The 57,731-nt window shown below is 36.0% G+C and overlaps 1 protein-coding gene and 1 long non-coding RNA gene across 2 annotated transcripts; one reads left to right on the top strand and one right to left on the bottom strand.

Moving 5' to 3' along the window:
* Window positions 1-5,199: 5,199 nt before the first annotated feature.
* LOC129262174 (centrosomal protein of 120 kDa-like) lies at window positions 5,200-33,979 on the bottom strand. The gene is made up of 17 exons (XM_064100160.1): window positions 33,784-33,979; window positions 26,970-27,262; window positions 25,470-25,611; window positions 24,178-24,332; window positions 22,462-22,659; window positions 21,551-21,790; window positions 20,817-21,120; window positions 19,394-19,568; window positions 17,423-17,572; window positions 16,911-17,025; window positions 16,069-16,248; window positions 14,201-14,350; window positions 13,702-13,791; window positions 12,494-12,699; window positions 11,067-11,238; window positions 9,921-10,165; window positions 5,200-7,841 (listed from the first exon to the last, which is right to left on the bottom strand). Exons 1-17 carry the CDS (start codon window positions 33,962-33,964, stop codon window positions 7,586-7,588), a joined length of 3,252 nt encoding a protein of 1,083 aa, XP_063956230.1. The 5' UTR covers window positions 33,965-33,979; the 3' UTR covers window positions 5,200-7,585.
* Window positions 33,955-44,518, top strand: LOC135154276 (uncharacterized). The gene is made up of 3 exons (XR_010293720.1): window positions 33,955-34,036; window positions 40,796-43,330; window positions 43,897-44,518. It is a non-coding gene; the product is annotated as an uncharacterized LOC135154276 (long non-coding RNA).
* The last annotated feature ends 13,213 nt before the right edge of the window (window positions 44,519-57,731 follow it).

The raw sequence follows: 57,731 nt of genomic DNA, 5'->3' as shown, positions 1-57,731 counted from the left end.
ATATATGGACCTAGTTCATGAAACTTATACATAAGGTTAATCAAGTATCACTGATCATCCTGCATGAGTTTCACGTCACATGACCAAGGTCAAAGGTCATTTAGGGTCAATGAACTTTGGCCGAATTGGGGGTATCTGTTGAATTACCATCATAACTTTGAAAGTTTATGGATCTGATTCATGAAACTTGGACATAATAGTAATCAAGTATTACTGAACATCCTGTGCAAGTTTCAGGTCACATGATCAAGGTCAAAGGTCATTTAGGGTCAATGAACTTTGGCCAAATTGGGGTATTTGTTGAATTACAGCCATAAATTTGAAAGTGTGTTGGTCTAGTTCATAAAACTTGGACATAATAGTAATCAAGTATCACTGAACATCCTGTGCGAGTTTCAGGTCACATGATCAAGGTCAAAGGTCATGTAAGGTCAAAGAACTTTGGCCACGTTGGGGGTATTTGTTGAATTGCCATCATATCTCTATAAGTGTATTGGTCTAGTTCATAAAACGTGGAAATAAGAGTAACCAAGTATCACTGAACATCTTGTGCGAGTTATAGTAGTTTTCAAAATCAGCACTGCTGCTATATTGAATCGCGTGATGCAGGTGAGACGGCCAGAGGCATTCCACTTGTTAATTCATGGGGGGGGGGGGGTTAGTTGATAGTACGTATAAGATATATTGTTTTACAAATTCATGTGATACCAAAATCATATTTACTAACTGGATTATGGTAATGATTTAATATGATTGGATTGGACTTAATGACAAATGACTGCCAAGTCAACCACTTATGGTTGTTCTTATTGAGATAGAATATCTGTTATGGAGATAAAATATTCTTTATGAATTTTGCCTTGGTCATCTCTGATTGGATAAAAGAGAGAAAGGTATGAAAATCATCATGCGGAATTGAGTTTTATTACTATGTTGACACTGTCTAAATACTTCAACTTTGCAAATGCGATACCATGAAATGAAAATACAAGAATTAGGTTTCATACAATTTATGAATTTGCATTGGATTATAACTAGGCCTGAGTGAGTACGGGGCACTGCAATCTGGCCAATGCAATTGGATTCCGGTAACATTTTTCTCCACGATGGTGCTCCGACAAAAAAAGTGGTAGTGCTGAGCAAATTATCTGAGAGTAGAACATTCTGTATTCTTTTTAGTTATACTGGTATAGATATTTTTGCCACAATATTTACATTCATATTCAAACCTAAATCAAATTAAATGAATTTGAATGAAATAATGTAAGCGGGATTGGTATATGGTATTTCTTTGTTTTCTTGATCAGTTTCATCGATGTCTCCTGTGAATGGTGTATCATTTTAATGCAATTTTTTTTTCACCCAATCGGTGCGTACCGCTGCTGTACTAAAGCCAGGCTTATTAATCTGCATTATCGTATAGAATTTCCTGTTTTCCGATAAAGTATATGATATGTGCTTGATAAGTAGGTATCGTTATTATGGGTGAGATAGTAACGCAGCCTCTGTTGTGACAAATATTACATCACAAGATATGTCAGAGATTTTTGTTTACAGGAAAGTGAGGAGATGTGACATTCTTTAAAATTTCATTGATTATGGGTCAGAAATCAATTTTGTTAAACATAGTACAGATGAAGAATTTTAGATGTTGGGATATCCCTTATTTTTATTTGTTTTTAAATGTGTTCAAGATCCCGATATCAATCTAACTTGACACTGGATTGTGACGGGTAAGATGTCATCGAAATCTAGAACGAAAAATGTTGAACATGAAAAAGTTCTAATTTTAATAAAATACTGCCAATCATAGCTAGATGTTTTTTAAAATTCATATTATGAATGAATGTGACTTTGTTCAGTCTCTAGTTGAGCTCTCTATTGTTAAGAAAGATATTTTGCATATTTTAATGTCATTATACTGAATCTCTGTGATTATGTAACAAACTTTATTTTAGATGATGCCATGAAAATTAGAGAATTCAGCGGAATGCAAAATTCAAATTGTATTGATCAAACTGACATAACTATCATGAGGATAGAAACAATTTAAAAGAGAAAAAAAATCTCAGAACTATTTCCTTTTTACTAATTGAATAACTGTTAGACATATACACAAGATCTCTTGCACATGAATAATGTACAAGACAAAATTCTTCTCTAAGCTAGTTCCTCATATTCTTCCTTGAATGATGGTGAAATTACATGAGATCTCTTAATTTCTCGCAAAGATTTCATCCTGTTAAGTGTTATTCATAGGTTTTGAGATTGATTCCACTGTACATTTTTGTTTTAAATCAAAGCGATTGAGAAATTTACCATAGGTTTGGTGTAATTAAGTTTGTCCTTGACGAATAGAATGATGAGATATGTAAAAATGTTTTTCATGTATTAAATGAATTCATTCTTGATTGTGCATAATTGACACACTGTAAAATACTTGATAATGATATAGGTTAATCTTTTGAGTTCATACTAATGTTTATGAAAATGTTATTGATAGCTGCTCTGATATTATTACCAGCCTTTCCAAGTCTTTGTGTGAGAACAACAAGCACAGTTTTCCTTTTTCATCCACCAAAGGTGATCAGCAACAGAGTTGTTGATTTATATTTCTTGGGGAATTGATTAAGAACTGAATGACTGGAGTTCACAAAAAAGTTCAATGTACTGGATGCTTTAAATGCTCTCCTATGTAGTTTGAAGGGAATGCAAATAAATTTGTTAGTATCAAATTTTGCATTAGCCATGCGGATGATATTTTATCATCCTTGTTCTGAATTTCCTCAGTGAATTAAGGGCCAGTAGGTGTATCACTGAATGTAAATTTTTGCCGTTAATGATCACTCGTTGATTATCAATCCATCTTCACTCATTTTCAAATAATGTATGTGTACATGTGTTAAAATCTTGTATTTAATGTGAATGGAATTTCTTGTTCATGTCAAAGAAAAAAAAAACCATGTAAATGTGTTTTGCATAGTACCGTTCTGCATGCGAATCAAGTTAAGTACATTGTGTATATATGTTGAAAATTGGAAGAAAAAAAAATAGATAGCATAATCTAGTTTCTGTTACATTCTTGTCCAGCACCAATAAGAAAATACTGTTCAGAAATATATTCATTTCGATTAAGTAATTTTATAACGACATTCTAGAATTATGGAAAGGTGAATGGATGTCTGGACATTTCCAGTTTTACATCTACCTCCATTACAACATGTTTAATATATTCCCAATTTGTATTAATTTTATGGAATCAAGTAATTGTTAAGATTATGCCTTGTGATAATAGCTCTGAAATAAATTGAATTTACAAGGATTTGTCTTGAAAAGAAAGATTAATCATATTTTACTCAGATATTCATCATGGTATCATCTCGTAATACAGAATCACAGAAAGTGAAAAAGAAACAAGTCTATGAGCTGCCTATATATCAGGTTTTCAAGGTAGGAAAACTTATTTTGTCAAATGTAATTTATTTTGAGATATTTTTGCATCTTTCTCATATGAGGACCTCGCTTTCCATGATTAGAGGGTTATATTTCTTAGTATTTATCACAATGAACTCAACGTTGATAGTATTAGAAATAAAATGGTTTGATAATTTATGACATTCTCAAAATCATGTCAGTTAAGGATTTAGACAACAAATGTTGTAAAAGATATGAAGTATAATTAATTTATACTGAATAGTGAAGAAAATTTGTCTTATTTTATTGAATATTTGGTTACTTCTACAAATGAAAATTCATTATTAGAAATGCTTTAAAATTTAGGTCACTTGGTATTTTCTTCAAAGTGATTTTTATCAAGTGTTAGGGTTACATGTTAGGGTTCCAGTTCAGGGTTTATGGAAGAAAGTGGGTTAATGTTAGCGATGTTTTCAAGTAGGAAATTGACAAGAAAAGTATGTGATACATATGATCATACCTGAAACTGAAATGTATTTTCCTCATGAAATATGATTTATTGATTACATTTATTTTTTCTTCATGATTTACTAGTATTCTATTTTTACAGAAAAGGTTTTCTCAAAAAAAATTGGAGAGTTGATTATTTCTCCATTTTGCTATGATGCAATTTACATTTGAAGGATTGAAACAATCCTTGCCTAAGCCAAAGAAAATGATTTTCATTATGAAAATCTTCATTTTTTTTTAAAGCTGATGTATATAGATGTATATATGTTAACTTTATGCAGCCTTAGGCATGGTATATATGCATGTGTGTATATATGTTTACATAAGAAATATATGTAAATTTTTAATCAAGAATTGTTGAGCATTTCAATGAGTTATATTGTAATAAAAGTTTTACCAATATTTCACTGATTAGTTTCAAGCTCAGTTTATTTTTTCTTCAAAGTTTTGAATTTCATGAAAAAGTAACCCTTCATCAAACGTTCCATGGGGTTCCTAATATACATTGAAATATACCAGATACTTTTCAAAGAAAGGTTGCCAGACGTAGGAACAAGTAAGAAATGTTACAGTGAGAGAGAAAAAAACATTACAAATTTCATGTCAAGAAAATATGACTCTTCCACTTGTATTTTCTCCCTTCTCTTAAATTGGTTAAGAAATGGCCAACTCTGAAGATGTAAGCTATAAAGTACAACAAAGCCAGACAAGTTACCAGTAAGATTTCAGTTCCTACAAATATTTACAAAATGGTAATTTGTCATTCCTTTTCTCACATTATTGCCAAGTTGAGATTTAAAAAGCAATCTTAATTTACAATCGTCCATAATATTCTTATCCTTCTCCAATTTCTTTCAAACTATTATAATTTTGTTTACTAGGATCTCATAATTCTTTTTTTTTAAACCAATTTGGAGCTCAATTCAAACAGCTCTTCATGAAAGCATCCATAACTTGAAAAAGCTTTATAGACAGGATCTATTTTATCTAAAGGAACTTTATTTTCACTACTTTACCTTACAGTAATAGGTATCATAACCGGGTTTTGCATTATTTTGTGTAAAATCCTTTTTTCCCCATTTGATCCTTCTAAGGAACCTCATCTATTAAGCAGAGCCCAGACTTTCCTTTCAATCCTTTTGGTAAATAGACAAGAAAATTGTAGATTGGAAATAGACAGTATGAAAGCCCTACATGCAGCAAAGCCACTACTACATCACGATACCCTTGTTAATCTAAACATCAATCTACCGAAATAGCACAAAAAAAGAGAAATTCATGAAACCTATATCATTTATTCATCAAATATTTACACAATATACAAAACAACAAATTTACACAAAGATGTACATATTTACAAGTACAAAAACATACTTAGTTTACACCTGCATAAACTATATAAATCACACTCGATACTGATTTGGTAGTCATAAATTTCATTCTGGAAAAAATGAACATTTCTCAATTTCAAAACGAGGCAAAACAAAACACTTTTGTCATTTAAAATGGCTGATTGTAATGAATTAATGGATTAGCCAAGTTAACATCTGAAATGAAAATACAATTTTGATAAATATAATGTAGATCATTTGGCAAGGATGAACATTCATATCATGCAATTTCAAGTTCGGTGGTGTTCATAATGGTGGCTGAGAGTCTGTATGAAACTGCCAAACCAAGCCCCAAAAGGGAATGTGGGTTTAGAAACATTATACCACTTACACCTAATGACACTAATCCCATACCTTCCAGCCCTGTCGGCAGAGATTAGCAGGCTTGGAGAATATGAACAAAGTACGAAGAGATATCCAGAAATAACACCGAACTTGAAATCACCCAATGTAAACAAAAACTTTTTCAACTGCAAAGTCTTGTATCCACAGAATTCAAGGCATCTTTTGGAAATGACGAAAAGATAGACAAGTACAAACAAAAACACACTGAGACATAAAATCACTCGACTTTTAGAAATACATAATTCAAGTTTACACACTTCAAAATCTAGTGACAATCATAAGGCTAATCTCCAGAGAATTCGCTAATGCATTTAACACTTAAGTTCAAGGTACACCAGTCACACTATTGGTCTAATTAAAATTCATATGTATGTTTGTACATTTTTACAATAAATAGTATAAATAAATTTATCTTACATCGTACAGCAATGCTCTCCCTAAACTTTGCATAATTATCGTCATGGAGATTTCGGTGTACACTGGATATGAGACTTCCTTAACTCTATGGAATCCTCGATTTTGATTGGTTGTTGAGCAGCGTTACCATGGTAATTACAATTGGATGGCAAAGTTACCCTAATACTATTTTCTTATGCGACACTGGGGCCCAGGAAAGAGATTATACAGGGAATTGTTCATAATGATAGATGAAATGGATAATAGGAACATAGAGAAGATGAATGGTGATGCAGAGGACCTGGGGTTTTAAAAAAGCATATCAAATCAAAAATTGAAGTAGGCTGGACTATCAGATTAAATAACCCATTGAAGAAGGATGGTAGAGGCTTCACAATACACAATGGCCCGTATTCTGAAGTCAGGTTTAACTTAGACCATGGTCTAACTCTGTGCTAAAATTATGGAAAACACATAAACATTTTTATTACATTGTATGTTTCTAATGTTTACTGTGCTCTTTCCTGATTCATCGATGGTGAAGACAATCATCTATTTATACTTCCTAGACAATTATGAATGATCTAAGAGCCAAATGAGCTGAAATATGATATCTCTACTGTTAGTGATTTATGTAACAATTGGCCATCCATACTTAAACCACAACTTCAAACCTGAGTTTAAGTTAAACCCGACTTAAGAATACGGGCCCATGTATTCTTTGCTGGAAAGGAGAGATCCGAGGTAGGAACTACTTAGAAACTTTTAATTGTTAGTCACCCCACATGAACACTCCACTGAGAACATTCCAGCCAATCATTGATTTTTGTTGTGTTTTGTAGAAATTTCATGCATACAGCACCATCATGGGAGTAGAACAGCCTCATTTTCAACTTTATACTCATCAAAATTTGCGAAGAACATACTTGTCAAAATGTTGAATCTGAGTAGGTCCTATTAAGATAGGAAGGCAAAGTTACTATAATATAGTAATATACTAATACTGTAACGTTTATGCAATTGGGCCCTTTATTTATGTTGGCTTAATGGTGTATTTAGAACAGCTTGTCTTGTTTTAGTTGGTTTCACTGATAAACCAACAAACCTTAACAGCATCTATTTTCTCTAGACTCCTCATGGCTGTCTTTCTATTTTCCAGCCACAGCCCTTCACTCATCCTTTACAAGGTAATCATATCTCTTTATCTCGTTCACTTTCAATTGAGTCTTGATGGTATATAAACCTCAACAACACCATCTGAAATGATTTGTCTTATCTGCTTGTCTAGTTTTCTTCAACAAAGTCATTAACAAAATTATCAACTCCTTTCTAGAATTTTCCAAGTGTCTGTCAATCAAATTCAGTTGTTCCCTCTACCCTTGCTGTTGTGACCCTTTTCTGTGCCATGGCCAATCTTATCTGCTTGTCTAACACCATCCAGTCTTGATTGTATATAATCATAAAAAAATAATGATTTCTTCTGTAGAATCCTCAATTTCGAGCAGCAGTTGTTCCTTCTATCATTGCTGTCATGACCCTTTCTGTGCAATGGCTTGTCTTATCTGCTTGTCTAGTTCACTAATAATCCTATCTTGATGTGTATAAACCCCAGTTCTTAGTAACGTATCTCTTTCTTCTATCAACCTCGCTACATGTTCTTCCAGTGCTGCATCCTCTATACGGTGCATGCCTTCCTGTTGGTGTTCTTCTGAGTTCATGTCTTCTTCTCCTGGTTGTGAGGTTGCCTGCTGCTGCTTCTCTTTACTCCTTTCACTGTCTTTTAATCTATACATGAAAAAAAAAATTAACATTCAAACTGGTTATATAAATTCTGAAGAAGTATGAATGGTACATTTATCTTTGATATTTAAAAGCTACTAAACATTTTAATAACCTCTTTTTATAATATAATATAACTACCACCAATGATTCATTAAACTAGTATAAATGCTAAAAACGTTACTTTTATATTATAAAGTCATCCCCCTTTAACTACAGTTGAAATCTCACCGTGGTATGGTTACTAATTTATATATTGACATTAATTTCATGAACACAACATCGCAGATCAATGTCAATCCAAACAGCAGGAGATAGGAGTGGACCAGGGCCCAGAAACACATAAAGCTTAGTATTTGATGGTAGGGATGACTTTTATGATTGATAACATAGATCATTATGCGTTGTACAACGCCTACTTAGCTTGTTGTACGCGAGCAAATGGGAGGCTGAATGTCAAATAGTCGTACCATTGCACACACAACGAACCATCCAAAATGTACCGTTGCACAGCTTTATGAGGTGACGTCACAATACGATTTAATTCATTGCGCTCAGTAAAAATGAAGGTTTTGTCTTGTTCATATTTTCGCTAGATTCCGAGGCGTTGTACAACACAAATAGCGAATATTCTCATTCGTGCAATGGTGCGAGATTTTGCATTCGGTGAAAGAAAGAGATGCTCTATTCAACTTGGCTAACGCCTCGTTGAATAGAGCATCTTTCTTTCACCTCATGCGAAATCTCGCACCATCGCACTCATGCCTATTCGCTATTTGTATATTATAAAATAGCTGTATTATTTCAAGCATCGCGATTGGTCAATACGCGTCACATGACATCCAACTTTTTTTGTGCACTGCACGGTAGTGCAAAAGGTGTGCAACGAAAATTGACATTGCACGCTCGAGCAAACCAGTGCGGTAAAAGTCCAACAAAACTGTACTGTAACTTTTAAAAAAATTGTTTCTGTGTTGCTATTTTATAAAACAAATAATGCACTTTCACCTCATGCGAAATCTCGCACCATCGCACTCATGCCTATTCGCTATTTGTATACTACCAATCATACAATTCAACTGTAGGATCAATCGCTAGGCTTTGTGTTATGGGCCCCAGAACAATGCCTGGTGGAATCCATCCAATTAATGAAAACATCATAAACTTAAAGGGGAATCCAGCCTTGGCCATAAAATGTTGTGTTGGGAAGGAGAAAAAAAAATTAAACAGAATGGTGAAAGTTTGAAAGAAATCGGACAAGCATTAAGAAAGTTATAGCTGTTTTAAAATTGAGATCACTAATACTATGTAGATTTCAAATTGGCAACTGGGGAAGTAAATTATGACAAGGGGCAAGGACAACTTTCCCATAGGCCATGTACTTTATTATCAGGGATTTGGGGTTTTCTCCTAAGTACCCATTCCCCTGGGGCAGTATTCTAAATATAACCCAGGTAGTATATTGTTTTATATCCTCATGAAAGAAAAATATAATTTGAAATAAAACTTTTAGGAAAAAATGACATTTTAGCCATAATATGTATTGGAGTACATGAAAGAGTAGTCCTTGCCTTACATCACTATGACATCCCATATGCGGCCAATTTGAAGTCTCCATGGGTATAGTGATTACCAATATTTACAACTTTTAAAAATTCATAACTTTCTTGTTGTTTGTCCAATATTGTTCAAACTTTCACCTATCAACTTGTCGATTTTTCTTTTCCTTATAAAAACAAGTTTTCAGTTGGGTTGGATTCCCCTTTAAATAACAGAAACAACAAACCCCATTAAGGAGGATATTTATCTACATTAGTCAAACTTCATCCACGTGAGATAAATGGGTACTTGGTAGGAACAATTTTAATTGGATGCTTTGTTTTCTATTGCATAACTAGGCTCACATCCAAAGTTACAATTTGATACAATCATACCAGGGCAAATAATAATAATAATAAATTAAAACATCTATATTGCCCCTAATACATATGTTTCTAATTGCTTCCAAAGACAAGTTTTCTTACAGTTTCCGCTCTTGTTACTCATTAAAGACTTCCAATACACAAGGATCTTCTTCAGACCAACCTGTTTAATTCTCCCTTGATCTCCTGCAGTTCCTTCTTCTCCTCCTTGGCGACCTCTTTCTCCTCCGCAGCTAGGTATCTTAACCTCATATGCTCCAGCTCCTGCTGCTGTCTCTTGAGTCTCTGTCTAGCCTCCGTGGCCTCCTTCTGCTTCAGCCTAGCAAGTTCCTTCAATGCTCGCCCCCATTGCTGCTTGTAGTGGATCTTGGATTTGGTCACCGATTCAAACTTCCGCTCTAGTTCAACCTAAGAAGGGTGCATGGTGGTTGGGGAGTCGGGAGAAAGAGAGAGAGAGATTATACATTTATATTAGATCAGCGCTTCTCAAACGGTGGACCGCGAATCTCTCTCAGGTGGGCTGCGAGAAGCTCCAGAGGGAGAAAAAAAATAAAAGAAAATCAAACTATAGACTTTTCACAGACCTCTTCGAACATGGTATGTCCTAAACAGGCTTAGGTATCAAGCACACTATGTGGTTTCGATCTTACTTTAATGTGAACCTCATGACTTGTGCATGAATATTGTGTATGTAGTTAATTGTCGCCCATTTACCGGACATTTGCAAATGCAGATTAGTTCTCAAACTGTTTGTTTCGAATGTGCTTCAGAGCTTTGTGTTCAAATTTCACGAAACATTTTCACCTCAAAATTGACATTTTCTTAAAATTTTCGTAGGTGGGCCTCGAAAAAAATCTGAGAGTCAGTCAAAGTGGTCCTCGAGTAAAAAAAGGTTGAGAAGCGCTGTATTAGATCATATGAAATCCCTTCAAACAAAATGAAATTAAAGTAATGAATACTTAAACATCATCAACATTTATTTCCAACTTATGCCATTAAATTTGAATGAATATTAGTCTAAAAAGCCCACATTTCCAAATACATGTATACACATCAAAACTCCAAAGACATATAACATGTTTTTAATTCAAATCTTAACTGTATTTTCTATTATCCAATGATATATAACTTACTTAATAATCTAATTGAGAAACAATGTTGATTGATAAATGTTATTTTTACATTACCTAAAAAAAAAACAATCAAGACTACATACAATATATTCATAATCCAACAAAGAACTGACATGTATAATAACAATTTGAACAATTTCATCAATGTCTGATTCTACATATGTTCACAGAAATACCTTTTCCAGAGTAAGAAGGTTGATCTGTGCCTGAAGTTTAATCTCTGGTTTACTGCTAGACTCCTGCCTGAATTGTTCAAATTCTTGATCTTTCTTTGCTAATCTCTGATCAGCATCTGCTAGCTGTGAGGCCAATCTCTGTTTCTCTTCCTCCAATACCCGCACTCTTGATCTAAAACACAATCAATATGGGCATAGAATATCAGTTACATACATGTACATGTACAATAGAAACTCCATGTGAACCCCACCAAATATATATGTCACTTGGTAAGAGCAATCTTTAAATACTGTTATACATGTACTGAGGTGGATTTTGTATAGATTAGATTTTGAACATGTAAATAAAACACACACTATTCTTTTCATGGAGACTGATTACTAAATATCATGAATTGAATGATGAAAATGAAAATCCATATTTCATTGTTCAAAATAGACATGAAATGAAACACTCCGATTGGTTGGAATGAAAGATGGAAAAACGTTTCTTTTATTTTGACTGAGCTTCCATCTAAGAAACAATATTACAACAAGCCTGAATTTTACCATTTTTTCCTCACTCTCTTTTTATCACATTTTGACTCCTTTGGTTGCTTTTATCGTTATTATAAATGCACACGTTGGTATTTCCTACCTGCCTTTTATACAGAGTATATATAATTGTAATCAATTTTGTACACCCAGCCTAATCTCACCCAAAAACCTTCACATAAACAGGATGTTTGAATAATTAACATCCTTTCAATGATAGATATCCATAGAATTCAATGTAGCTCAAAAATCAATTACAGGAAATACCAACAAAGTACATTTTCTCAACCCAGCTGTGAAATTAACACTTTGGATCTCTACTTGTCAATCATGTAGTACTTTTTCAGAAATTTGTAGGGGTAATTTCTGCTGTAATTTACTATTGGGTATGTTAATGATGGAGAATAGGACAAAAATAACTAACAAGGAATTTCAATTAGAATAATAGCAGTGCCTTTTAGGGCAGAATCATTATGTGTTGAAATATAAAATTGTATCTAAATGTTTTGCCTTCAAATGCACAACACAAGGCTAACCACAGTCAGGAGACAACTTCAAAATAATCACTCAATAACAATTAAGAGCATATCAATTCAACTTGATTTCATTAACATGAAAACAAAATACAAATAACCCTAAAAATAAAAAAAAGGCCTTTTTTACAGGAAAATAGGAATCAATTGCTTCATTTATCCATATATATTGACTTTATAAACCCTTTACAAATTACATTCACAATTTCTTTTATGAGAGTAGCACACTGGAATTTGTGAGGTGCTATATGCTATTTGGTACTGATCTTTGAAATTTGACAACAAATTAAAATCTGGACAATGTCAAATCTGAACAATGCTTTATATGGCATGTATGAATATTTTCACAGAATTGCTTACTTCTCAAGTTCTATCTGATGCAGGCAATCTTCCTTTAATCTCCTCGAAGCTTCTTGTATTTCTACAAGCTTATGTTGGTGCTCCCTCTCTAGATCTGCCCGAAGCCTCACTACTTCCGCTTCATTAGCAGCTAGCTGGTGTTCCCGTCTCTCTACGTCGGCCAAGGCAAGCTTTAATTGTTCTTCCAGTGCTGCATACTCGTCCGTCTAAAATGACAAAGAAAATCATCAGATCTGGACCAATTGATATTTTGTAGTAAATCGCTGATTATTCTACACCCGCTTCATATTCTTTCCACTTGGTCTCATTCCAGATGGTCTAATCCTACTTTGTCTACAACCATCCATTTAGTCTAATTGCCATTTAGCCCATTTATCATTTGGTCTAACTTCCCATTTTCATCCAATATCCACTTGGTCTGAATGGTTAAATTTACTGTTGAACCAATTTTCATTTGATAAAGTAAGAATAAGTAGGCAAAGTGGAAATTAGACTAACTGGCCATTAGACTTAATGATAATTGGACTAAGTATTATATAGACCTAGGCCCGTATTCTGAATTCGAGTTTAATCTAAACTCTTGTTTAAAGTTGTGGTTTAACAATGGACAGCCAATAGTTGCATAAATCTCTAACAATATAATATAAATGTATCAGCTCATTTTTTGCTCAAATAATTAATTCTTAACTGTTTCGGAAAGATAAATAAGATAATTTTCTTCACCATTCACAAGTTAGGAAAGAGCACAGTAAGCAAAAGAAACATGCAATGTAAGGAAAATTTTGACATGTTTGGCTTTCCATAATTTGAGCACAGAGTTAGACCATGGTCTAAGTTAAACCTGACTTCAGAATACGGGCCCTCATGTACTGTAGACCAATCGGCAATAAGACCAGATTGATAGTAGACCAAATTGGTTTAGCCCATGCAGTATTAGATGATCTAAGAAGTAGATCAACTGCTTCTAGACCAATTGAATATACTTGTACGCATCATTAAAGTGCATGGAAACTAGGGTACGTTCAGCTATATTTCACTATGCAGAATTCAAATTGTATAACACACGTTTTTACATAATCATAATGATTTCTGTTGATTACTGGCAGAGTCATAAAGCAAAATCTGGATACAGATTAGAAATAGTGGATTGGCAAAACATGCATAACCTATAAATTTAACATGAATACTGTTAAAAATGCAGTTTTTACCTTTTTCTTGAGTACTAATGTTCTCTCCCTGTCTCTCCTTTTGAATTCTTCAGCTAGTGATTGAAGCTGATTAAGCTCTTTTTCTTTCATCTACAATGAAATAGAAAACAATAAAACTATGATACTCTGATTGTTTTACAGGATAAATCAAACACAGATAATGCTAATACAGTATACCATTCTTGCATAGTGAATAAAACAACTAATACCTCAGCCACATTTGCTCTACGGTAGCCATACGGCGAGTAAAAAACACCTGTTTTATTCATTTTATTAAAAGCAATGTTAAAATTGTTTTCGACTCGCCGTACGGCCGCCATGGAGCAAATGTGACTAAGGTATAAGCAGTCAGTGATACAAAACAGTATACGTATTGAAGATAAAAGGGATGTGGAGGGAGAGGGGTTACGTCTTGAATATCAAAGGCTATCTGGGAGACTTTTTCACTTTTCTAAATCAAAATATTTAATGTGTTTAATACTTCATAGAGTTTCCTTACTTGGTTCTCAAACATGCCAGCTTGCTGTTCCTTCCACATCTCGAGTTCAATTGCAGCCTTGTATTCCGGTGTCTCCCTGGGGTCTGGGGGAGGAGGAGGGGGAGCTTGCTGTCTGGCTGGAGGTTGGCTTGAGCTGCTTGTACTGGTTGTCTAATGAAAGGAGTAAAAAAATAAGTCCATTTAATATCCAAACAATGAGAAGGTCTAGTAAGTACTAAAATGCCAGGTCATAATAAAGTTTCTTCTTTACCACTGAGCCAAAGAATCTGTATCAACAGCATCTTCATCAGCATCAATCCTGGTCCAGTGAAAACAGAGTTTATACAAAAATGGCTGAAGAAAAGAATGTTTTCATCACTTCAAACGCAATATCATTTATGATGATAACATGCATAAGTGTGACGTTAAATGTAAATCATAACAAGCTAGACAGATAAAGGATTTGGTGAAGGTGTTGTGGCCGAGTGGTATAAGGCACCTTGCTACATTCATGAAAATCTTGGGTTCAATTCACAGCATGACATTTTATCCACATAGCACTTTTTAACATACACAAATATATGAAAATGCTACAGGCATTTCTACTCCCAACATGTGTTGAAATAAAATGGAACTATGGAATTATGAGCATTGTGTGGTCTCAAGTAGTTTATTTTCTACTTCTCAGTGCAATACAGACTGGTGGAGTGATGTGTAGCAGCTCCCAAGACAAAATGAATCATGGTCCAACCTGCCTGGGTGGCCACCCACCAAAACTGTCTCCCATGCGTAAGGAATATGTGTTATATTCAATTCAATTCAATTCAATTCAATTCATTTATTTGACATCCTGTATCATAGGATGTGTCTACAAAGTCCACCCGTCTCCAGAGGCCACTTTAGCATATTTTCTTTGGGTGACCTTAATAGAAAGGTAGTTTGACCAATCTTACCTATGACCAGTCAGGACCCATTTACACCCCATGTGTCTTGATAGAACCATAATCCTCTAGTCCTAGTAATACCTGTTCATCTGTCTCTAGAGACCACTTTATCTGTTTCCCTGAGGTGGGCTCAACAGACAGGTTCATTGACCAATCTTACCTGTGACAAGTCAGGACCAGGACCCATGTACACCTCCTGTGTCTTGATAGAACCATAATCCTCTAGTCCTAGTACTACCTGTTCACCTGTCTCTAGAGACCACTTTATCTGTTTCCCTGAGGTGGCCTCAACAGACAGGTTCATTGACAAATCTTACCTGTGACAAGTCAGGACCAGGACCCATGTACACCCCATGTGTCTTGATAGAACCATAATCCTCTAGTCCTAGTACTACCTGTTCACCTGTCTCTAGAGACCACTTTATCTGTTTCCCTGAGGTGCCCTCAACAGACAGGTTCATTGACCAATCTTACCTGTGACAAGTCAGGACCAGGACCCATTTACACCCCATGTGTCTTGATAGAACCATAATCATCTAGTCCTAGTACTACCTGTTCACCTGTCTCTAGAGACTTCTTTATCTGTTTCCCTGAGGTGGCCTCAACAGACAGGTTCATTGACCAATCTTACCTGTGACAAGTCAGGACCAGGACCCATTTACACCCCATGTGTCTTGATAGGACCATAATCCTCTAGTCCTAGTACTACCTGTTCACCTGTCTCTAGAGACCACTTTATCTGTTTCCCTGAGGTGGCCTCAACAGACAGTTTCAATGACCAATCTTACCTGTGACAAGTCAGGACCAGGACCCATGTACACCTCCTGTGTCTTGATAGAACCATAATCATCTAGTCCTAGTACTACCTGTTCACCTGTCTCTAGAAACCACTTTATCTGTTTCCCTGAGGTGGGCTCAACAGACAGGTTCACTGACCAATCTTACCTGTGACAAGTCAGGACCAGGACCCATGTACACCTCCTGTGTCTTGATAGGACCGTAATCCTCTAGTCCTAGTACCACCTGTAGCTCCGCCATCTTGGTACGTCTACCTTCCGTGGTCTCCGCTGCTACCCGCTCTGTGAAGATCTGCCTCCAGCCTTCTTGAGCCTCTGCGCTGGTAGGCTGATGATAAATAATGTAACGATTGGATAGATTTGCACAAATATAAAACAATCCTAGCTTTTATGATATCAAAGTATGGTGCAACTACATTCCAAATTCTTTGATCATATCAATCAGTAGCAAGGAAGCCAATCCTTGTTTCCTCAAATTCTGGTGATAATTATTTGCTCTAATAACATATAAATAGGGACCATGAATATGCCCCAATTCATGTCACCCATCAAACAAGTCACTACAAATCACTGAGAATTACAAAAAACCTCTCTAGGTAATGATGCTTAGGAACAAGATTTATTGGCTAACTTGAAAAGCTGTGATATCTGCAATACAGGATTTCACTAGCACACCAATTTCAGGAAAAACTTTCTTGAATGGAATAACAGGAAAATTCTCTCCACATCATTATATGCACATTCATGCCATTACCAACTAAACAAGAAACATTAAGAGTATTTTTTATCTTTAGACTGGATGTTATTAAGAAAACAAATACCATGGGTGAGAAAAAACTGGATTATTAATTGGAAATGGTATCTCAACCAGTGACTGCCCCCTAAAAATTCATTATTTTTCTCTTTGCAGCTGCAGTTAGGTATGCATACTAGGTGCATGAATATGATTTTTTTATAGCTGTCAGATAAGATGAACAAAGCAATACTCACTGCAATTCTGGCCCGATCAGCACTGATGATCCCAGAGAGAGGTACTCTAGCTACACCTAGTAATTGGTCCTTCACCATCTTATCACGATGCCATACCTCTACTAATAATGGAACCCTGAAACAAAAGAAAAGTGTAGAGGTTTAATGTTCAGCATGTGGAACATCCTCACAAAGACTGTTGGGATAGTGGAATGTAGAGAAGTTGATGAAAAACTGAAAACAAACAAGATTGGGTTGGAATTAAGAGCTAAGAAAGTTGTCATGTCAGCCATGTTTCAAACTCAACTACAATACTTCATAGGTAATGCAATACCAGTGCTTACGTGTACTTTTAACTGCAATGCAATAATATGTATAAATTATTAGTTCTTTTGAATAATGAATTAATGCTTTTGATCATTTACACATCATCATGATACATCAGTCCTTCTTAACCGTCCATTCACATCATGTTTCGTAGTCCTTTTCGGTACATTTGACTACAACATAATCTCTCTGTTCGCAGTGCTTACCTGAGCAACGTCTCTCTGAGTTGTTGGGGAGTTGTAGCAAAGTCAAATGCACAGAATGAATTAGGAAGCAGAACCTCTGTGTGTTTCCTCACCTCTACGGGAGGGTGTGTCATGACAGGGGAAGAGCTTCCAAAGAATGGGTAGGTGTACCTGAAACCAGAAAACACATGGATTTGATGAAAATGCAGTGTAGACTTCAAAGATGCATGAAGTAAGATATCGGTTCCCATTATACCCACGTGTGCTCTCAAGTTTTTGTGATAGACACTTGCAATATTGAACTAATGTTGACTTTCTTGAAACACAAACTCTTGATGTAGCAAAGTTGGAATACAACCCCGAAGGAACACAGCTTAGGTTTGCTGCTAGTAGACCTTTGCACTGACACATAATGAAACCAAATATAGTTGTAGTAAATCACAACAAACTTTAGTTTTTTATCTTTATATGTATGGAATTTTGGCAGTATTATTCCACACTGAATGACTATTTCAATCTCTCAAAACATAACAAATTTTAATGACAAACTCATTGGCCCGAATTCACAAAGGTGGTTTTGAAAACCCACGGTTGAGTCCATGGTTTATGCAGATTTCCTGTATAAATTACGCTTAATTTAGCGCGTATCGGGCGCGTGTATAAAAAATGTCAAATTCTGATGCGCGCTTTTGTCACAGTGCGCCAAATTGATGCCTGTTACCATGGTTAGATACGCTATTTTATTCATGAGTCCACTGTTTGAAGAGTGGACTCATGAATAAAAACAGTGGACTCATAAATTCAAAACCACCTCTGTGAATTCGGGCCTTTGTGACCACACACCACAAAACCATCAGAGTATTATTTTGTGGTTTTCATTTAGTTCAGAATAAAGGTACATTTGATCAGGTGGTTGTCATTGACAGGTTGAATGTTATTTATACATGTATGGGTTACAAAAAAAAAACATTGGATGGAGAAGTTGGTATTAATTCAAAATGCATTGCTATGACCAGGGTACTATAACATTAAGGTTAGCGATTATCATACACTTGGTTTTCACGATTAATTGTACATTGTATTCAATTTCAATCGATCGTAAAAAAAAGTTCTACAATTATTTGTAATCTTTGTGTTACGGGCCAAAGGTCTCATTTTAATCTTGACTGACTTTACACAAAGTGAGATATTACAATGATTCCACACTGACATGAGGAACAGGATGTACTCGTATGGATAGACTGGTTAAACCATTAGTAGCTCCATGCTTGGTGTTAATCCTTCTCAGTATTGTTGCCCAACAATAGACCTCAGAAGTTTGCTAGAACACCCTTTCTATGTTTTATGACACATCCCCTGAATCTGGGCTTTCTCTTTTCGATACATACACATGTATATAAGAATATAAGGAAGTGCGATGAATGATGTAATGTATCTTTTTCAAAGCTGACAATCTCTTTTGTCATTAGAATGGTTCAAATGAGAAGTTATTTTAGGATCAAGATCACCTGAAATTCTAATTAAAACAGACAATACAAATTCAGCAAGGAGTATCAATTGATAGGACAGGTGCATGGACCAGAAATGAACAAAATATGTAATGAATAATGAATGAATGAAACAAAATAGATATGAATGAATGAATGAATCAATTAATTAATGAGCAAACAAATCGATGGATGAATGAATTAACTGATAAATTAATAAATCTATGAAAGAATGAATGATTAAAAGTAAAATAATTGATTTATAAATAATCACATGAAATAAAAATGTAATTTCTCAAACAGTGAACTAACTCTTTTAATAGAGTTCAATCAAATATTCAAATGGCATACATGAAACAATCCTCAGTTGAACATGAAATAACACAACACAACAAAAACCTGCAAATACACTGTATATCATAAAATGACAGTAACATAACACATTTAGACAACATGAAGACATTTTTATAAATCACTGCTTCATGCACTTCAAATATTCACTTACCTAAGATAGACACTAAGATTTGTTGATGTGCTAACATCTTTGATGCTTCTCAAATCAATAGAGAAACAGAAATGGCGCACAGAAACGTCCATGAAATCTAGGTGGACATTAGCTGGAGCTGAGCCAGCCTTGGGTTTGGGTCTTCCCCTACCAACAGGTGCATTCACTTTAGCATCTAAAACAGGAAGGAAAATGTCATCAGATGAAACAGGTGTGCATAACTTGAAATAGCTAGCTCAATGATGGATTTTGTCAGTATCAGAAAAGTCAGTTGAGTTCACAGAAGTTATTGGAAATCAACAAAATTACTTTGTCTTAAAGAAAGGGTGCATTGACCAACACTGTGTGTTCTCTCATTGACTGTGTGTTATAAATATCTCGTCTATATTCATTTTAAGATGGCCTTTCAAACTAAAGAGAATAAATAGGCCTTGTACTTTCACTGGTATAAAGAAACTAACATGTTTTAACAGGAAAGTAATTGTTTTGTGACTTGGTAGATTATCACTGCTGAATGAATGTATTGAGTAGTGAATTAGCATGTTATTATCCAGGTGGGCATCAATTACAAGAGTACATTGCTCAGAATGTTGCATTGTGGGTTAGAAACCTGGCCAGGTTTGAGTAGAATACTAGAGGTGGTGCTATTATAGCTACTGGTTCTGCTTTAAAGGTTTCAGCACTGGCCTTTGAATTAGTTCCCAGTGAATAAAATCAGAGGAGTAGTTCATGAAAGGACATGTCGGACATTTTATTCGACAAGACCCATTTTATCCGACAGTTGCCATAGTTACAGTGCTGCTCAGCCAATCACAATCAAGGAGAGATGTCAGATCTGACAACTTGTCGGACAAAAATGTTGATGAAATGGTCGCCTGGGGAGCGTTTCATCAATATTTTCATCTGACAAGTTGTCAGATCTGACATCTTTCCATGATTTTGATTGGCTGAGGGCCACTGTTACTATGGTAACTGTCGGATAAAACAGGACTTGTCGGATAAAACGTTTGACAAGTCCTTTCATGAAACGCTCCCCTGGTCTCTGTGTCATAAAAACTAGCCAATAATAGAAACCACCATGGGAAAATGGCTCAACAGAAAATCATAATCATGGATTCCATGAAAGTTGGAATTGGTGGCAAAGCTACCATCACGAGTAAATTTCAAACAAACGGGCAGAGTTTTTCTTAACAAGTGATATTCCTCCATTCCTGTTTTAAAAAAAATGCACTTTCATTTAGAATAACATGTATGTATACATATAGAAAACTTGAAGGACTGGTATAATATCTATGCAAAGTATAAACATATTAAATTATTTAACTTTTCCAAGTATGAATATTAAGTTGAACAGAAGAAAGTAGCTAATAAATGTATCTATAATACATTATCACAAAATAACTTAAGAATACTTCTAATCTACCTTCTTTCATCCGTTTCACTTGATCGGCGTTTCTCTCTAGCTCCCGTTCTTCTTCTTCCATATCCCTCAGTGTGTCTACATCATCCTCTGTCCTGGAGCTCCCCTGGGGTGGGGTGTATCCTCCATAGCTATCCTCATCCTCTGGAGGGGCGGGTTCAGCACTTCTTTTCTTCTCCTTCTTGGGTGCGTTTTTCTTCAGGGGTGTGGCCAGTGGGGATTCAGGAGATTGTTTTGTACCGGGTTTGGGCGGAGTTGATGGGGTTTCTTGACCAGCGGGTGGACCCATGTTTGCTTTCCCCGTTGTCTGTAAACGATGGGAATGAAAATCTTTCTTTAAAAAGCACATGCCGGAGTGACTATGATTTCTTTCAAAAAGAGTAAGTGTGACTTAAGATTTACAGATAAACATTTAAATATCAATGCAACAAGATTATGCTTGTAAAAAAATCTGCAAAAGAGAAAAATAACCTTTCCTGCCATAAATAATGAACCTAAAAGATAAGCCGATGTCATCAACCTATTATCTCCGAAAAACAACAAAACTTGGAAAGCAGCTTACACTTGCAGCGGCGATTGTCCACACTGCGTAACAAAAGACTAGCAGGTAGCAGATGAAACATCGCAATTCAAGTTTGCTCCATCGTGTGACAACAGATTAACTTATCAGCTAAAACAAAATTCTTGTACATATTAATGAAAAATATTTAAATGAAGTTGCACTCAAAGACACATACCTCATCTTGTGTCTGCAAGGGAATCTCCTCTCTTCTCAAAGCCACTGAGGCTCCTACACACGGTGAAGAGCTGCTGGCTACAGGAGGTTCTTTCTGCTGTCTTTGGGCAGTGCTCAGAATCTGAAAGGCACCTTCAATGATTAGAGGTTGCCTGTTGATAGCATCACTACCAGGTTGAAGAAGTGTGCTCAGACGAACATCAGCAGAACCTATCTTTGCATCGCCACAGGACAGGTGAATCTACAATAGAAAAGGATTTTGTCAAAGTCTGTGGGATATCTGTTAGCAGGAATAATGCTCTTCGTATCGGCTTTTCCGTATTCCCTATTGTTTTGTTGATGATAAAATGTGAGAAATGGTAATGACGGCTGCTTGCAGGTACCCTGCAGCAAACATGCAGCTCTGACTTTTGGCAAATTTTAATGAGTTTTATTCTTGACAAAAGTAAAATTTGCTGAATACTATTCTATACTTTACTATTTATGAAAAATAAGAGCTTCTCGATTATTGTATATTTTTAATCTGTGCAAATCCCTAAATCCAAGAAATATCATATCATAGATGTAATTTTTTAAAGCTTCAACTTTTGTCAACTGCCTCAGCATCTTCTGCAATCTTTGAACATGTCAATTTCCCAATCCACCCTTTGCTTGCAAAATCACTCTCGAATAAATTTCTGCCTTCTATTCAATAACCTAAGGGCACATCCATCAATCATTCAAATGAAACAAAATGGGACTTGCTCAAATTAGAATAGTCATTAGATTTAAACAGCATTCAAATATAAGACTCATTAATATCATGATGGCCATACATTATCATGGGGTAGTGTAGACTTGGTAAGATATAATCTTTGCATATATGTTTTTGATGGAGATGTATCAACAAAATCCAGTTCAATTAATTCAAACCTGAAAAAGAGGTTCACGTTGAAAATAGATTCTGAGTAGATCCACACTGCTTCTCAGCCTGACTGAAGCTCTCTCAGCTGGAAATGTTGGGTTTGTAAGGTCATGGAAGCTGTCGTTGGTCACATGATTACCAAGGAGGGAATAGGAGAAGAAGAAACCTTCATGTCTGGCAGCCAGAGGGATGTCTGGAGTGACTAACTGTATAGGATTTACAAGAACACATATTGCACGTAAATAATGCAGAATAGCATCAACATCAGCAAAAATATGTCACATAAATATATCCTTTGAAAATATGATGATGGAAGTAAAAACTATAAGAAACATTGGGTACTTTAACAAAAATTTTGAACTATGTTCAGTTGTGACTATCAGCAGGGATCTCGCTTAATTTTCCTTCAATACCATCAATTTAACCAATCAAAACAATGGGGGATCTGTGGGCCCACTGTGGAACCCCGCATGCAGAAAGCCTGCATGCGACAAAGGCATAGAAACAACTTGAATTGTTCAGGTACCTAATAATGTTTACCTATTATAGTGAGACCTTAAAGGGATGGTCCGGGCTGAAAATATTTATATCTTAATACATAGAGTAGAATTCACTGAGCAAAATGCCGAAAATTTCATCAAAATCGGATAACAAATAATTAAGTTCTTGAAGCTTAAAGTTTAGCAATATTTTGTGAAAAACAGTCGTCATGAATATTCATTAGGTGGGCTGATGATGTCACATCTCCACTTTCCGTTTTCTTATGTTATTACATAAAATCATAATTTTTTCATTATTTCATACTTGTGTGAATAATATGTCTCCTGTAAAATGAAATAAGTTGCAGCAATGAATATATAATGCACTAAATCAGTTGTCAATCCAATTTTTCTAGTTCTTGGAGGAAAAAATTTGAATAAACCTAATTTCATATAATAAAATACAAAAGAACAAGTGGGGATGTGACATCATCAGCCCACCTAATGAATATTCACGACGACTGTTTTCACAAAATATTGCTAAACTTTAAAATTCTATAACTTTCTTATTTGTTATCTGATTTTGATGAAATTTTCGGCATTTTGCTCAGTGAATTCTACTTTATTTGTTAAGCTATAAATACTTTCAGCCCGGACCATCCCTTTAATACAAAATATGGCCTTGATACTATTATAGACAGATGGCTACTTTAAACAGGTTCCTTATACATACTTCAATGGACATTGGTTTCAGTGGTCACCATAGATAAGTGGCTATTATACAACTCCCAAGAATGTTCTGTAATCTGATTGGTCCAAATCGGATCGCATGATATTCAGCGAATTGCACTATTGCATCCAAAATGCACTATCCTGCACTCTGACGTTATACCAAAAGTACTATCCTGCACTCTGACATCAGAGTGCATGATAGTGCGAGGTCTGGAATTATCTAGAATTTAGATCAAATATCGCAATCGGGGCAACTCAGTAAAATGGGGGAGGAGGGGGTTGTATAAAATAAACAATGCACGCATTCTGGTGCACAGAGGACCTAAAATAATGAAGTCTGTGCTCGACTCGCCAAATGGATATACGGCACTCAGTCCTGCGGACCTCAGTGCGGTATATCCATTGACTCTTCTCACACATCGTTCATTATTTGGCCCTGCATACACGCGCTTACGTGCATTATTTGTATACTATTGACTGTATTTGAAGGTGAGGTTGACAGATCTTCCTTACCTGTGAGAGATTTGCAGCAAAGGCAATGGTCACAGAGAGAACAAAGTTATCAGTGCAAGACTCTTCTGGCCCTATCCTATAGAACCCTTCCTCGTTGTTGAGTATTGCTGTCACAGTTGAGGGGTCTATTTCTGATGATGGCTGAACTGGAGGGGCTATAATGGAAAGGTAAATGAAGGGAAATGAATCCTGACTAAATGGAAATAATCTTGGTTGAATTTTAATAGAATTCAATGTTATGAATCAATAGCTTTCTGAATTATTGATCATTTATTAGGAACATCTTTCAACAAAAGTAAACCATTCATTCTTTGAGCCTTTTTCATTATGTTTTCTCTCAAAAACAGAATAATGAAAGAAATGTACTGTTCAAAACGCCTTCACGTACAGTATAAACAAAGAATTTTAGGAATTTTTTTTTATTTTCTCATGAAGACAAAATCTTGCACCAATTATACATCATACATCTATAATAATGTACATCATACATCTATTATGCATTTTTTTAATGTCTTTTTCAAGAAAGTAACCTCTTCTTCTTCTTTTTCTTTCTTTCTTTCTTTCTTCCTTCCTTTCTTTCTTTCTTTCTCACCTCAAAGATTTTCTATGAGTACATGCTTAATGTGCAGACACTGCAGAGAACATTCAAGAGGTCTGTTTCATGAAACCTTCATAAGTTGTAGTTTCTGAAACATGTATAATTTTATATTTTTTTATTTGATTTTACAAGATGATAAATATGAATTCATCCAGTTCAAATAAAATGTTGTTTAAAAAATAAAATAAACTTCAAAGTAGCATACTGGTGGAAGTTTGAACAAAAATCAGAAAAATTATTAGAAATCTATGAATTCTGTCGAGTTTGAAATGTTTAAATGTCCATACTGAGATGTATAGGGTTTTTAAATTGGTTGCATGAGGTAATGCCATGGTGATGTAGGGTAGGGACAACATCTCCATTTGTTTGTTTTAGTACAAATTGATTTTCTGATTCAAATAAACATAACTGGTGAAGAGTTTGTCCTACAAAATTGTGACAAGCTTGTCACAATTTACCCACCTAATCAAGAAACTGAGTGTGACATTGTCATAAAATTTCTTTTTTTTTAAACAGCCATAACTTTATTTTTATCTACAAGTTTCATTAAAACGTTTGAACACAATTTTGATTGTCATATTTTCCTCCTTCATACAGATCATTTTACTATTTACAAGGTTACATTCTCCTCTTAACTTATAAGAGTTTGATGAAACATGCCCAAGCTGCCTGTTTGAATGACTAATATTCTTACCTTGGCCCTTCCTTGGAGGAGCTGCTCTGGCCTTGAAGCTCTCATCTTTGATAGGAGTATCTACTTCAAGGGATATCCCAAGCTGTATCTCAGGCTTGTGTTTGTGATATTTGGAGTTCAGTAAATTATACCACTTGCTAGCCTAAAACCAAGATGAATAAGTGGGTTAACACAAGGATGAACAATCACGCACAATATACAGGGTTGATCGCGCTGAAAATTGGCACGTAGGTTGCCTAGGATATAATCTACAACATTGTATATTAATTTGTTTGATACAAATTTCTACTAATTGATAATGCTAATTCATGCATAATTAGTTAGTATGCAAAATCATACTTTTTCCTTTAACTCCCTAAATAAAGCTCTAAATGTTCTAATTCTACTAATTGATAATGCTAATTCATGCATAATTAGTTAGTATGCAAAATCATACTTTTTCCTTTAACTCCCTAAATAAAGCTCTAAATGTTCTAATTTTCGGTGTAGTAACTATTCGTTGTGTTAGCAAATGAACGTGAAAAAAATTACAATAACAGATCAATTTCTTATAAATTCCTTTTTTTTTGCAATTTCTTATGTATTTCTCTGTTTTTATTACCTTTTGTTTTTCATTGTTTTTTCAATGAACTTTGTTGGGGAACACTTTTGAGATTATAAACAGTATAAAATAAATCCATTTAGACCAGCAAAACTAAAAATAATCATACATTTATAATTTTTGGTTGAAAACACAATTTGCATCGACTTTGTACACAAAATCACGTTTTTGAACAATTCTTGGTCTGACATGCACTTACGAAATGTTGCGTAATTTGGGAACCATGTACCCGGGCGTCGCAAATTTGGTCTCAAAAGATGCGCAAGACTTGAAAGTAAAAAGTCAGAGAGCGGCGCGGTCAGAAAATTTCGCGCACCAAAAATATAGCGCGAGTCATTGAGGGGGGCCTCCGAGCCCCCCCCCCCCCCGGGCCTGAATAGGGTTAAGTTAATCTTTATTCTATCAGTAATTAATGCATTATATCATAAATACAATTTATGGCTTTTAATCCAGTAAACATACCAAATGTATGTTGATAAAAAGAGAGTTCTATAAGTTTATTTACAATAACAATTGCAAGCGATGCAGCAAAGTAAAAATAAAACTGATTGCGAAAACATGAACATTTGTTTTATTTTATCACTGCTATGTCAATTCTAGGATCCACTTCAATAAGGTATTGAAAACATCCTAGTTATGATTGATAGCATCCAAAATGGAACGCTATAGGCTATACCCTGTGATTTTATCAAGTTACCATTACCATTGCAAAAAATGGCAAAATAAAAAACAAGCTATTTCTGCTTGTACTTGAATGATCAAGAAAAAATAGAATAAGATTAACAAGGTCAATTTCTATAGGTTTTTTTAAAGATTCTTTGGATCATTTGGAGTAACTACAGTATGTGCACTGGAATGAAAAGACCAAATAGTATCTACAATTCTAACGGTATTCTTACCACTGGAAGTTTAGCAGGGGTAGCCTCCTTGACCAAGGCAGATCTTAGATCAAGGATAACATATCCAATGTTCTCCCTAGTCTTGGTCTGTACGTTGACTGAGTAGCATTGGAGCTTAATGGGAGTCCGCTGCAAGCGATGCTGATGAAGTGTCTTCTTGCTTAGCTCCCAGGCAAGCTCAGTGTGAAACTCTGGAGTCTCGCCGTGTTGGACTGGATCTGTGGCCAAAAGTTCTCCATCAAACCTAGATTCCACCAATAACTCTTGACTAGGGCGTTTTGGAAATTTCCGTCCTGGAAGGAAAATATTTAACAAATGAATCCTTGTGGAATTCAACTTGTGGAAATGATAATTTATATTGTTAATTATATACAGGTATACATGATGGTGGCAGATAAAATAAAATAAAAAGGACGAATCAAAGATGGTATACTAAGTGATACCCGACCCAGGCAGCTACAGGCTTGCCCCTGGGTTTTCTCAATATTTTTTTTCACAGAGGGTCACAAATTTACCTTAAACAAAGAAAGTATAGGCCTACATGTATGTTCATGTATGCAGCCATGCAGGTCATTTGTGATGCAATGAGCAAACTAGTTTTAGAGGTCAGAACATCATGCATAATACTATAAGGAAAAGATTCATAAGAGTTGCAAGCGAGCTAAAATTTTGACCTCTTTCAAATCATTGCTGATTGCCAGGCAGGCAAATGAAACCATAAGGTTTTCCGATTGTCTGGATGAGTGATCTGCCCATTGACATTGTGCAAGGTCTGAATTTTCATTGGAACAATCTGAAAATTATTCTTGAGATTCTTAAAAAAGTTTTGGTCTAACCACTAGCACTCTGCACAAACTCTCTTTTTAAATCAGAAAAAAAAATAATTAAAGAATTCAATTTACTTTAGAGCCTGTGATATGATGAATAAAAACTGATAGTGTAAAAAAAATTAAGCATCTATCCCCATGAACATGAGAAAATAAACCAAACATGGATTGCCAAACTTATTTCACTACACAGGGGTTACTGAGGACAAGGACAATCATAAATTCATATCCCTGTACATTGGATAAGTGGGTCTGATTTGGCTTCACCAATCATGCCAATGGGTGCATTTGCATGCGCATAAAAATCACAGGCACAACTCAATGCAATTGCAATGAGAGATAACTAGCAAAAGTAACCACTTGTTAAATGGATTTAAAGAATTCTATGAAACTTGGCAAAAGATATGAAGCCCTTTTTTCCACTCATTCAATGAACAAGGTTATATCAGTTACATCTTCATGTGTGGCCAAATAAGGTTGGCAATGTTTGGCTTATTTTCACTTCTTCTTTGGGACAAATGCTTATTTTTTTACACTGTTAGTTTCCATTACAGCTATTCATCATATAACTTGGCTCTTAAGTAAATTTGATTCTTTAAATCATTTTTTTCTTAATTTAAAATAGAGATTGAAAAATAAAAATTTTCTTGCCATATTACTTTCCACCAATGGAGGGCGTACACAACAATATGCCCCAAATTCAGGTTTTTGAGCGCTCTGGTGAATACAAAAATTATTCCCAATTTACTAATGAAAATACATTGCAACTGTATGGAAATAAGTAATTTTGGTCACAAAAGTGATATTTTAATGATTTTTTAAAGTGTGTGCTCTGTACAGCCATTGGCATACCATACTCCTACCTGTAGATTCCCCACAGGTAGGATGGTTGCAGTGAACAAGTGCTTTTTTCCACCTCTTTAAGTTTAACTGATACAGTTAATACCTGCAACCCTCACGCATGCGCATGTGATGTTTTTAAATCGGCAGCGAATAAGGCCAAGTAAAAAAAGATAGTAGTTGATCGTCCGGGTTTTTTGAGAGCAGTTATGAGGGAGGTCCTTACTATTTGCTATCTTACTATTTTTTTTAAAACAAGGAGGCATTTTCTCGGCCCGTTTTTTGACATCAGTGATGAGTGATGAGGGAGGTCCTTACTATTTACTATTTTTTTGCTATTTTTTATTCAAATGATTGTCAGGCCATGTCAAGCTCGAATTATGTGATCGATGCATGCTCAATATTAATAATAAATTAGTAGAAATATATATATACAATTGATTGGAAATTTATGGAAAATGTATTATGCGATAAAAATCTATTGATGTATTACTGATGTATACCGGTACTGTATTGTTGTAAAACAAAATGTTCATGTCAAGTGAATGATTTAAACATTATTCTATATTAATATATATGTAAGGGTAAAAAATGCATTGGGGGGGTCATTTTTATTACCATGGAGCCATGTTCAGTTTTCCAGAGCCAATCTCTTTTTTAGCTCTGGGCATGGTTTCGCAATGCAGTTTCCAGCTGCTTGTATATTCGTTTACATGTTTAATACTCTTAAATTTTCATTCATTTTTTGATTGATATCAAATGTTAAATGATTATTGAATTAATTGTTAATTGTTCACATAATGTTTATTATTTCAATATTTGTTAGTGTTAGATCTATTTACTAACAAATTTTTACAAGAAGGGCAAGATACCAAAACTTTGGAAGCTAGAAAATAACACCTTCATTCCAAAGCCTGGTAAACAGTCCTATCACACTGAAAAATCATACCGTCCTCTCGGACTCACATCCGTTGTCGGCAAACTGTACGAAAGAGTCATCTCCAGAAGGTTACTTGCAGCCTTACATGATCAAGGATTTTTCGAACCCGAACAGTTTGCGTATTTAAAGGGGCGTGGTATCACTCAAGCTCTCCTTAGTATGACTGTCCCCATCCTGAAGGGATTCAAACAGAACAAAAGCACAGTCGCTGCTTTCATTGACCTAGAGGGTGCTTTCGACAATGTGTGGCGGGAAGCTGTACTCTACAAACTTGCCAAAGCTGGCATCAGTGGAAGATTGCTGCTTTACATTTCTAGCTTCTTCACTGATCGTTTTTGTAGATGCCTCGTCAATTCTGTCACTTCAGACTGGCAAGAGACCAAGATAGGCGTACCGCAAGGATCAGTTATTGGTCCGATTCTGTTCATCATTGCCGTTAGTGACGTATCTCCTCACCTAGGTCCTCACATGAAATATGCTGATGACATCACCTTATGGGAAACTGACAATGATCTACACACTGCAGTTGCTAGTTTAGAGGCCAAGCTACAAAGGCTAGATCTGTGGTGCCACACCTGGCGATTCTCTGTCAACACATCTAAGACCAACATCATGTGTTTCTCAAAAAACGGTCACCAGAATGTAACAGTCAGGATGAATCACCGTTGCCTAAGTCAAGTAGAGCAATGTAGACTTCTGGGAGTCTTCCTAGATGAGAAACTCAGCTTCAGAGGTCATGTTGAAAAGGCAGCTTCCAGAGCTATGAAAGCCTTGTGCAAGATCTCTTTCCTCACATCGCATACAGCTGGCACCAATATGGAACTAATGCTCCTCCTGTACTCATCATGTGTACGCCCACACTTAGAGTTTGCATACCCAGTGTGGTGCACTGTCAGATCGATTGCTGCCCTTGAAAGGGTTCAGAATCTTGCTCTACGTATGGCCACAGGTACCATCATGCACTGCTCATCAGATGCTGTTGAAGTTGTTTCCCACACTGTGCCACTTGACATCAGACTTCGAGAAATCTTGGCCAGAACTCTCTGCTACTACATTCTTTGTAAAGAGAATAATGACAGTTTCAAGATGATGGTACAAAGTTTCCTGTCTGACCCTGACTTCATGCTCGGACCAAGACTCTCACCTCTATGTTTAATGATTAGAGCTCTAAAAGACTTCAACATCAACTTGGACATGGATAGCCCAGGATCTCCACCCACAGAGTCAGTGGTGAGCATCCTTCACAGAATGATGGAAGTCTGCATAGGCTGGGAATCATTAGGAAATAGTGCCAGCAGAACTAGTGAGCAAAAGGATAAAGCTCATAAACTTGCTACTGACTTTCTCCTGGACATCTGCTCTGACACTGTCACCTTTACTGATGGCTCTGCTCTGAACAATCCCGGCCCTTGTGGTGCAGGTGTTGTCATATACTGGACAGGACTCAGCAGCAACCCTACTCTCCTCAGTGTTCCAATATCGAGTAACTCCACTAGTTTTCATGGAGAAATGGCAGCCATTGACATTGCTGTTGAGCAGGTCACATCACGGAGACCAATCCTTCATGGCCAAACACAAACAGTCCACATCCTGACTGACTGTCAAAGTGCTCTCCAAGCCATGACTAGCACACTACACCCCTCCTCACTTCCTGAAATCGTCTCAAATACTAGCAAGAACATTTCCATTCTACACAATAGAGGAAGTTCTGTAACTATAACTTGGATTGCAGGTCATGCTGAAATTAATGGAAATGTAATTGCAGACAGACTGGCAACGGAGGCTGCTTACCATGCACACAATGCTCCACCTCCCTCTTCATCCACTTCATATGCAAGTATCACCAAGAACATCAAGAAGAACACTGTAAGACTCTGGCTAAGGCGATGGAATATAACTACCAGGGTAGATGGACCTATCAGCTTCAGCCAAATGTCACTAGAAAGAAAGCCTCTAGTAAATATGATAGGTCAACAGAGGTCAAGATTATGAGGATGCTAACTGGACAGACTAAGCTCAGAGACCATATACACAGAGTACTCCCTCGTGTATGCCCTACACCCACATGCGACTGTGAACATGACAGGCAGACAATTGAACATGTCCTTCTTCACTGCCCACTCCACAAGTCGCATAGAGAGGAGATGATGCAATCCATTGACGTTGGATATCAAAGGACAAGCACCCCCTCCTATCTTCGAGATATATCCCTCTTTTCCCTCCTTGGGACTAACCCCAAATTGTCACCCCAAATGCAATCTACAGTGCGTCCCACAAAAAACGAAACCGAGATTTATCGATGATTTATCATAACTTAATCACAAATAAAATAGACAAATGACCTACCATTGTAAAGCTTAGAATCTCCTCTTTCATCTGAAATTACTTAGATTATTTCTCATTCACGCATGAGTGAGCAAAAACAATTTGAAGAGGCGATACCAAAAAGTCATTCGGCGGGCTGTATTTGGGTTTCAAAAAGAAAACCACATTTTTAAAAAGTTCAATATCTGCTCTTTAATTTGATATCGCAATTACAGAAAATGGTCAAGAAATAACAAAGTTCTGGTTGTTTGAAATAAGGCTTGAATTTCAATAATTTCATAAAATTAAGAGGTTCAGCAGGCTAGCGTTCAAACTCACTTGACACTCCGTTTTGTTGACGATCAGCCATGCATGAAGGCTTTTGTTAACCATGCGATAGCTTCTGTGGGAAACCGGTGAAAACACGTTTATTTAATGAAATTATGGAAATACAAGCATTGTTTCGAGGGAACATAACTTTTTTACTTCTTGACAATTTTTTGTGATTAAGGTATCAAATAAAAGAGCAGATATTGAACTTTTTAGGCATGTGATTTTCTTTTTGAAATTCAGATACCCCCGCCAAATGAGTTTTTGGTATCCTTTCTTCAAATTGTTTTTGCTCACTCATGTGTGAATGGGGAATAATCTAAGTAATATCAGATGAAAGAGGAGATTCTAAGCTTTACATTGGTAGGTCATTTGTCTATTGTTTTTGTAATTATGATAAATCATCGCTTAATCTTGGTTTCATTTTTTCTGGGACGCACTGTATAATAGCATCTTCTTTGGCTCGCTTCATCAAAAGCACCAATGCCAACTTCTAGCACCAGTATCTAAGCAAATAGTACCTAGCAGCTCATCAACCTTGTGACAAACACACTGAGAGTATACCGACTAGGAGATCATTTGGGTGTGGAAACGACCCACAACGAACAACAACAATTGTCCATCAAATTGAATAGCTCAAGGAAGAATGAAGTTTATCAAATTTGAACAGAATTGGCACTTACTGGAATCCCATTAATGATTTTCAATCTTGATAATGAATAACCCACTTGAAATTGTTTTTTAAATATTCAATGCATTGCCTGCTGACGTTAGAAAACTCGCCAGAAAATTCAATTCATTTCACAAATTCACATGTCGTGCCAGCACAGTCAATCACATCATCCAAGCACACATGCATTCACCCAACAGAGTCACAACTTCAAGCACAGTCAATCACCGTAACACACATCGAAGTACAGGCGCTATCACTCACCAAAAAACCCTGCTGAAATACAAATTACGCCATTAATATCGATTTATCTGCGCCATATTTCCAAAGCACGCGACGGATTAGTTCAGATTTAGGAAGCGGGGTCCCCGAAAATGCACTAAAAAGTAAAAATGAAGAAATCCGTGATCATTTCCGAATTTGCAAACTTTATTTTCTCGCTAATTTATGAAGGTATCTTCTAAATTCCAATAAAAAACCAAATCAGAATTTTGTTCTTTCTTGCAGTTACGGCGATATCGGACTTTGCAATTGTTTTTGAAGTTGCGAGAGAGATGCCAGAGCACATGAGAGCAAATCGCTCGCCAATCATGTGAATTTTTTTCGCTATTCAGCAGCCATAAAAATAGGAAATATCAAGGAAATTGATGCTGCAATCAAAAAGGAAATGATTTTTACTCTCTAGAAGCCTCCTGGCTACCCATGGGTGGGCTCCGTGGAGAGTAAGCACACGTTAGTGAATGATTTGTCGAATTTCAGGACCCCGGATTTAACCTACACCAAATGTAATATGTGGGACATTACTTTAAAATTAAAGTGAGTCCAACTTTCAATTTCATGACTTTATTCACACGTTAGTCTACGTAATGTCATAGGCCATAGTTTGATTGGAAATGAACTCACCACATATTACAGACACGACGAGAAGGTATTGCTCATCTACTCCCATCATGAACAAAAATCGATAGTAACAAAATTCATCAAATATTTTTTTAGTTTTCGTAAAAAATTTCTTCAAATTTAGCGGCCATTTTGACAATTCATTACGCATGCGCATCATCAGCCTATTCGGAAGTGACGTCATGTCAAACAGATATGAACAACGGGGTCGAAGGATCGTACGTGAATTCTAATCAATGGAAGGATTACAAATCAGGTGAGTACATTCTTGTTTTATTAGCTATTGTTTGAGATGTGTGTCAAATATGAAGTGCGTAATTATTCAGTTCTCTTTCTAAGTTTAACATGTATAAGACAATCTTGTTAAGTAAGAATATTTGTTTGAAACGGGCTTATTTTATCGGCCTACCGCCCATGGCAACAGGAAGTGGCCAACAAGCTACCCGCAATGCATGCAAGAACTGAAGTGAAGATATCGTACCGGACCGGGCGGACTGTCTTCCGAAGTAAGAATCTATTCTAAGATTGCGAGCTTCACATATTTGATACTGACAACGATGTGAAGATATATCAAGCCTTATCCTGAAATAAGTCACCTCTCTTCTCGTGTGTCGGTGTTTGTGCGCTCTTTGTGTACAAAGTCATTGCCGACATTGGGAGAGGAAAGAAGTTGAACTTGACGCCAGCGCCACTGACAAAATAAACGGCAGTGAATGGAGTGGTGACTTAAAAGTTAAATATTAGTATAGACCAGTAAAAATGCCGATATATCATTCATCATGTTCATAACTTTTATGGGTCCCCTTTAATTTTTATGCACCTTTTTACTCTTAGTAACTCTTAGTTTTGAATGTGCGTAATACATGCCATGCAATAACTTATCGTTAATCAGAACCGCAATGCATTATGGGATCGCAAAGGGGGCTGTTGCGCATGCACACTAGCGGATAGTGCGAGTGTGCAGAGGTCTCCAAATTTATGGCATTTTAACCTCCATCTGATATGATTATTTTACCTTTGTCTGCTTGATTTCTTTTCTAAAGTTTTGCAAAACGATAGTGCACAAATTAGGTCACACTTTTTTATGACACTTTTTCATCCGAGCGCGCACTAGTCGTTCGCCATGGAATTTTGAGATCGCGATACAAGCGAAACCCTTGACCTACTTTATAATTCCGTCAAGCTGATTTGACTTTGGGATCTTGCTTCTGTCTGGTATTCATGATTTTGATTAATTTTGTGTGAACTCTGAAAAAATTTTGCTTGAAAATCAGCTTCATCATGATAATTTTTAAAATGTGCGCAAATTATGGTCACCTTATCATACTTAACTGTAGTCTTTTTATGTCTGTAATTCAAATCGTCCTAAAATGATTTTGTTTTCATCTTTAGTCATGGCATGCTTTTTTTGTCTGCACTCTGCAGACATGTAGTAATGTTAGACAGGGTACAGCAGTCAGCAGATTGACTGGAGTTCGAGAGTGGAGTGTCATTGTGTCTGTGACTGTGTCATTCTATTTATTTTATTTTATTTATTCTATGATCGGGAGATTTAGAGCTGTACGCACTTTGTTTTCAAATGATAAAAACTATGCCAATTTTAATATTTGGACAAATTATCTTTCACTAATCTGTAATAAATATTCTAAATATCCTTAACCAAGAAGAAAATATCACAAAACTCACTATTAGGAAAATCCCGCCGTGTTTTCCAAACACCTCTTGATTTTGCCGATGTAGAAGGGGTCCTAAAGCTACGCACTCGATTTATCATGCAAAGAAATATTATTTCCTGTGCCACAATTTCTAAAATATGTCCGTATGATTATAGGAAAATAATTAAATAAGAAATTGAAGTGAATATAAAGTTCTCCAAAATTCAAAATATTTGCTGGTTTTCTCTACGTTGCATGATTTATTGCAGCCTCTGTAGAAAAATTGAATATGGACCGTTATCATCGTTCGTCACTCTGCAGGACACAGCTTCACACACAGAGCTAGAGTGCGCATTTATTTTGCCATTGATATTGCATGCGCAATGGAGTGGTGCGGAGCTTTAGGACCCGCGTAGCGTTAGGACCCCCTACCATACAAACAAAAAAAATCGTGTTTCATGGCACCATTCATTAATTTGTTTCCATTGTGTACTGCACACGTTTGCATAAGTGAATACGGTACATGCAATTGCAAGTCATTGTGCATTGTGTAAAGTTTTGTAACTGAATAAGTGCATGTCAGTGGATGCCAATTTCACGATCAACACACAAGTCAACAAACAAGACAAACACAAATGTATGATGGGAAACCAAAACTACAAAATTTAAGAGTGTCTTTCTTTAGTCAGAATTAATTTATTTAGGTCATTCCCTAAGGCCAAGAAAAAAATATCACAAAGCTGGAGAATGCCCTGTTTCCAACTGCAAACACTTGCTTGTGTTCCCTGTATTTTTATGACTGTGCTTGATTTTGTGATCATGGACCCAGTAAATATTATGAAGAATCTTTAGGGGTAATCCTCTCTAATTTGTAATTAATAATTGTAGATAAAACTAAAGTTTGTATTACATCAAATATTTCCTCCATCATCTTGCAAAACAGATCCATCAATTTATGACTTCCAAGTTCTTTTTCCAAGAGAGAGAGAAAAAAACTTTGATTCATGAGTTGATTGGTCTGTTTTTTTTGGGTTTTTTTGCCCCTGCATGAATAAAAGGTTACAGGATTTGGTGGCTAGTTAAAAGTAGGCCTATAAATATTGAGGATCCGAGACTGAAAAAAACATCTACAGGTAGTGACTAGACAGTGGACTGTCACAACCACAGCCAACCAAGAACCGCTTCCTCTTCTCTTCTTCAATTCTTCTCTTAATGTATCTAAAGCAACCAGCCCTACCACCAGCCAAAATTTACTATTTTTGCCACAGCTTTTCTTTCATATTAAAAAAAAAACTTTTCATTGTTCATTTTTCTTTTCCCTTTGCTTTTGTTCTTTCTTTCATATTTTTCTTACCCTTTCTTTTCCTTTTTTTTTTCATTTTCCCCCTTTTTTCTTTCTGGTTGGTATACAAATGGGTAGGATGATGACGTCACCAACTCAATATTTCTTTTGAATTTTATTATATGAAATATGAAATATTCTAATTTTCTCATTGTTCTGACTGTGACACAAAGATTCATTTCTCCCTGAACATGTGATATTACCATTACATGTATGTTAGTTCAATCAATTTAGAAATGTCAAATCTGTAAAAATATGAATATTATATAGTTCAAACAACAAACAAAAGAAATAGTGAGCAGCATCATTGAATCTTTCATTTGCATGTCACTGAATTGTATAGCCTACCTGTTTTGTGAAAAATAAACAAAACTTAATAATGTCATAAATATCTTATTTTTCATCTGTTATCATCAGTTCATAGGAGCTGAGGGGTGCAGAAAGAGGGCTATTACAATCTACGTGTAAGATTGCTTGTAAGTTTTGGTTTATACATGGGTACATATGTAGACTGCTTCAAACATCAATGAGCACTTTTAGAAACGTACAGTGTACGTCAACATAGACGACTGGTACGAGATGACGTCATTTTTTGGCCTGCCATATACCTCAGGTCCTCACACTCATCGACTATCAGAAAAAATATGAATATTATATAGTTCAAACAACAAACAAAAGAAATAGTGAGCAACATCATTGAATCTTTCATTTGCATGTCACTGAATTGTATAGCCTACCTGTTTTGTGAAAAATAAGCGAAACTTAATAATGTCATAAATATCTTATTTTTCATCTGATTTTGATGAAATTTTTACTGGAAGGCTTGTATTATTTTTTTTCTCTATTGATCTTTTAAATAAAAGTGTATTGATTAAAAATAAGATTCAGACTCAGATTTGTAGAAAGATAATTTAAATTTTTTAATCTGTAATTCAAAGAAAGATAAGAATATTGAGGGCGTGTTATAAAATTCAGTGTTTAATAAATATTTGTGTATGTATTAGTCATCACTTGACCTGGGAAGTCCAGAACAAAAGCTGTAATAACACCATTGATTTGGACTGAGGGAAACTGCTTAAGAATGGGTTAGATATGAATCATCATAAAGTTATTCTATGATATTTGTACAATGTTTCTAGTTCAGCACTTAGAGCAAGAGTACATTCACCAGTGCAGTATGTGTTGTTCAAAACCATTTATAATTTATTTTAATACATGCAGAGTGTTAGTTCTTATTTTTTTCACAATGCTTTCAAAAATCAATTCCATCACGTTTCCTTTATGTACATGTACAGTACTAGAAAAAAAATTGCCCACATTACAGTAATTTACTTTCATACCATATTACATGTATTGTACATACATATTATTCAAATTCCAAGATGAAAATTTTAGATATTTATCAATTTTTTTAATGTTTATAATATTTGCCCGTATAGTGTGCATTGTATTTGGGAGGAACTTTTAAAAATATTTGTTGCAATATGATTGGATAAGTGATCAGTATTTGGCAAATTGATTATTTATTCCAAAATGTGACATACACACATTGTGTGTGTAAATAAAAGTTACATACATGTACAGTATGCCTGTGACATTTCATGATGGGGTAATTTATGTACATGTACACTACAGTAGGATCTGCTGTCCAATTACACACAGAGGTCTCACAACAGTTTTGTTATATATTTGTACCCCTCCTAATTTTTTTATTACATACAGTATGTCCCTACATCTACATGAAACAATTAGCACTTCATCCTACATGTAAGATTGCTTGTAAGTTTTGGTTTATACATGTACATGGGTACATATGTAGACTGCTTCAAACATCAATGAGCACTTTTAGAAATGTACAGTGTACTTCGACATAGACGACTGGTACGAGATGACGTCATTTTTTGGCCTGCCATATGCCTCAGGTCCTCACACACATCGACTATCAAAATCGAGAACCTCGCCACATCCATTCTGTGGTTCTCCTAAATCATAGTTGACGTGCACGTGAGTGACGTCATTTTAACCGCTCAAGCTCAGCATGAAGATCAACCTTTCCCTTTTAAAACACAGTTTTCAGTGACTTTTCACAAAATTAATCTCAGTTGTACGATGCATTACGTTTATCTTATTTTAAATTGCTTTCTGATCTCCAAAATATATATCGATATATATCCTAACTCACATAAAAAGGAATCAAAGCAAGTGAAAGGGCAAGTGTGCACAAGTTGCACCTTCGCATCACCCGACCGGGTCGCCAGGCGATGGTATGCCAGATCTTCGGGGTCGGGCAGCGTGTCATGACCCGCTGGTTATCATGCTGTTTCACGTGGATGTACGTACATGTACACGTACAAGTCGAGTGAAATATAAAATATTCACATCTGTAGTGAACAAGGGCAGACGACGACGTTGACTCGAACGATCAGACGACTGCGACACCGTTCTCGTTCACTGCTCCTAAAACTCTCTGTACAAGTGTGTGTCTCAGTAGAGTCCTCGTTGTATTTGTCCACTGATTGAATGATGATTGAATGCCTGTGATTAATTACAAGTCAATGCATGCAATTGATCCTTGGAAGAAAATGGGAGGCCAAAATGATGTAGGCCTATCATGTACATGTACATGTACATGTATAACATTTACAATCTTAATTACTTGTACAGTACATGTACATGTATGTAATTCAGGTTAGTGTTCATAGTGACTGCAATCTACACATGTATGTACCTGGTCTTTAAGTCTGGTCTGGTATTCTTTCTTTGGTTCTTAAAAACACACTCTGTTTGCATGGGAAAAGAATATTGGAAAGATCTTGAAAATGCATGTTATTAGATCATGATTTTTGTCTCACCTGCATAGCAGAGTGAGACTATAGGCGCCGCTTTTCCGACGGCGACGGCGGCGGCGGCGTCAACACCAAATCTTAACCTGAGGTTAAGTTTTTGAAATGACAGCATAACTTAGAAAGTATATGGACCTAGTTCATGAAACTTGGCCATAAGGTTAATCAAGTATTACTGAACATCCTGCCTGAGTTTCATGTCACATGACCAAGGTCAAAGGTCATTTAGGGTCAATGAACTTAGACCATGTTGGGGGAATCAACATCAAAATCTTAACCTAAGGTTAAGTTTTTGAAATGTCATCATAACTTAGAAAATATATGGACCTAGTTCATGAAACTTACACATAAGGTTAATCAAGTATCACTGAACATCCTGCTTGAGTTTCACATCACATGACCAAGGTCAAAGGTCATTTAGTGTCAATGAACTTTGGCCGAATTGGGGGTATCTGTTGAATTACCATCATAACTTTGAAAGTTTATGGATCTGATTCATGAAACTTGGACATCATAGTAATCAAGTATTACTGAACATCCTGTGCAAGTTTCAGGTCACATGGTCAAGGTCAAAGGTCATTTAGGGTCAATGAACTTTGGCCAAATTGGGGTATTTGTTGAATTACAGCCATAAATTTGAAAGTGTGTTGGTCTAGTTCATAAAACTTGGACATAATAGTAATCAAGTATCACTGAACATCCTGTGCGAGTTTCAGGTCACATGATCAAGGTCAAAGGTCATGTAAGGTCAAAGAACTTTGGCCACGTTGGGGGTATTTGTTGAATTGCCATCATATCTCTATAAGTGTATTGGTCTAGTTCATAAAACGTGGAAATAAGAGTAACCAAGTATCACTGAACGTCTTGTGCGAGTTATAGTAGTTTTCAAAATCAGCACTGCTGCTATATTGAATCGCGTGATGCAGGTGAGACGGCCAGAGGCATTCCACTTGTTATTTATATATATCGTAATTTTGAATATGAAAGTTGGGTCAGGTTTTTCTCCAAATGTGTGCATTATATGATTCAGGCAAAAGGAAGAAATTTTTTAAAGAATGATATATTATTAATTGTAATTCATTATTATTCTTTTACCGGTACTCCTTATTTCATCTTTGCAGTTACACAAATGTAGGTACATGTAAAATGAAATTTCTTTTTGTTATATCTTGCAGTTAAATATAGATCCAATTGAACATGTGATGCTACTTTCAACCAACCAATGGACGGACCATATAGGTGATTGCTGAGTGGACATCCCAAATGTAGGGTTCATTTTATCATCCGTGATCAACGATCTCAGAATTTCCCATTAAAAGTTTCGTGATGCGGTCTGTCAACAGAAACATGTGCTCTGGGAAACACTGATGAGCACTGGCTGCCTGCATTCATTGGTCTTCATTCAGGGGATTTATTTGGAGTTACTACAGATGAAAAACAACCTCAATATCTAGTGTGTGATTGGAGCTTAATGATCGTGCTGTTGCTACTGGCTATAAACAGAGCATAAGAGGCCGGAGGGGAGTACCTGAACTAGGCTCACAATAGCCATATCCCGTTCAAAATGAGTGGAACGCATAAATACGATGACAATCGCCACCGCAAAAAGACCGGTTCAAGAACGGGCAGCAGTGGGGGACGCAGCAGCAATACTGGCAATGCAGGAGTACTTATGGTTGGACCCAATTTCAGGGTGGGAAAGAAAATTGGATGTGGTAATTTTGGAGAACTAAGACTTGGTGAGTATTGGTGTCAGCATCACAAAACACTTGTACTGTCGTACATGTCTGAAATGCATGCATATCATGGTATCCAAAGTATACAGATGACACCCAGAATGTACATGTACATGTATGTTCCAGAGCTGCCAACTATTATGATAAAGTCATAATTACGTTTTTCACTCATTTATTACTACGCGTTTTGGTGCACTGTACAAAATTTTAATACACACATAATACATTGCGTAGTGGCGAAGTCATCCGAAGATGGCAAATACTGCCATTACACACATGATCATGTCTCTTTGTTTTACAATGCTGCGCATGTGATGATTGCCTTATGTACATGTACCTCGTGTAATTTTCGTACCTTAGATTGCGTGCATTGTCAGTGGAAAATTTTAGTATGGATAGAAGTCCACACACATGTGCAAAATGGGTAGTTAGTTTTCCATGTTTTTGATGAAATATTCGCTAATTTAAGGATTGGGCGCTGATCAGTTTGTAAACTTTTTGTGCATCATGGATTAAAACTTATGTCGCTTTAGTAGAACTTTGGATTGTTAAAATGGATTATTTGATGTGACAGTGATATGCTGCAAAGGATCAAATATTCACGATTTAGAGGATCTCGCCTGCTTATCCAGTTCAACGAAGTCTCCAAACTTGATACGCCACTGGGTTCAAAGGCGAAACAGCCTTTCAGGCATGAGTACACCAGCAGAATACAAGGCCATGTATAATACCATCTCCCAAAGGTGAAAACCATGCTTGGTGCAACACTTGCTCATCAGATTTTTCCATTGCACAGTGGAGCATATTAAGAAACATTTAAAACCATCAGTCTGCTGTACATTGTATATGCAATGAAAATGCCTCATTGTGCGAATGTTCTATTATCACTTCAAAGAAATTTATAATACCCTGCGCATGGCGCATATGAAATTACTCTTTTTATTTTAAAATTACTACTTTTTACTTTTAAAGGTTGGCAGCTCTGTTCATCTTGAGCTTTTTTATTTTGAACATTTTGAGCCTGGTTGGTATATATGCAGGAAAAACAGCATTAATACTGAAAAATTACCCAAACCGCTGTAAAGCTTTTGTCACAACCTGCCATGTGTGTCTGTATGCAAGTTCGTCGCAGCCTTCACTCTCCAAAGCAAATTTCTGTGATTCATACATGCACCTCTAACGTGGGTCTTGTGTCATACACCTTCATGTTTCTACATCTTTTCTTGGGTCGCTATATATACATGTATCATGGAATATATTGCATTTGAATATACATGTAATTGAGTCAAGCATAGAGCACTCACAAAGCACAATCGATGTGCAACCTATTTGATTAATGCCCGCTCTCCATTTTAAACCATGGAGTTCTGGTGACCTGAATTGCTTCTGCATTCGTTCGACACAAGAAGCATATGGTGGAAGTTCAAATGGCTACATGTACAGGTATCACTTGCCTGTATTTGTGTTTACCAGCACACATAGCCGCACACTGTTTGTTGTTGTTTTTTTTTTTTTATTCATAGTATTAAAAAAAATGAAAATCCCACCTGGGGATTGTGTCCCTTCATTCTCAATACCTTGAGATTTTGTTGATTTGGTAGTGATTTTTATTTCTTCCAGCGACAGATATTTGAAGAAAAAGAGCTATACATGTATCTTTCAAAGTGAAGGACACAAAATACCTTGTCCTTGCCCTTTATATTCCCGAAACCTGCATGAAAATATACACAGCTTTTTCATTAAGCATCCTTCTAAGCTTGTCATCCTTGTGGCTGAAATGTGATTATGCCATCCTTGAATGTCATGGAGTATCGTTGCATTCATTAATATTGTACAAGCATAAACTTGACAGATGGATGTGAAGAGGAGATGTACAGTACATGTACAAGGAGGAAGAGGGATTTAGCTTGGTACATTACCTCTGTATGTCAGGAAGAGCGTAATGTCTGATCATGTTCGTGCTATCCTACTAATGTGCTGGTGTAATTTACAGGAGTAGGTTGGCCTGAATGCATGATGTAACTGACATGTTGTTTACCCCCAGCCCAGGGACATCAATTCATTATCTGTACAATACACATGTATACTCCTCCTCCATCAACAGATGATGAAAGATACCTTGTTGTCCGTGTACGTGAGTACGTCTTCTAGATATTTCATCATGGCCTTTTACATGTGGGCTTTCTATACAGTTGTGCATTTTCTGAGCCTGTCCCGAAGGTAAATTGCCAATTCGTCCACTGCCAACTCGTCTACTCACCACATGGTCTACCTTCATTTAGTCTAATGCCATTCCATCCATCAACATTTCGTCTAACAACCGTTTGGTCCAATAACCATTTGGTCTAATCATCACTTCATCTAATCACCATTTCGTTTATTACCATTTTGTCTAATAACCAGTTGGTCTATTAACCATTTTCTTTTCATTCATTTTGCACAATTAACACTTAAGTTTAATTAGACCAAATGGTATGGACTAAATGGCTATTGGACCAACTGGTTATTAGACGGAATGGCATTAGACTAAATGGAAGTAGACCATGTGGTGAGTAGACGAACTGATGATAGACCAAGTGGTAGTAGACGAGTTGGCAATTGGACGAATTGGCATTAGACGAATTGGAAATAAATCGTCCCGAAGACCTCAGATAAAAATTCGATCCAGATCCAGCTGAAAGCACTTCTACCCCAAAGTAAAGTTTAGAGCAGAGCAGTTTTGAGTTATAAGTTATCAGAAATCTGAATTTCACCAATATTATACGTACATAGCGAACTAAGCATCATGGGGTGGGGTCTATACACCGGCTTACTTATACATGTACAATGTAAGGGTTGAGATATTATAGACCCTGTTAGCTTGAAATATTAGGCCTTCTAATTGGCCAAATTATCATTGTACCAAACAACATGTATACAAATTAAACACAATTTATCAAAAACATTTGAAAAGTCATAACATGCTTTTGGCTCTTACATGTATGTGCTTGGCCTGAATAAGGGGTGCACATGCTGCTAATTAAGAACCCCTGTTCATGTTTGATTTTGATACATGTAGGGAGTAATCCATGTTGTATCTTGATGACTTGCATGAAACAAATTGCCAGGGTTTCAACAGTGGCATTGATTGTGCATCACTTTCATCAATAGAAATCAATTTCTAAAAAAAGTCAAAAACTGAAACAAGGACACACAAAAAATGAAAACAAAATGCTTCCAATTGGGCTTTTGTGTCACTCTCCAGTACATGTAGGTTGGTGTCGTATTTATCCTTAAAGGAGAATGAAACTCTTGGAGCAAGTTAGCTTTTGTGAAAGCAGAAAAATCAAAGAATAAGATCAACAAAAGTTTGAGTAAAATAGGACTAGCAATAGATGAGTTATGAGCATTTGAATGTCAAGATCACTAATGCTATGGAGATCCTCCCATTGGCAATGCGACCAAGATCTATGATGTCACAGATGAACAAACTCTCCCCTTTTGGACACTGAAAATATACCCCAAAACATCTCTTTTTGCTCATTCTAATCATATGACAAACAATTCATCAATGATATAATGTTGTGAAACCTCTGTACTTGTCCTCTCATAAAGAGAACACCTCACCTTGTGATAGACTATAAAAGTGAGAATATAAGTGAAATAAGTACTAAAGTAATGAGGGAGTTGTACGTGTGTGACATCACAGATCTTGGTCGCATTGCCAATGGGAGGATCTACATGGCATTAGTGATCTCAATATTCAAATGCTCATAACTTTCTTATTATTCATTCAATCTTCCTCAAACTTTCAACAATATGTTTCTTTGATTTTTCTCTTTGATATGGATTCAGCTGGTTTCAAGGGTTTCATTCTCCTTTAATACTCGCTACATTATTGGGGAAACATTTATTGCCCTTGAATGAAACAGTATATAAATGTATGGACACATGATGGCTGATCAGCCTGATCTTGTCCAACTGCATGTATAATGCGGAACAGGTATACTGAATTCTGTCAGCCTTGTGTGCAGGTGTTGTACATATATGTGCATACTAACCATGGAGGCTATCAAAGTTCTGTGCTAGCAAGTACATTAATTGCTGTTTGTCCCATTTGTAATTCGATTTCTGTTTTGTGCACACCTCTGTAAATTCTATAATGACTTGGTATACATAGACAGGTACATGTAGCATTGATCAATCAACTTCACCCTGTTGAAAAAATAGATTCCTCTGTACTCCAATACCAAGAATATATATTCAGTATACAATTATGCGGAAGAGAATATGTGAGGTCAATGTCAGCTTATTGATGGGTTGAAAATAAAATGTAATCATACTCCATCCCCAGGGAAGCTGATTTAGTCCTAATGGTGATTCTTATTGGGCTCTGGGTATTACTTCAGCATCTCATGACACAGTCTAGTACTCAAAGTCTGTTGCTCAGTAAAAATAATAATAATAATAATAAATACCCAAAGACAGGTTGTGTGCATTGTATTTGGGTTCCTTGCAGTAAACTTTTTTCAACTACACTGTAAACAGGATTTTACTGTATGTTATTGATACAGAGTTAGATTCAGTTTGCTTCATACCAGCAACCTGTCAGGAAAGAAATTAAACTGTACATATTTACAAAACCTTTTTGTTTTTAATGAAATTGTTCATTTCATTCTATCAAGTAAGATTTGAGTTTCATGATTAATGTGTTTTTTCAGTAGTCAAGTTGATTGATTATTTGTGTTAATAGGGTATTAAGATCTGCTTACTGGCAAGTACTGTATTGTAGAATGTGAAATTTAAGATTTCTATATGCTCGTCCTAGACGGGACGTATTATGGTATCACGCTCGGTGTCCGTCCGTTAACTTTTCCTTGTAAACGCGCTAACTTCAGTTTCACTTAACCTACATGTAGGCTCATATAATTTGGTGTGTATGATACTAGCATGGATCTCAGGAAGCCTATTGATTTTGAGGTCAAAAGGTCAAAGGTCAAGGTCACAGCTTGACATACAGTGTACCTGTATTTTCATCTTACCCTTCTGCAGTCCTTGTAAACGCAATAACTTCAGTTTAAGTTCATCTAGGCTCATATAATTTGGTGTGTATGATACTAGCATACATGTAGATACCAGGAAGCCTATTAATTTTGAGGTCAAAAGGTCAAGGTCACAGTGACATGTTATCACCTTTTATACCCTTCTGCATTCCTTGTTAACGCGATAACTTCAGTTTAACTTAACCTAAGCTCATGTAATTTGGTGTGTATGATACATGCATGGTTCACAGGAAGCCTATTGATTTTGAGGTCAAGGTCATGATCACACTGACATGTTTTCATCTTAACCCTCTGAAATCCTTGTAAATGCAATAACTTTAGTTTAACTTCACCTGGGGCCCGTTGCAGAAAAAGTTGCAATCAAACGCAACTTCAAAAATCATGCGCAACTTGATTTTCAACCAATCAACAGCGCGCATTTGGGACTTGCGATTGATATTTTGACTTGCGTTTAAACGAAACTCTTTCTGCAACGGACCCCAGGGCTCATAATTTGGTGTGTATTATACTAGCATAGATCTCAAGAAGCCTGTTGATTTTGAGGTCAAAAGGTCAAGGTCACAGTGACATACATGTACATGTATTTTCATCTTACCTTACAATGTATGCAGTCCTTGTAAACGCGATAACTTCAGTTTAACTTTAATAACCTACATGTAGGCTCATATAATTTGGTGTGTATGATACTAGCATGAATCCCAGGAAGCCTCTTGATTTTGAGGTCTAAAGGTCAAAGGTCAAGGTCACACTGACATGTTTTCATCTTACCCTTCTGTAGTCCTTGTAAACACGTAAAATAGCCTAGGCTCATAAGATTTGGTGTGTATGATACTAGCATGGATCCCAGGAAGCCTATTGATTTTTGAGGTCAAAAGGTCAAGGTCACAGTGACATATTTTCATCTTATCATTCTGCAGTCCTTGTAAATGCGATAATTAAATTTTCAGTTTAACTTTAATAACCTAGGCTTATATAATTTGGTGTGTATGATACTAGCATAGATATCAGCAATGCTATTAATTTTGAGGTCAAAGGTGAAATCACCACCTTCCACTTTTTTTGCTTGACCAATAACTCCATTTTCCGCGTTACAGGCGGGCGTATTATGTGCTCGCCTTAGCGACACTCTTGTTTTTTCTAATTACAAACATGCACTCAATAATATTTTAGTGATGATGCAACAGTACCTGCTTGAATAGCAATTTTTTTCAAAAATGCATGCACACGAATATGGCACGCCCATAGGGAAACAATTAAATATATATTTCACCTGAAAAAAATATGTTTCTCTTCCACAAAACCATTTCACTCAAAGAAATTTATATTTCAATTTTAAAAATGTATTCCACTTTATCAAAAAAATATTTCACTTTTCAAAAAAAAAATATATTTCACTTTTCAACAAAAATATATTTCACTTTTCAAAAAAATACGTTTCACTTTTCAAAAAAATATATTTCCCTTAAAAAAATATATATTTCCCTTAAAAAAAAAATATATTTCACTTTTCAAAAACATGTACTCATTAGGATTTCAATTTTTTTTATTTGTTTGTTTCAATTATAAAGGGCCTATTGTACTATACTATGCTAGAGGATAAGACATATGTACATGAAATGAATGGTTGCTGAAAAATTAATACATGGACCATACAATAACACACATGTTTATGCCCTATAGTATAGAGCTTGCTGTTTCAATTTGGGTCTTCAGTACTCAAGTCACTGTAGGTTGCGCATTCAGACCTTTTAACACGAGCAAGAGGTTTGCACAGCAGACTATGCTGTACCACCAGCTGTGTGTGGTGACAACAGGATATTTGTTCAAAGACCCAAGTTCATTCAACAGGATATTATCCAGGTCAGGCTTTTTGAAAACTGGTGCTGGATATCACACATTCATTGGGTTAAATAGGAAGTAATTGCAGTCCTGAATATGCACAATCCAATTCTTACATTTAAAGAATAGAAAAGTAAAATTATCATTATTGTACATGTACATGTAAACATGTAGTACATGTACAATGTACATGTGTACATGTATGAAATCAAAACAAGTCATTTTGTTTATAAGCTCTTTATGTAGCTCAGGTCAATCAGGGTGATGGAAAAGGTTGTAGGCATACAGTAAAGCATAGCCTATTTGTTTAAATCAAAACAAATTTAAATCGCCACCATCATAATACTTTGATCCAATACTACTGTACCTTGAGTCACAATTTATACAGGTGCACATGTAGGCCTTTACTTAAGACTACATGGTAACAAACATATCGTTGGCCAGTTTCAGACCTGTTTTTAATCATAATTTGCGAGGGCATTCAAAGAGCAACCCTTTGCAGTTTGCAGTGGATCATGTATTTTTCTATGATACTTGTATCCTCCCTATAAAGACATTTAAGGCTTACTGTTCCCACAGCTGGAATATCACTCGAAGGCCTACATGTATGTACATGTACATGTACCTGTGCAAGTGTCTGAAATCGGCATTATGATGCGTTTCCTTTCATTTGCTTAAAATATCTCATTTCAATTGGCAAAATGTCAATTGCTAAAAAGGGAATGTGATTGATGTGTAAATGTACATGTACATTTCACATACTGTGCATTTTTTCCTTACAGTACAAGTTTTATTAGGTTAGAAAGGACATGTGCCTGGCCCCCGGGGGGGGGGGGGGGGCCACTTCCATTGACGAGTGGATGCCATGCGCGACCATGAGATCTCAAAAAGCACCCTAAACACGTATTTTCCATAATCTGAAAATGCACCCCTTAACAAGTATTGGCGTGAAACCCTACCCTTAACAAGTATTGGAAACAAAACAATACTATTGGCAAGTATTCCCTGAATTGAACCCCTAAGCAAGTACAGCGATATTTCAATTGTTTCCGGTATATCACGGACGTCAGTCGTCGGTTTTACCCTTTAATACCTACATCATTTGGTTTACATGTAGTACAGCCCCACTCGCACAAATCGTACTCTAAACACGCAGTGTTGACTCTTAGGGCAAAAAGTACATCCTTTATAAAACATTTTAGTCTTGATTTTTTATACCCTCGCAAATTTGACCCTAAACACGCAGCTTTCCTATCGAAAATAGATACCCTTTTTTTCATATTAGTGTTTTTGACACCCTTATTACGTACGTAACGTGCCCTATCTTGAAAAAGACATAATTTTTAGGTGTTTTTTGGTCGCACATGGTATCCACTCGTCAATTTAAGTGCCCCCCCCCCCCCCCCGGGCCTGGCCTATATGTCCTGGGGGGGGGGCCACTTACATTGACGAGTGGATACCATGCGCAACCAAAAAAACACGTAAAAAGGATGTCTTTTTCAAGATAAGGCACGTTACATACGTAACGTGATAAGGGTGTCAAAAACACAAAAATAATGAAAAAAAGTATCTATTTCGCTAGGAAAGCTATACGTGTTAAGGGTCAAATTTGCGGGGATGATAAAACAAGATTCAAATGTTTTATAAAGGATGTCCTTTTTGCCCCAACACTACGTGTTTAGAGTCCGATTTGCGCGAGATGTTGAAGGTGGGGCCGTACTAATTAAACCAAAATGGTGTGTAAAGGTAAAACCGACGACCGACCATGACATAACAATAAAATATCGCTATACTTGTTTAGGGGTTCATTTCAGGGAATACTTGCCAAGAGTATCGTTTTGTTTCCAATACTTGTTAAGGGTAGGGTTTCAGATGCCAATACTTGTTAAGGGGTGCATTTTCAGAATATCAGTCAGTCCGCAAGCCCTGAAAAAGTAGCTTCTTTTATCCAAGTGATATTCATGACAAGAGGGTTTTTGCATAGTTAATGAGCTTGGTGCGAACCAAAAAACCTCTTTTTATTCGGCCATTGCTGCTCTAAATATTAACCAAATTTCATGTTTTTGGTATCTTTGTAAAGAAGAAGAATCATTCTTTTAGGTCATGTGTTTGGATTTTTAAAAGAATGTTGTAATATAGGAAAAAAATTTGATCTAAAACATGAAACAAAATTTTTTTTTTCATGCAACAAAAGTTGTTGTTTTCACACTTAATTTCTGTTTAGGCACAAATGATTTTTAAATCATGATAAAGCTGAAGATCTAAGCTTTAATATGATATAATTTTTATAAGAAGATGTATTTTAGATGGGTCAGCAGCCAGCTTTTCATAGGCCAAGTACATTTTGCAGCTCAAAAACAAGAATACTGCGCTCTGATTGGTCATAGACCACACACCCACGCAAATTCCAATGTTCCCCACACTGGGCCTCTGCAAGGTCACACTCACCATGTGGTAATCTCTTCAAATTACCCGCGCCTGTTTGTCATGTTTGTTTTGAAAACAGTATTCAGCCAATCAGAACTCTGGATTTTATGTTACTCAGAAATTTCAGAAATCTCGTCTTGCATCTTGATGGAAATAACTGGCTGCTGACCCATCTAAAAGATGCCACATATCAAGAGTGACATTGTAAGGAAGTATAGAGTTTGAGCTTTCTGATGATATAAATAATGTTGGTGCCTAAAACACAAAATGTTGCACAATTTGCAAGTGAAAACAGAGGAAGAAAATTCTGTTTGATGCATCTTTTCAGGTAAAAAATTCACTTATTTATCAAAATATTTCATTCAAAAGAAATGACCAATATAATAGGGTAACATTTACTCTTGCCCATGGTACAAAAATAATCAATATTACTCAAGGAGAAAGTGGTTAAATTCTTTGAGAAAGAAAGTCTCACAATTCACGAGATTTTGCAGGGACATGAATTCAGCCACGAGAGGACTTGGATAAATCTTGCTCATTTGCTCATTAACACAGGGGCTTGCGGACTGACTGATATGGAAAATACGTGTTTAGGGTGCTTTTCGAGACCCCATGGTCGCGCATGGTATCCACTCGTCAATGGAAGTGCCCCCCCCCCCCCTGGGCTATATGTACATGTAGCTTCATGTACATGTACATGTACACTACAGTGAAGTTTGATTTTAGCCTGGTAAAATTCAGCATGTATAATAAATTCAATTTTGTGGACATCCTCTCTCTCCATGTGACCTTATTTTTACATTATCAGACCATTCTTGTAATTCTTCATAAATTTCAGATATCAAGAGATGTGGGTTTAATAGTAGAACTATATCAGCATTTTCACCATCAGCATTTGCTAGTACTGTGGAGGTACATGCACAATGTAGATACATGTACATGTATAATTTATAAAACAGTTCAAGAATAGAATGCATCTATCTACTGACGCCATGTCTTCTGGCCGGGGAGCCACAGTCTAGCGCACATGACATTTTGTTACTTTAGTGTAATGATGATGCTTCATTGCACTACTTATTAATATTCAACCAAGAATCTCGCCTCACCCAGTCTTGAGGCCACATTTCAACTACAGTAGCTCACTACGTGTATGCAGCCTATGGTGCAACACTGCAAGACAATGTCATCACAAGACGTTTCCCTGGAGAAAGCCACGCATATTGAAATACTCACTTGCAAGAAATTGTATACATGTACACTGTAGGCCTATGTGTAGCCTGTTCAAAGCTTGAGTAAAAAGATACATTGTACACTATGTGAATATCAATATTGGTGTGAGATTTATATTACATTGCTCATTTTGTCATTTATATGCACATGTATGTTGGCCTATATATTGTTAATATTTCAATGCACCGTTCCCTGCCCCTCCCTTTTCTCTCTCTCTCTCTATCCTCGGATATTTTACATTTTCATGAAAACATGGAAAATGTCCCAGATTCAAGCAACTACTGATAAAGTGTACTTCTGTAGGTTAACGTGATAAAAAGTCCTACATGTAGATGTACATGTATTGTAGACTAAACATACTGTAAATCCCTTTCCTTCTCGTAAAACCCCTTTTGGATGACAGTTCTCTTTAATATTCTTTTAATAATCATTTTGTATTAAAGACATACTGACTTTTCAGTAATACCTCTACATGTAATTGTTTGAAATGATAGATTTAATTAATGTCTTTTGTACATTTATCTCAAATTTCATCCATGATGCTCAAGATTTATTTGAGATTTGAGTGTTTAGCTATTATACATACACTCATCTGTCTCGTCTTTTTTTTCTGCCAACAGGAAAAAATCTGTACAACAATGAACATGTCGCAATCAAATTGGTAAGTACTTTTTAATTTTATTGAAGCAGAGCAGATACTTTATATTGTTCGATGGATATTTGATACCTGACAGGCATCTTAATGTTTTTTTTTTTCTATTTACATGTACTTTTATATTTAAACTTCTAGAACTCTGATTGAAACATATACTGTATTGTATTTGTAAAATAAAACCAAAAATATTCAAAATTTTGATGTACATGTAGGTCTGAGAAAATAATGTGTACATTTTTTTATTTACATGTAATACATGTAGATTCCACTTTTGAAACAAGAGCAAATATTAATATTATGCATATAATTTCAAGAATATCTGTTGCCCTTTGTACATGTACATGTACATTTACATTCATAAACATGTATTGATCACAGGGGTTCTTTTTCAGAAAATTTATTCTTACAGTTTATCACAGAAAATAACCTGACAGACATTTTTCCTTTTTTGTAGGCCTACATGTAATTCACCCTTTCTTTTACTTCTCTATATTATAAAGTTATCTTTACTTTTATGTTTTGCTCTCTTCTATTCATAAAGCGCCTTGAGCATTTAATCAAAATGGAAAGACGCTATATAAATACATAGGTAAAAGTGTATCAGCTCCCAAAGGAAAAGATATGCCTCTGAGTCTATTAAAGGACAACCCTTTGACAATTAGGTTCATTCAAGGCATACAATATGACATAATACCAAACTTGAATTTTTTGTGGAGCTTTGATGCAGTAGATACATGTACATGTATGTGCATATTACCTCAATCCGGTATTGTTTGTATTGTACTGTAATTATATTGTAAAAATTTGTATAAATATCTTTGAACTTGCACTTTTTGCCATAAATATTGCTAGCCCAAATGGGGTCAGTGCAGAAGAAGGAATCACATATGGGTTCTTACATGTATTTTTTCTTTGCTGACATGTTGATTGGGTAATAAATGAACCCTCTTCTGAATTCCTTGTAACCATAGAACTCGGCTGTAGGAAATGCCCATCAAATGGAATCCCATTGGCAAGCTAGCTAGGGTTATGCAGAGTATCAGAGCTTCAGCAGAGGGCTTTCGCCCACTCTCAATCTCGATTTAGCCCCGGCTTCGGTCATAGTTCAGACTCAAGATAGATTTTATCACTTTTATTTAGACCTTCTGCATCTATATGTAATTTAGATACATGTGGTGCATTTACATAATGCACATGTTCAATTTTTGTACATAATATTTCCTGAAAGCAAACCATTTTATAGTGCCAACACTTTTGTATGCCTCTACCCCCAGGGGGGAGGGACACTTCCATTGACGAGTGGATACCATGCGTGACCATGGGGTTTCGAAAAGCACCCTAAACAAGTATTTTCCATGTTCTGAAAATGCACCCCTTAAAGATAAATGCCAGTTGTGGTGACGATTTCAAAATGAGTTTGTACAGAATCTAATGAAATGACCACCAAAGTGTCTGTTTGTATAAATAAAAAACATGTGCCAAAGGATTCTGGAAGAAATTGTGTAATCGCTGAGAAATTAGCAAATACATGTACAGTAAGCATGGGATTTGGGTCAAGCGTCGGGCCGACATTCAAAGCAATAATAATACACTGTCCCACGTGCGCTTATCTGTGTTGGTGATCTTCAGTGTGAACATTTTTCAGTGTAGATTTCAAGATTTCACAAAGTTCAGTTTATATATAACTGTACCAGATCTAGATCCTTGATGATATAGTGACAATTAAGCCTGGTTTTACTGACTTTCTCGTGATATCAGTGTTTACTGCAACTACTTTCATTTATCTTTATTAACAGGTATTGGCGTGCGAAACCCTACTTACATGTATAATAATGTATTGGAAACAAAATGGTACCCTTGACAAGTATTCCCTGAACTGACACCCTAAACAAGTACAATGATATCTTAATTGTTATGTCACGGACGTTAGCCTTACCTTTACTTTCATTGGGTTTAGTACCACCGTACCACCCCACACACCGCCCTCAAGTCGGACCCTAAACACGTACAATAGTGTTGGGGCAAAAAGTATATCCTTTCTAAAAGTGTTCTAGTCTTTTTACACCATCGCAAATTGGGACCGTAAACATGAAGTTTCCTAGCAAAATATATACCCTTTTTCATTATTTTAGTGTTTTTGACACCCTTATTACGTTATATACGTATAATGCCCTATCTTGAAAAAGAGACCCTTTTTACATGTTTTTTGGTCACGCATGGTATCCACTCGTCAATGGAAGTGCCCCCCCCCCCCAGGCTCCACCCACCTTAGGTGGTTGCCAGAGGCAAATTGTGTTTGGACTGTCCACCCATCCACCTTATTTTAGTTTTTGTGATAACTAAAGAACCATTTGATGGATGAACTTCAGACTTTCAAGTGCATTTTAAAGTGGTAATAATTTGATTAGATTAGGGAGTCACAAAGTCAAAGGTCACAGAGGACATGCATGTTCATGTAGGCCTACAGTACATGAAGGCCTACATGTACATCCTAATATATATTCATGGTTTATTTATTTTGACAACAAAAATACATACTGTGTACAGCAGCCAATGGCTGAAATGCATGTGTCTACAAAAGTTTCGTATAAAAAAAAGAAAATACAGATAAAACAATACATGTACATGTAATAGAGCCAGTAACATTATAGAAAAATCATAAACATGAGTAATAATTATTAATAATGTGAACTATGTGAACAAATTTCTATTTGGCTCGTATATGCTCATGGGTGTGGAAGTGACAATGATCCAATTAGTTTCTGGGATTATGAAGCCAAAGTTACATTCTCGAGATAACTAAAGAACCTCTTGATGGATCATCTTCAGTCTTGGTTCTTACATGCATATACATGTATGTAAAGTGATGATGATGTGATCAGACTTCGAGGTCACAAAGTCAAAGGTCAATACGTGTAGCTACATGTACATGTACATTGTAACATAAAAATTTTAGAGTTAAAATGTGTAAACACATTGGTAAAGGCGGAGGCATGAAATTTGACTACCGGTACTAGTACATGTAGTTGGGGTTCTACCTCTTTTAAATATTTCATAAATTAAACAACAAAAGTAACACAAATTCAGCTCATTTGAAAAACAAAAATGTTCTGAAAACAAAACCAGACTAAGATGTAAAATGTTAACAAGCAGGCAGCTTCACATCAGCAAATCCCATACCAATCTCACACATTTCAACATTCTTTGTAAATTATTGAAAATGGTTGAAAAATGAAATTAGAAATTAATGATACCAAAAGAAACTATCATTGTCACATTTCCTTTAATATTACAAAATACTACATGTAGCCCTCCTGTCTATTGTACTTTGTAAACTAGTATATCATGTCATGGCTGTCAACCAAAACAACTTTTCTTTTTCCAGTTGTAAAAAATCATTCTTGACAATTTTTTTCAATATGGCTACGTTATCAATCCTGTTTATCTATTCTTTGAAAATAAAGCCGAGATGGATAAAATGGAAAGAAAATGCCAAAATTTAGCAGACTTTGATGTTTCTTATCTTACTCTTTTTTAATACATGTTGTCTCCTGGAATAGTTTGAATAAATTGAATCTACAATTGGTTAATTCGTGAGGATACAATTAATGGCAACCACAATTTCTATTATGAGATGGTTTGAAGAAGTCCAAATGTAAGTATTTCATATTGTCACGTTTGTTTCAGCATAATCAGCTTCTTGAAGCTCTCTCTAATGAGGCTTGATTTTCTAGGGAAGTTGTGACGTCATTTGTGTACTTAGGCAGGGTATAGCTGTCATTCTCTCTTGGAGAAGCAATTTTCTACTTCTTAGAATTTAAATCTTTCTCTGATTGTCTTGTGTTATTTCCCTTACATGTATTTATTTTGTTGGCTCTTAAGAGGGATTTGCTGTTTCTTGATAAAGAGTTAGTTGGAACTAGATCCATACAGTTTGCAATTTTAAGTTAAAAGATATTTTGATTACTGTAGGGCCTATTACTGCTGTGTAACTTTTTAATGTCAAGCAGCTTATGTCAGTTATTATTTTTTAATGTTTTTGTATTCATTTCTGGGTTTAGGAAATAAAAAATGTAAAAGATAAAATGAAAATGCGGAAATGACCTTCAGAACTTTGATAATTGAAGTTGGCTCTTCAATTCTTTTTTTTAAACAATTCTTAGACGTATATGTAGATGTATCATACATACCGTATATATCTACATACTGTAGAATATATTTATTTTCTGTAATGGGGGGCGACCATGTCATTTGGGGAGGCACGATAGCTCAGTCGGTAGAGCGGGGGTTTCGGATTCCAGTGACCCGAGTTCGATTCCCAAGTGGTGCGCTAGTGCCCTTTGGTATAAGGCATTTATCCTCATTACCAGGTCCCTTGGAGAGGACCTTAAGCTGTCGGTCCCCTGGTTGCTTGCTCACAGGCATTCATGCTTTCTTAGCAGTCAGGTAAAAAACCTCGGTATAAACATGACTGCTTCAGAATGAGCTTTACATGGACTATTTTGTTGGGCTATTGATGTTGACTTCATCATGCACAACATTATTTTGCAACCAATGTGATATTTTTTTTCCAGTGGAGTGCTATACTGTATTACATGCATGTGTTAGGGAGTGGTTCATGAACATGTGCACGCAAGGTGTAAATTTAAAGCATGAGACTGCTAAATCACTTAAAGTCCTCTTACTACGGTTTGGATCATCCAGATGCTAATTGGATCTGGTGGTGTGCACTTCGCTGCCTTGCCCACCATGCACAAAGCTACCCGAACCAAACCACGCACATGTGTACAAGCAGTCTGGGTTGGTGGGAGTCACTCTCCGAGCTAACCCTGATGAATGAATAGAACATGCCATGCTCCGTTAACCATCTACCAGCTCGGTGTATGGCCCATGATATGATAGATTATTCATCAAGAAATATGCCCAGGAGCTAGGCAACGTGTGTGCAAAGCGTGTGTGTGCTTTAAAGTCCAAAAGAGCATGATCCACTTGTGTACACTTGTCTCGTATTATTATGCCACTGTAATTTCAGTGTTATGGCCAAAGGGTCGTGTAGCATTCATGAAAGAAAGAGGAAACTGGAAATCATAATTACCAAAGGAGGACAAAGTGGCAAGGAATACAGGATGTCCATTGTACAGTACCTGGAAGTCTGGTTTATTTTGGCTTGTACTGTACATAA

Source organism: Lytechinus pictus, chromosome 5, assembly GCF_037042905.1.
Source record: "Lytechinus pictus isolate F3 Inbred chromosome 5, Lp3.0, whole genome shotgun sequence".
Classification (NCBI taxonomy): Eukaryota; Metazoa; Echinodermata; class Echinoidea; order Temnopleuroida; family Toxopneustidae; genus Lytechinus; species Lytechinus pictus.
The sequence above is the reverse complement of the archived record's forward strand: the minus strand, read 5'-3'. Positions and strand labels throughout refer to the sequence as shown.

Excerpts from the sequence above, each read along its gene's own strand:
- LOC129262174 (XM_064100160.1), bottom strand. The coding sequence starts at position 33,964 with ATGACGTCACTTCCGAATAGGCTGATGATGCGCATGCGTAATGAATTG. Across the intron at positions 25,612-26,969 it reads CCCCTGCTAAACTTCCAGTG|GCTAGCAAGTGGTATAATTT; the intron begins GTAAGAATACCG and ends TCTTGGTTTTAG. Across the intron at positions 12,700-13,701 it reads CATTAGTACTCAAGAAAAAG|ACGGACGAGTATGCAGCACT; the intron begins GTAAAAACTGCA and ends TTGTCATTTTAG.